We start from the raw sequence: 53,926 nt of genomic DNA, 5'->3' as shown, positions 1-53,926 counted from the left end.
TTTCAGCAGTGAGAGTGCAAGATATATGTCACAATAAGCATTGCATGTGATTGATATTTGACACTAAATGGCCAGCAATTTGTTTATTGCTTAAGGAGATATTTTTTATTCATATATACATTTCTCCAAGATTTTTTAAAGTTAAACAATGAGATAAATTTTCTTATTTTGCATGGGAAGAAGTATGTAGTTATAATGTGTAGAAAGTAAAGATAGAGATAAAAGTGAAAATATTTCCAAAGTTAAACAAACACCAGAAAAATGAAGTAAGAAAATATTTTCAATAAGCTAACCAAACACCTGAAAATGATGAAAGGGAAATGATTTTCATGGAAAATTACTTCCACGAAAAATATTTTCCCAAGGAAAACATTTTACTTCCAACCAAACAGACCCTTAAATTGGTTGCTTTTCTAAGTAACCACTCTATCTATAATCTCCAAATCTAAGCACAGATAAAGTCAAGAGACTAATTTATTATGCTAAATTAACCTTTGAGAACTCCCAATGGTCAAGAGAGAGAGTTGTTAGAGTCATTTCTGTTATCAAATTCAGAGTTCGAATTTTGTACCCAATAGTTGAGAGGTGGAAAAGATATGGGGAGGGGTGGGAGGGTAACCAAAAAAAAAAAAAAAAATGGGACAACTAAATACGGGACATTATTCAACCCCTTGCAAAAAAGAAGAAGAAAGAAAGAAAAGGTTGTTTACCTGTACATATTGCATAACCAAGTGGTTTTGGGTTCTTTATGGAAAGCTTGTATTCTGCATATGTTTTTGTGTCATTCTTGGACTCAGCTAATCGTGGATACAGCGAAAAGCTTTTGCCTTTCCGCAGACCAAATCCTTTGGGATAATACCATTGTGATTAAAAAGCTTCCTGAAATTGTAAAAGAAGTTCCATTACTAATTAATAGCTACTCAACTGTGATTAACAGGTTTTTTAAGTATTATCTGGAAGGAAATACAATTACTAAAATTATGGCATAAATTATGGCATACACGTACCATTTGCAATTTCCCACAACGAAAACATCGGAATGGAGAAATTCTTGTTTAAGCTTGGAAAATTTTACTATGTTGTATGTATAGATGCCAGAATCTCTCTTGAACAGTGCCCCATTCTTTCTTCATTTCATGATATCGTAGTGTGTAAAGACAATAAACAACACAGGTTGTGTCAGGATATGATAAATGCGGAAATGGGGCAGGGAGTGGTTAATGGCCATGATTTGGCCTCAAAATTTTGTGCGGCTGAGATTACAAGTTGTAACTTGATTTCCACGCCATGTGTGGGCCCCACAAAAATTTGCTTTAAAGTTACGCGATGTGCAAAAAAAGGTACACGATGTACAAAAAAAGTTACGCGCAGTTGATAATGACCAAAACCGCCTGGGACGGTTGCAACCGTCCGTGCTCCGAGTCCGATAAATGCTAATTCTGATATAGACCGAGTTTACGTACACTGCATTTCAAGAACAAATTTTTGGAAAGAAATTACGAAGATTACCTTAAAAAACTAATCAGTAATTGTCTCGAATTTGATCGTAAACGAAGAATTTGAATTTCACATGGATCTCCCAGCCACGACGTAGGGAAGGTATGCTATCAATTAAAGGCCAGCTATAAGGAATTCACGGGACTAGCTGTGATACGATTTTTCTTAAGATGGTAAACTACACTGGGGGTTCGAGTCTATTTAGTTGTGATGTTACATGGGAAATATGTAAATTGGGCCTATATATTGTTTAGGGTGTGGACCAAATTGGTCATTTAAGTTTCCGTAAAAACATGCTTAGCCCTTTTTTTTTTTAGATAGAAAAGATCATTTCATTCAAGCAAAGTTGCACTAATGGCAGAAAATACATCAAACAAACCTGACACAAATACATATAGATCTGAAATTAATAGATATAATAGATTTAAGAAAACAATATAAATAAAGATAACATTGATGCTCCTATATATGTTCCATCCGGATGAATCACTATAACCCAACACATCAGTGTATGTCTGTTGACAATTAGATCTGATCTGATTAAAATTGATTCAAGTTCAAAGAGAAATTTAGATCTGATAATGATGGAGAAATTATAGATCTGAAAAACTAGATTCTAGATGTACAAAATCTCAAATTTCACAAAGATAAAAACCTAAAAAACTCTCACAAGGAAAAACCCAAAAGATAATAAAACTCTCACTAGAATAAGCTAGGAGAGAAGAAACTCTCATTGGGAGATTTTAGGAGAGAATAATAGAATTTATTCAAATAAGAAAAACTAAAAACTATAAAGAGTACTGCCTCCCATGGGGAAAGACCAGATTTGGTTTCTCTCCCATGGGAGAGATGAAGAAGATTTTAATTGGAAGAGTTCTAGAGAGAAGGGACAGAAAAGAGCTTTAGAGAGATGAAGCAGATCTTGATTAAAAAACATGTTTAGCCCTTAAAATACCAATTTTGACTAATTTTTGGATAATTGATTTTGTTCCATCCAATTTGGTGGAAAATTAGTATCAAAGGCTTGCTGTCATCAATTTTTCTTTTTCCAATCATCAATTTTTCTTTTTCCAATTCAGATAGAAAATCATATAGTCAATTTCTCTTCGAAATCACAATGAATCAAGCATCTTTCAAGAACATTCAAAGTCATTCAGGTATAATCAAGGTTCAGATCCGAATTTTCACTTTACAAATATAATCGAAATCCAATTCTTGCTTTAGAAGTTATGCTTTCAAGGCTAATTCATCCTAATCATACAATCATAACTCAACGATTAGGAAGAAAGGGAATTCATCCATGATTATGTTCTTAACAAAGTTAAATAATTGATGTAACAGAAAGCGCAAACGAGTGTACCAGAAGCGTAATCTGCTGCAGGCATGTTTTGGTACGACTTCTCCTCCACCATTGTGATATTGCATGGCTTTTCCAATTACTTTCTTGGCAAATTATATTAAACGTGATGTTTTAGTTTAAAGAGTTGCCATCAGTCAATCATGATATATAGGCTGATCCCTTATGAATCCTATAGTTCAATTCGAGTTGAATTTGGATTTAAATATCACTATGCAATCCCATGATCTTATTATCAAAAATACATTTTTATCAAAAATACATTGTTTCCGATGAATAATAATAATTATAAACCGTTTCGAGTGAAGTACTTAACAAAAATAAATGTTTTTTGGGTTTTAGTTTTGCAAAAATGATAAAATCCTTTTTGTCAGGTTAGCTGATACAAGTAATTGTAGATCTCAAACTATTAGTAATAGTTTTGCAATACCTCTTGAGGGCTTTGGTTTTGCAAAGTTTCCCAAATATGAAGCGGCAAAAGGCTGATGCAAGGAAAAGTGATTATGTAAGTGAGCTCCCAGAAGATATTATTCAACATATTCTATCGTTCCTAAGCCCTGAGAAGCAGCACAGATGAGTCTCTACTCCAAGACATGGTATAGCGCATGGTCTACTTTTCCTGTCTTGAAACTTCACCTTGATGATTGCAGATTACAACATTTGCATGAAGTATGAGAGAACCCTGCATTTGTTTAGGAAATCGGAAAAGAATTCAAAGATTATGTGAAAGAATCCCTGCAAAGATACCGTAACCAGAATGCATATATTCAGCAGCTCCAACTTTCCATTTCGGTGCTTGTTTTTGAGTGATGTATCTTCTTTGATTAAGAATTTACTAGATATTATTGAAACAGCCGGTGTAGCAAAAGAGCTTCGGTTTTTTAATGCTTCACACTTATCTCACAGGGGAGACGATTTGCCTGAAGTCTTTACAATTCTTGAAGCTGAAGCGCTTACAGAGTTTTTTCTTGCAGGGTGTAAATTGAGGCAGTAAATTGCCTGTAAAAAGAAGATCCAATGTTGTCGCCTGAGAAAATCATCTCTAAAAAACGTGCATAAGGATGAAGCTACCCTACAAAGCATATTATCGAGTTGTCCCTTGATTGAGAACGCAAGTCTAATTAGCTGTTCTGGTTTGAATCAAATTAAGATGCTGAATAACATGCTTTGAAGTAGTACTAAAACCTTGAATCTCTTCACATTAGATATTTTGCTTGGAAGTCGTCGAATTTGAAGTTGTTTCCATGTCCGCATCTGAAAAAAGTTAAATGTTTTATGCACTAGCAATTGATAAGGATGGATTTTTCAATGATTTCGTGAATAAGTTCCCAAACCTGGAGACCTCGAGTGTTTTAGAATGCTCAGTTTACAGAAAAAAAATCAGCATGTATATCAAGTAACTCGATCAAGTCTACGAACTTAGGATATTCGTCTGCAGTAATAGCTAGGAGATGGGCATGAGGTTGAAACTAACGCTTCAAGCGTTGCTTAGTTTGCATACGAAGGTGATAACTTACCAAAATTTTAGCTCTTTCGCCACTACTAATTCATCAAGTAGATGCAAGTACAAGACAAGTATACGTTGGCAGTGAAGTAGATTCACATTTGTTGCTAGTACTGCTGATTGGTCGATCCAGCTCAACTAGATGTTAAAGAAAATACTGCTACATAAGTCCCAAGTGTCACTCTCTATCGATTTTTCCTGTACACTCGACACTGAAAATCTTCTAATACATCTCCCGGTTGAGGAGCCTGGAGTTGTGGTGGAGGATTTGACATTGCACACCTCTCCATCACGACCACTGTCATCATATTCAACTCTTATAGATAATCTGTCCCTGATTTGCCGACCAAATTCCATCATTCTTGCTTTGGATAACAATAATTGTGATAAGGAATTCGCGAAGGTGTTCTGTCAGAGGCTGATTGGTAGAAGAAACTCAGACAACTGTGATCCAGGGGACAGTCAGTTGTGGGAGAAAGATTTGAAGGAAGTAAAAGTTGAGGGTAGTAAGGAGAGGGAGGGGCAATTTGCAGCTGTTGACTCGAGAAAATTGGCTGATTCATGCTCTAGATTGCATCCTGGCATGCTGCCGATGGAAATTTTGTTCAGTTTGAAATGGTAAAGGATGTTAAAATAATGGAAATTTTTAGTTTTGAGATTGCTGCATAGGTTGTAGGAGAATCATCTAGAAAAATTTCCTCAAGAAAGAATAGTATGCATTCTTGATTTGTGAATCTGATTTTCTTTTGGATGAATACCATGCGAGTTAGTTTTTCTTTGGTCAATGAATCTGCAGAGTTGCGAATTTCTCGAGTGCAGTGTCTATTCTGCAGTCAGAGTTCTAAAATAATCGGCTTTTCTTCCGGATGAATGCGGTACTACTTTGCTATGCTAAGTCACTAAAATAAATTGCTGGTTTTTCTTGGGAGAAAGAAACCCAACCCACCCAACAAATAAGTTGAGTTTTCTTAACTCAGCCTATAAAAACCCATCACTTGACTAATTCAATCCAACCTTTAAAATTAGTGTGCAGAGCAATGTTTTAAAACCCGGACCGTCAATTGAACCGGTGAGGTGAAAGGGTCGAGGTTCAACCGGTCGGACCGGTTCAACCTCGGTTCAATGAATTTTTTTAAAAATAATTTATATAAATATATATATATGCACAAAATAAGACATGCAATGGACTAATTTAAAACTTTTTATGATGAAAAGTTCACTATTTTTGAATAATTTGGATTTTCAAAAATAAATTATTTAAATTATAAGTTAAAACAAATAAATTTCATCTCAATTTCAATTATATCTACCAAAAAAATCTTAAATCCAACCCAAAAATATCACAATATTTTGAAATTATACAAAATTCACGTCTATGAGAATTTGACATTGTGAACTTAAATTTTAATTTACGTCTTTGAGATTTAAAGATTGTAATTTAAAAAAGAAAGTTTGGAGTTCGAAAGAAATTAAGAGAATTGAAAATAGAAATGCAAACTTGATAAGAAACAAAAAATGAGATAAAAGTGAGTGGTTGTGGCATTAAATAATTTGCAAGAAAAATAATTCTTTTTTAATTTTGTCCAATTTAATGGGCAAAAACAAAATTAAAAGATAGAAGAAAACATCAATAAATTAAAACTAATGAGATTTGATTAAAAATGGAGTGACAAAAGAAAAGATGAGAGAGAAAGAAAGAGTTGAAGATTAAAAAGAAAGAGTCATGAGAGGATGAGATTTTGTAAGAAAAATGGAAAAATGAAATATAGATGTTTGTTTTATATAAATAAGTTATCAAAAAAAGCAAATAAGATATGATGGTGCAATGGTTACTACATTGGTCTTCTATTGCAAAGATTTTGAGTTCGAATCTTGATAGAAGCATTTTGCAAAAAGTAAAAAAAAAAAAAAAAAAAAAAAAAAAGGAAAACTCAAAAACCGGTTCAACACGGTTCACCGGTTTTCACGGTTTTTACCGGGTTTGACCGGTTCTCTGGCAAAGTCAACCAGAGCATAGAACCGGACCGGTGCCATGGCCGGTTCGCGGTTCAACCGGTCGAACCGGCCGATCCGGTCCGATTTTCAAAACATTGGTGCAGAGTGGGTGGGTTGTTAAATTTTGGGTTCCCAACCCACCCAATCAACAACTTGGGTTTTCTCAACCAAACCACCAAAAGTCATCACCCAACTAAATCAACCCAACCTTTAAAATTAGTAAGCGAGCTGGGTGGGTTGTTGGATTTTGGATTTTGAGTTTATTTGCTAGATCTAACTTATAGTGCGTATAGCTGCACATGAGACACAGTGTCCAAGACACAAGGTCCTTTTTTTCCTTTTTCTTAACAACACAAGTTTTTATTATTTCTTGTATTACAAGTTTTATTGTGTAATACAAGAGATAATCCCAAATTTCAAATGATCAAGTTTTATGTATGAAAATGCACCTCTTAGTTGTGCCCATGTGGTGGTAACATAGCAAGAATACCTTAAAAAGTTGAGAAACAAGCATTCCTTTGTTTGGATGGCATTGCAATTTCTCAGAGATTTTCCAATTTTTGCCAAAAACAATTTTTACATATGGGTTACTGTATATCACCGGTTTATGCGCGTCACCAATCCATCGCTTATGTGTATTTGATTGCATGGAATTCCAACTAAATATATTGGCAAAAGTTACCTAAAATATTGCCATTCTTTATTTTTTTTGGTTAATTGCAATTTATTTCCCTAATGTATACCTTTGATTCCCGCTTTACCTCCTAATTTTTAATTTTTGTCACTTAACCACCTGAAGAGACAAAACGATCCTCTAATATGCTAAGTTTTTATTTTTAAAGTTTGTACTTCCTTTAAGATGTGGTGATAGATATCATTTTATCTCTTTTACACCTGATGATCCATGCATCAAATCCAATTCATGGCCAGACAATGTAGCCCTTCGACATTGTTCCACAGGAGCAGAAAGAAGGGACTGTAACAACTGTAATTACTCCAAAGAAAAGTTGCTGGTACTAAAGATAATCAAGTTTGCCTGTACGTTCAACCATTCAGTCACAATAGAATAAAAAAAAAATATCAATTGTTACTTGAGTCCTAAGGGACTGCTTCTAAGAAAACAGTCCTAAAGGGACAACGTATAATTGAAAGTATAATTCATATGACTCTATATGAATCCCCAAAACCCCCAGGTTTTGATAAAATACTAGGCATGAGTCCGGTAGGCATGGTGGAAGCATATTTTAATGATCCATATCCTGCTCACAAAGGTAACCCAATCGGATTGGGTCCAATCCGAGTATAAGTCTTCTGTAGATCCATATCCAAAAATGCACAAAATCCCGGCCTAGTTCATTAACAGCCTTCACCGGCTCAATCTTAATAAAGTGCAAATTATCTTACTTCCTGTTTAGGAGAAATTCGTGCAGGAGGCGAAAAATTCGTGTAGGAGGAGGTCATGGTCATTCATTGGAGCTCCCAGAAGACATTATTCAACACATTCTATCGTTTCTAATCACAAACGAAGCAGCCCAGATGAGCCTGCTCTCCAAGTCATGGTATGGTGCATGGTATACTTGTCCTGTCTTGAAACTTGACCTTGATGATAAAGATTGCAGTAAAATACTAGCCCTAAGGAATGACCCTGAAAAGTATCATTTACCTATTGAGCATATTAGACTAGAATTGATGGATCATGCAAATAAATCATTGAGGAGATACCGTTTCCATAATGTATGCATTCAGCAGCTCCATCTTTCTATGTGGTGCTTTTCCTTCCCTGATCCATCTTGTTTCATAGAAAAGTTACTAGGTAAAATTGAAACAGCCAGTGTAGTAGTTAAAGAGCTTCGTTTTTGTTATACTTCATACGAAGAAGAAGGGAAGGAAGATGCTTTGCCTGAATTCTTTACAATTCTTGAAGCTGAAGCACTTGCAGAGTTTTCTGTTTAAGGGGTGTAAGTTGAAGCAGTCAATTCCCTGTGAAATGAAGATCCGTTGTTATCGTTTCAGGAGATTATCCCTAGAAAAGGTACATATGGATGAAGCTACCCTGCAAAGCATATTATCGAGTTGTCCCTTGATCGAAAACATGCATCTCATTGACTGTTCAGGATTGTATAAAATTAAGGCGGTGAAAAATATGCTTGATAGTCTCAAGGAGTTTGTTGTTTCTACATGTGATGACACCAGAGCTGTCGAAGTCGAAGCACCGAACCTTGAATCTTTTAGCCTCCGTTGTCCCTATCGGTTCAATTTGAAGTTGCTTTCGTGTCTGCATCTGAAAAAGCTAACCTTGACTGGCCTAACAATTCGTGAAGACAGTTTTTTCCAGGATCTCGTAAATAAATTTCCAAACCTCAAGGACTTGAGTATTATATGCTGCCACATTGATAGAAGAATCAATATATCAAGTAACACGATCAAGTTTAGGAACTTAGAATTCTTGCCCCAAGCATTAGAAGGAGGGCCGATTAACGCTCCAAGCATGGTTTCATTTAAGCAAGATGGTTACAAGATCCCATATTTCAACGCTTTGCCCACTACCACTACTTCATCAAGTAGATGCAAGTACAAGATACGCTTAGATGACAGTATTAGCTCTGGTACTGCTGATTGGGCTCTCCAGCTCAGGGAGATGTTAAAGAAATTACCACCAAATTAATTCTGTCGAGAAGCCTGGAGGATAGGTGGAGGATCTGACTTTGTCCACCTATTGTTCATTAGCACCATCTTCATCACAGTCAAACAATTCAACTCTTATAGATAATTTATTCCTGATTTGCCGACCTGAGTCCATCTTCCTTAATTTGGAATTTTTTTATGCTAAGCAATTTGTGAAGTTGTTTTGTCAGAGGCTGATTGATAGAAGAAACTCAGACGACTGCAATCGAGGGGACAATAAGGTTTGGGAGAATGATCTGAGAGACGTTAAATTTGAGGGTCTTATCAAGGGGCAATTTGTACCTCTTGACTCGAGGAAATTGGTCGGTCCATGTTCGAGATGTACTGACGGGATGGATAAACTTGTGTTCAGATTGAAATGGTAAAGCACATGCAAATGCTGAAAATTTTCAATTCTGAGATTGTCTGTTAAACTTCAGGATAGGACTGGCTAATAAACTTTGTCAAGTAGTTAGTTCAGACCGACATTCCCATAACTGAAATAGACCATATTCATGGCCGGCACTGAAACAAGAAGTGATCAACTGATTTAGTACTTTGACTGCATAAGACACACTCAGCTCTATTCACAATACCCCATGCTGCAATTTATCCAAACTCAGAAGTATCCAACCTTCTTCGACATAGGACCCAAAGGGACATGGGCAAATCTAGTTACAATACATCATAGGCCAGATATAATGACAAAAGGGTTAGATTTGCTAGGCTGTCAGATCACATCATCCACCTGATCACTGAAAAGAATAAAGCCAGTAGGAGTAGATTGCAGTGATTTAAGTACGTAAAGCTTTCCTCCTCCTGCCCTCGTGCCATCTCCAGTGACAATTGGTGATCAATTTAGATATGACTAAAGGTTCACAGTTCGGATTTTGCAAACAAAGCAAAAATTTAAAATTTAAGAATCAGAAAATGTCACGTAACATTGACTCAACTAACATATACTGATCCAGATGAACAGTAGTTGAATATAACATCTCTGTTACAAAGATATACAAGTAATTGATAATGAATTACGATTTGTTAAAAAATTCTTACACCGTTCAAGAATGGATGCCCCTGCCCCCTCTCCCCTTATCACACATGCTTTTATAACCACCTGATCGGCCATACATCAAAACTGATTTGTGGCCAGACAGTGTTGCCCTTTCATATATTTACACAAGCGAGGTCCCTACATCCATCCCAACAATACTCAGTTTGTTGTTTCACTTTCTAATGAAGTGCTGTAAAATTTTTTTTTCCCTTTGTCTTCAAAATGTATTCCAAGTAGACTCGCCAAATTAGAGGTCAAGCCTAAGGATGGCAACGAGGTGGGGTTGGGGCGGGGGACCCCTCCCCCATCTCTCGGCCCGCTGCCTACAAATTCCCCCTGCCTCAGACCCGTCCCCCGTCCCCTGCTCCCCCCGCCCTGCCCCCCGGGTGCCCTCTAGGGCTAATAAAAATTTGTTATATAATTTTATTATAGTTAAATTTTAGCAAATAATCAAGTACTAAAATATCAACACATCATCAAATTATTATTCATTGTAATTTCACAATTAAAACTTATAAAAACAATCAAACAAAAGTTATTTGAATACAATCCAACATGATGAAATAAATACAACTAAAGTAGTCAAGTTTTCATTTTTGGCACAAATACAATCACTAATTCATTATTATACTTGTGCTTTTTTTTTGAGAAAAAAATGTTATTTTATTAAATGTAATTAGGGATTTAGTATAAATATATTAGTAAATTTAGTACAACCAATTAACAATTTATATTAGTACACATATATAATTATTAGTATAATTGATAATATCAATTATATTACATATACTAATATACATTATATAATACATATAACTAATAATATAATTATCATAAGTTTGTAACTAATTAAATTATATATTGTATATAATCATATACATATATATATATTATATATTTATTTTTTTAAAGCGGGTGGCGCCCGCCCTGTTTCTAAGCGGGGGGAAAAAAATTCCCCCTGCCCCGCTCCATTAGCCTCCTGCGGGGCGGGTGGCTTGCCATCCTTAGTCAAGCCAATTAAATTAGGATATTGTACCAAAAGGAAGGGGATAACAATGGTAATTACCCCAGAAAAGTAAGTAATACTAAACATATATAATGAAGTTTACCTGCCGTACGTTCCACATCTTTGCCATTCTTTTGGTCCTTTTCAACTGCTTGAATTATGCATATATTTTAAGGCAGTTCTTGTCTCAGCTAATTCTAGATGTACAGAGGAAAAGCTTATGGCTTCTTGCTCTAAAGCTTCTGAGCTTGGACAAAAAAATTGAAGCCTTGGACTTAGTATTAGAAATTATAAACTCCCAATTGCCCAAAAATTAATTGGGATTAACAAATTATGAAGCAATAATATGAAGACAGATATTTTTTTTTAAGAAAAAGAAAGAATCAATACACACCAGTTGCAATTTTCCTGAAGAATAACATCAGAATAAAGAACTTCCTCACGCTTGGAGATAAGTTGTATCTAATTAATGTATCTTGCAAGCTCCCACCACCCACCCCCACCAAAATGCACACGCAAACACACATGAAACAAGACTCTAACCGCTCTTCTAGAATGTTATCATAGTCGAAGAATTCGAAGTTCACATTGTTGTTTCTTTTTTTTTTTTCTTTATCACCTAAGAATTAATTGTTTGAGCATTCATATGATGGTGTGTAGCAAGTAGATACACAATGATACCTATAGCTCATTGAGTTGTGATGATAGAAGCTTTAGATAATAAAATGAGGCAAGAAGAAAGGACTATCATGCTGTAGGAATCTTTTTTCCTCCCTGGAAATTTATATGATTACAAATATAACAAACCACAAAACGAATGATCCGATCATGGTGGAGTCAGGAATTCGGCAATATACAATAGCTCAATCATTTTTCGGGGCAGTTGAACTAATGTTATAGGTGACATGAAAAGGAACTCAAAAAAAAGAAAAAAAAAAAGCTCCCAAATGGATAAAGCCACCAATTAGGTGGAAGTACAATCACTGAAGATAATTATGCATAGTGAAAAATCATGAAAAACTTGAGCCTGCTCCAACAAAGAATATTGAATCTAAACACTATTGGAGAGAGTTTCCTTCTAAGTAGAGGTATTCAGTACTCCTGAACTGTCCGATTGTCAATGTTTTACCCCTTTCATATCTGTATGTTAAGCAGTCTTAGGAGAACTTTTTAACAGCTGAGATATGGATGATTTCGACTTGAATAATCAAAACATCTTCAACGAGGAATCCTTTGGAAGAGTCTTCAACATCATTTATGGAAAGAAATTCAGAAAACCCCCAACTAGGGGTTGAAGAAGAAAATACGTCAAGACCTGCAAGAAGAAGCAGAGTCGTCTAATCAAACAGAAATTTTGTAGTATATATTCAAACTGAATAAACGTAACATCTATCTTGAACACAACAAAGTATCATGAAGTTCACCTGTGAGCTCAAAATCTTCTCCGCTTTCCTGGTTTTTTAGCTGAAACTTGTAATCTGCGTAAATTCTTGTAGCAGGTTCTGATTCAACCAGTTCCAGATAGAGGGATAGGCTTTTGGCTTCCTGCCCAAAGTCTCCTTTGGGACAAAGTCTTAGCTTCCTGAAATTGCAGATGAACTCGTAGAATTAAACCATTTTAAATCCCAATTTTCATTAGTACAATAGTGAGTTCTTGTGATGACAAAAAACAATAACAGAGTTCAGACCAGTGGTGGTTTCCTCGGACAAAAACTTCAGAATAGAGAACATTTGCACGCTTAGAATAGTCATTGATCTTCCAAGTGTAGGGGTTGTAGTAGAATTTCTCAGGCGCCGGCAAGCACTCTCCCACACCAGTATATATATTTGCAAAAATTTCCACTCCGACCACACATTTGTCACGAAAAAGGAAGCCATTTGTGGGATTCTTGAAATAGCTGAGATCCAGCAATTGGGCAATGCCGCATTCTTTGTTAATTTCATGCAACCGTTTTGTGTCTACATAGTACATACAAGAAAATTTACAAAGAAATCATTACTAAAACCATTGTTTAGCTATGCAGAAGCTAGAAAATTTAAAACAATTGGAAATGGTTGAGAAAATCCACAACCTTGGAACATTAAGTACTCGTCTCGAATCTGATCATATACAAAAAATCTGACATTGGCATCAATCTCCCAGCCAGGTTGCAAAGCACTAGTATCCTCAATGCTCACATAAAGAGATATGCATCCTTCTCCATATCTTTCTTTGTCACCATCAGGGTAGAAATATAACCTCCTTCCAGTGAAAATAAGTAATTGTTTGAGCATAAGAAGTAAGGTACATATAATTGCTATCGCTTAATCATTTCCACACTATCAGCATAAAATTGTTTTACACTATGGGGTATGGCTGCATGACACATTCTTTATTCAAATTTCAAAATTTTCATTTACAATATGGCATGCATCTAAAGCCAGTTGTTTAAAACATTTTGCACTGACAATGTAAGAATTTTTAATCCTAATCACTATTTAGAGATGACTAATGTTATAAAACTTTGAAAAGAATAAGAAATATTCTTTGAAATGATTATCCTTCTGAAATTCTGTGGCTGGTTTCCATTTCAAGTCCAACTAATCTTGTGATGCATTTAATAGGATAATTTATAAAGGCATAATCTCTGAGAGAAAAGATGAATCAACTAAACCATTTGTAACCACTAGCTTCAAAAATATCTGTACTGTAAAAACTTGCTCCTTTAATCTTCAAAATTGCAAGAAGAAACGAGTATGAGTCAATCTTTAATATATAGTGAGCTGGAGGCGCCTTTCTGACCACTGCATTCATTAAATCTGCAAAGTTAGATGAAAGGTTACTTCTTCTTATTGATTTGAATCAACAACAAAGTAAAGAAGAAATGCTATAATTAATTTGAAATGGTGCACCAGATGTTAGTCCTTGTATCACTATATGTTATTCTCCTATTCATGCAATCCTTCTGATTCTGATGTCTTTTAGGTGCTGGAAAACTTCTAAGACAAATGCTCGCCCTATGGTATGAGTTTTGATAATAAATCTTCTTAATGGAAATATGAGAGTTTATCATGGTCAACTAGTAGTTGCATATGAAGCTTGGGACGTGATAAAGGTGAAAAGTGTTGGAACCTGATCTTTTATTACTTCTACAATAGAGAGGGAAAGCTAAAACAAAAAAGCAAAAAAAAAATAAAGGTTTCTAAACTGTATTGCAATTATGGATAACTTGTTTGAACTACAGTAGATTATTGATTGTTTACACTCAAACAAAGAATTCATGCTCTGGAAAGACTAGAAAAGGAAGAACCAATGTATGGCAAAACCAATTAGCTAGAAAAGATTGTAAATCAATTTTTGCAGTTCTTCTGCAAAGGACACAGTTTAACATAGCATTTAACTTGCAAAACAAGTGACCAGGCGCAAGGTATGGATGCTTTCATACATTTTATATTTTGCAAAAGTGACTACTGACTTTTCAAAGGAGAAAGGGAAAAGGGAAAGGGGCAGATTGAAAAGTTGAGCTATGGACCTCACTATTCCTGACCAATGTTCCTACCATTAATTGAACTGAGTTTTGGGGACTACAGAAAGGTTTGGATCGCTGTTGGTCAAGAAAAGGTAGCAAACAGACTAGCTAGTTTAATGGCCCATGATATTGTGGTGAGGTATGAACTTAGAACCTTAACAGGGGCATAATCCATAATCATGATAAGAAAAGCACCAAAATCAATGGGTGGTGCATTGATGGAGATCAATGTTACAACCCCAAAGTTATTTTGTACTGATTCAATGACCTTGGAAGCTAAATTAAACCAATACTAAACTTGAAAGCTTGATTGTTTTAAACCAATTTGCGACACTAGATCATCAAATTTCGATATTCTCCTTAGTTTCAGATCTACCATATTCCTCCTTTTTTGTTGATTTGATTTTATACACTAGAATAGGACTAGAAGTTTCAGGACTAGAAGTTTCAGGACTCGAGTAGTACTTCATCACACTGATGGCTACAATCGAGGAGTTTTCACTCAAAACAGTTAGTCTAAAAACCTGTCAAAGACCATATACATCGTTACTGAATAATTGAAGCTAGTTCCTCCATAAAATTTATGAAGATAAATAAATTCAATCAGTGAAAAATAAAAATTATTAATTAGGCAGACAACATGGTTTCTTTGGTGAATGTTCTTGATCAACGTAAAACTTTTAGTTTCAAAAAGCTTTTAGTTTCAACGTAAAACTCAGTCCACATAGAGCATAAAATAAATTATGCTTCGACAAAAAGCTTGGCAAAGCAAAATCACTGACAAAACTATACAACAGGAAAGATTAACGGGAATACCACAACTGCCAACAGCTGCAGGCACCATTAGGCTCAAGTCCTTTGACTCCTCTGCCATTGAAGTGGTGGGAACTTGCAGAGTTTTTTCTTGTCGTGGTCGATACTAAGTGATGCAAGAGAAGTAAGCAACGAACTAGGATATAGAAAAAAGAGAAAAGAGGAGAAGATATGGGAAGAGAAGAGAAGGTTACTCGTCTTGGACCCCAAGAGGGGTATTTATAGACGATGGAGGAGTGGTGCGCCTGATCTGATATGACGATTTTATCCTCAGTGGGTGGGCTTTATTGTCACTTAGGAGGATATCATTGGTAGTTTCATTTAATATATCCTCCGCAACCCTTTATTCTTTCTTCACACGCACACACATATACTACTTTTATTCGTGATGGTTTTTTTGAATTTTAAATGCAAATTGATAAGTTTGTAAGTAAATTCATGAGACTTATTTGACAAAATATAGAAATTAAGATTATAATTTTAATTAGAAATAATTAATAAGTACATTTATAATTGTCCAAATTGTTTATAGGTCAAGTTTAGAGAAATTATAAAAGAGTCAAGTTTAGAGATATATAAAGCCTATAAGTGTTTTTAGTATCAAACTCATGTTTAGAGAAATTAATGAATTTTTTTAAAAAAATTAGAAAACTATAAAAAAAAATAGATGAAGTACTCCATTTGAATTAGCTATTTTTGGGGGTATTTTTGAGGTTACGTAAAAATGGTAGGAAAAAATTTGGTAGCGCTGCCTTTTATTAAACATTAAATAACTTATTAAAAATTACATATGAAATAATAAGGTACGAAGAATGCTTCGCAACAAAAATAAACTAAAATGAGCGGTGACACTTATTAAAAATTACATATGAAATAATAAATAACTTATTACATATGAAATTAAACATTAAATAACTTATTAAAATTACATATGAAATAATAAAAGGTAGTAAGAATGCTTCGAAAAAAAAAAAGAAAAAAAGGTAGGAAAGTAATTCCAAAAAGATAGTAAGAGTTCGCTACTGCAATTCCAAAATTACATTCGAAAAAAAAGGTAGTAAGCTCGGCTTTCGACACATAAGGACAAAAAAGCTTCGCGCTCATTTGAGCAAGATTCCTTCGCCTCTCATTTCATGAGCGGTGAAGGGTTTTTTTTTTTAAACCCAAAATACATAAAACCAAAATAAATGAAAATTAAAAGTGTTTTTTTGGTGTAGCCTCACCTCTTAATTGCGGCGACCCCTTATTCAGCAATTCTCCCAGGATACGCCCAATTTTCTGAAAATTTTCAAATTTGATAATATTCTAAGAAATTCGCCCCCAATCAAGGCCTGGATTCTCTTGCCTAGTTGATTTACATTTTTATTTATAACAACCGGTATTTCTTGAATTGGGTGTACCTTTTTGGTATATTTTTGTGGGATGTTTAAAACAAAACAGAAAAAAACCTTTAGGTGTGTTTAAAAGAATGGATTAATTATATTTATCTCCCCTGAGTTTTGACCAAACTACCAAATGAACTCTGAAGTTTGGCCAGATAACAAACAGCCCCCTTCTCTGTGACTTTGGCCAAGTGTCTTGGATGGAATCGGTGAAAAGACGAATTGCCCACAATGATTAATTAAGTGTTATTTTGACAAAAAAAATTAATTAAGTGTTATATCTTTGAATTTTGCTTGTTCCACTCCTGTTTTAATAAATCATTACTTTGTCATGCCGAAGGAGAAAATGTATCTACATTCACTTCTTCTGTTTGATAATCCAATTCAACAATTAAATTTAATAGATTCAAACTTTAATATGTTCTGACTTATATGATAACAAATAATAGAAGGTTTTAATTAATTAGGTGATTCTGAATAATTTAGACAAAATTTATTCAAAATAATGAGTGATAAGTGAACAACTTATCACTTAATTAATGCAAAATACTTTCAAATGTTAGGATTTTAATACTTAATAATTTAACAACTTAACGGGCTCGCATTTCAAATTTCACTTCGATTTTATTAAAACAAGAGATGTGGATCCATGCCTCTATTTGATCAGCCCTTTCATTTTGAGGACAAATCATTCACAGTCGAGATACGAGTGACTTCAGCTTCAACAATTAGAGTATCTTTCACTAGGTAGCCTTTAGAAGAATCTTTAATGTCATCCAAAGAGTGAAAGGCTGGCCAACCCCGATCAAAATCGCAATAAGAGAACAAATGATTAGCTGCAAAAAAGGAAAAAAAAAAAAGTAGTCTAAATCAAAGAAAAATTCTAGACCCGATAAAATTCTTATGTTAATACAATAAAAAAAAAACCATAAATAGGTTTACCTGTACGTTCCAAATCTTTGCCATTCATCTGGTTCTTTATGCGTAATTTGTATTCTGCATATATTCTAAAATTAGTGTCTTCATGAGCTGACATTAGAGAGAGGGAAATGCTTTTCCCTTCTTGGATCTGGTATCCATTCGGAAAAAGAACCAGCTTCCTGGAATTTTATTGGAAAACAAAAGCAAACACAAAAAGAAGAAGATATTATTGAAACCATGAGCATTGAAAAGGATCGATGATGTTGAAGTAGTAAAAATGTGATAAATGAACAGATTTTTAACCATTATAGTAATAAACAGACATAAAATTATGCACATACCAATTTAGATTTCCCATAACGAAAACATCAGAATATATAAGTTTTTCACTCTGCGAGTATTTGACCACTTTCCAAGTGTAAGTACTGAATATGTTCACAGGCAGAGGCAAATACTCTCCTCTGCCTGAATATCTTTTGGCCAAAATCTCCACCCCAAATGCACATTTGTCATCAAGAAGGAACCCGTTTGTGGGATCGTGAAAAATTTTGAGATCCAGCAATTGGGCAGTGCCCCATTCTTTCTTCATTTCATCCAATCGTATTGCTTCTCCGCTAACATCTACACGAAAAACACATTATTTGAAAATGGTACATTACCCAAAGAAAAAGTGAATAATAATAATAACAGAATAGAGAAGAACATAATTCAGAAGCTTTAAGGAAAATACCTTGGAAAACTAAGTACTCGCCTCGAATCTGATCATACACAAATAACTCGATGTTTGCATTGATCTGCCAGCGCAGAGGAAGGGCACTACTGTTATGGATACTCGTGTAAAAGGAGATGAATCCTAATCCATTTCTATTCACGTCACCCCGTGGGTAAAGATGCAATTTCCTAGAATAGAATAGAATAATTTTCAGCATATATGAAAATGGAAGTCCATATACATATACATAGATATGATTAGATCTTCATGAAATTGGGAAAATAAATTAAGAAATTAAAAATTATAATGTTGTATGATAATATGCTTATGAAACGGGAAGAGTAGTCTTGAAAAGAGGATTAGTGAATCAACTCTACCAGTTGTAACCAGAAGCTTCAAAAATCTTTGAACTATAACTCTCTGCATTTGTTTTATCGAGCATTTCAAGAAGAAAAGAGAATGAGTCGATCATTAATGTGTAGTCAGCTGGAGGTGTCTTTCTGACCACCGCTTGCACAACATCTGAAAATTGTTCAAGTTAGCCTTGTTAGTTGTTAGTTTTCGTGTATAGGAAAAACTGGTGCAAAAAATTCAAGAATTTTCACTAGAATTTCTTCATACTTCACTCTATTTTTGTCTTATATTCATGCAATCTTGGTCCAGAAGGGTCAAAAATAAGGGAGGGGAGGAGGGAGAGGGTGTGCAGACAAGAGCAGAAGGAGGAGGGGGAAGAAGGTGGCAGGTGCGCGGGAGGAGGGGAGAAGTAAAGGGGCGGGCGGTAGGAGGGGGAGGCAGAGGGTGGAGCGTGTTGGAGGGGTAGAGGAGGAATTTTATCATTATTTTCAAAAAACAACATTAAAAACAGTTACAAACGCTCTTAATTAAAACATTAAATCAAATATTTTAATAATATACAGATCTATAGTCCAAGTTTTTATAAAATTATCCATCCAAACAGATTGATAAACATAAAAGATTTTTAGCCATACATTTCCATAAAAGGTTTCGGCTTTGATTTTCTAATTGATAACTTAAAAAAAGGTTAGAATGCCATAAAAGTCAATGGTAACATGTTTAAACTACAATTGACTAATACCAAATCCACATCATGGTAGGGCATGGCTACGATATGTCCTTCATCTAGTACTACTTGAACCATGAGGTTGCCCAAAAATGGGAGAGAAAAATTAACCAGGGGAAGAACATTTATACATAGAATAAGTTCAATATACCATTGAAGTAGTATAAAAAAAAAGGAAAAAAAAAAAGATCTTAAATCAACTATCAACACGGCCTTTTATTTCCTTCTTCAGTTAGTCTCTTAGATCATATGAGAAATCACGAGAAATCAATAAAAAGACTGGCTTTAAAGAGTGGAATTGCAATACAATTTCTCTTGGGTTATACAAATGTATCGTTGCCGACAAAAAAAAAAAAAAAGAATATAGTGGCTACTTGCCAAATTAGAATCCATCACTTGTAAGGTGAAAATATGGATATCAAGTCAATTTTTTGTATTTATCTTTTGGTATTCCTTTTCTGTTTTTTTTTTTTTTTTTTGGGTACAAGGGTTGTATTAGAAGAGATGGTAAGATAGGGGAGGGATCCCATCTTTATGAGCCTGGTGGCCTAGACATCCAATCCAAAGTCAAAGTTTTTTTTTTTTTTTTTTTTGGTTTCTTCCGCTGTTTAGTTTATTGGGTTTTTTTTTTGGAAAATGATCGGTTTCATCCTTCACATTTCACAAAAATATTCTTTTCGTCCCTCATTTTTAAAATGAAGCAATTTCGTCCTTGACATTTAAAAACTGAAATTATTACATCCCTGAACCCAAATTTCAATCTGAATCAAACCATCAATCAACCTGATTACAAATTTTGGGGGTGTAATTGGTAGATCACTTGGTTAACTCAACTTGATATTTATGTGAAATTTAATGAACCTTAAAAGAAAAAATAAAAAATTATAACATAAAAAAGAAAGATTTATCTTTTCTACATTATCATTGTATACACTGACGGTTTTATGTACCGCCATATCATTTTAATTTTAATTTAAACACCAAATTTTATATTTATGATACACATCTAAATTTGCAAGTGGATATACTAACGGTGCATAAAAAGATTTACCAAAAAAAAAAACTCTACTATTCCAAGACAAAGAATGGTCTTTTATGTTATAATTTTTATTTTTTGGTTTAATAAATGTCATGTAAATATGATGAAGTTGACCGAATGATCTATAAATTCTATTTTCGAAATTTATTACTGGGTTATTGAATGGTTTGATTCAGATTGAAAATTAGGTTCAGGGATGTAATAGCTTTAATTTTTAAATGTTAGGGATGAATTTGCTTCATTTTAAAAGTGAGGGATGAAAAGAATATTTTTGTAAAATGTGAGGGATGAAACATGTCATTTTTCCTCTTTTTTTTTCCAAAAAAATAGGTGGTTTCATGTGAGTTTTTCCCCCTAACTTGTTGACCAAGTGGATTACCTATCTGGCTTGTGCACTATTTGACTCTAGACAAGAGATAAGAAACCCAATAATGCAACTCCTTGTTTTTATTTCAATTGGTTCATCATTAAGATTACACTTAAAATAAGTTGAGACCACAAAAGAATAGCTCAAGCTGGATTTGTACTACAGACTCAAATTGCATAAAAAATTTGACGAGCTCAAATCAAGTTTGAGTAATTATTAAGATTCAATTAAATTATTGTACCTAGTTTGAACTCATAGGAATATGCAGCTTGTAGATGGCCGTATCTATCTGCGTCTACTTCATAAAAATGTGGGACGAATTGGAAGCAACAAAACCACTAAAGGCTAAGAGCAGTAATAAGCTTTAAAAATGGTAAGTTCTCAAACATGTCATCTAGTGGTCTGTCTATGTTCAATATCATGGATACAAAGACCAGCACATAATATAGTATCATCAAATGAACACTTAAAATCTACAACTTTGAATTCACACACTTTAAACTAGATCATTTGATGATTAAACTCTCTGTAAAGTATATTTCAACAAAATCTCAACGTTTGTGATATAAAGAGAAGGGCCAAAATCCCACATCAGTTGATACTCAAGAAAGGGTATAGATCATATGGTAGGGGTCCATTCATTTCAACAAGTAATCAGCTTCTTCAAGCTAGGGTATTTAGCATCAACAAATGTGTTGCAAATTCAATAACATCATAAAGTCTTTAAACGTGTGAAAGAGAATAGGAAAAAACAATGTGAAAGAGAAAATAGAAGATTGAACTTATAGTTTATGAAGAACATAGTAATTGATGCAAAAACTTAACAATGAAAACCACATACCGGAGTTGTCAACCGGTGAACCTATAGTTTTGCACGACTTCTCCTGCCCCATTGTAATGCTGAGTGGCTTTTGAGAGCTTTCCATTCTTGGCTTTTGAAAGTTTTCCATGTATAATGAGCTCAACTCTTCTTCTTCTTCTCTTTGTGAATGGATAGACCTCTTCTCTTCTAAAATGCACTCAAGGATGGCGTGTTGAGGTCCATGCCGCCAATTTCTAAGTAAGATCCCAAATTCAACTCATATAATATATATATATATATATATATATATATATATATATATATATATATATATATATATGCGTGATTTATTCCAAGTTGAAATGTATCTGCACCTACCGATGGAATGATACGGATCCTTAGGTTGGATGGATATATAAAATGAGTTCAATAGTCTTCAATTGAATCTTAAGAATAAATTATTGGACAACTCTAATCTTTTGTGTACCGAAATATTTTGCATTCAAATGTAGGACATTAAAGTTGACTCACTAGATTTTTTTTTGGGTACTTTTACATGATTAATTATTGTTTTGACATTTGATATCTTTAGTGAATTAGTTGTACATCGTAAATGTATCATTTTTTGTAATATTATCCGTTATCTATTTATGGTGGTTTTTGTGACGGAAGAAGCCGTATGTTTTTTTTTTTTTCCTTTCGCCAATTAAGTAAAGATCCCTTGTCTAATTTAACTATGCATATGCTTGTGAGTATTCATGCACTATAAGATTTGATGTCGATCGTTAGAAAAAGGTTGGAAGGCACTTATGCACAACATACATACAAACTCATATCGTGAATATAAATTGAATCAATTAGTAAGGTTAGATCATTTGCTCAACAAAAATTATGTGTTCAAATTTTGCCTCCAATGTAATGATGCGTTGATGATAATGATTGGAATCGAAATCACACAAACTTTTAATCACCTAAAAAAAAATACACACTCTTATCTCCAAGGCTAAGGAGGCCTAACACAAGTTTTGATTGAAGGGGCACACGGGATTAGATCTAAACGAGTACTTTGAAAATGATGGTTAGAAACATGAGTGTAGGTTCTATGTTATGTTTCCCCTACAGAAATATTGTCTTGGGACCAAGTTACATGTTCAGGAACTTGATTCGAAGTGGTAATAAAAATGACATGATAACAATAAAGATAAAATGATTTAGTAGGAGAATGCTTTATTGGCAAAAGAAAAAAAAATGACAAAAGAATTACTTAACATCAACATATCTGATATCTGTACTGTAATAGAGGTAGTTTGAGGCTTTGAGATGGGTTGAAGATACACCGAGATACTCTAATAAAATCGAGAATGTTTTTTTTTTTTTGAATTAAATTTACCAACGGAGCAGAATATGATTTCCGATAAGCTTATTCAGTGTCTTTACCAAAGAATCCGACGTCTATGTTTTAGAAAGGAAAAAGAAACATACATTGGAAAAAAGTCAAAGAAAACAGGACACTTGCAAAAAGAAATTCAGAAGCAAAGTTACAGCAATTAGCGTTGACTTTTGGAAATTTGAAAGTACACGAAGACCCATAAAAAGTTACAGCAATTAGCGTTGACTTGCTGCTGAATTCCCAGGCCCAGGTTTGAGTTTCTGCGCTGCTGGATTCCTCCGCGCACTTATCGTGCTTGGGTCGGGTTGGGGCGCCAAGGCCCGGGCCGCAGGGGATTAGTCGGGCCCCGTAAGGATTGACCCTGACACCCCTGTGTCGACAAAAAAAAAAAAAAAAATTAGCATTGACTTGCTTTGTTTGGATGTAGTTTTTTGCAGAAAAATTTTTATGTTTTCGATTAACATATTTTTTAATTATTTTTTACCTTACATGCATCAAACCGCTAAAGTATATTTTTTTACAAAAATTCTTAAAATAACAATCCAAATGGGCTTATATAATTAATTGAGACTTGTGTTAATGTCTTAAATAAATTAAGGGTTATTATCACTTTATCCACATAAATTATATCGCTACTATTAATTTACCCCCTAAAGTTATATTTTAGTCATTTAACCTCTATAGGTAATTCAACTTAGCATGTTAATAAATTTTGGATAAAAATACCTTATTTTTTAACATTACCACATTGTTATTATCACTTTATCCCATTAAAATATAGTGATACAATTGCTTTACTCTCTAACATTATTTTCTAGGCGTTTTAGAGCATTGTTAACCTAACCAGTATGTTCAAAATATTTTTAATATATTTACCCTTTTTATATATAGAATTAAAAATAAAAAAGGTGGAGCGGTTATTCTTCCTTTTTTTTCATTCTAAAAGTTCAAAAAATATAAAAATAAAAGGATTTTCTCAAATTTCTTTTTGCACACTTATTAATACTAGGAAAAGAAAAAGAGATAGAAGAGAAGGCGACAGAAAATTAGATTTTGTAAGAAAGAATATAATATTATCTAGATTAAGATTGAAATTGGGTGGTAAAAAGCAAGGTAAAGTAGTTTTAAAATGGTAACAATATTGAATTCTTTCTTATTTGTATTTTTTTAAAAAAGAATTGAGCTGTCTTTGCCCCCTTCTCTCCTTTTCTATATATTTTTTAATATTAATAAGATTGACAAGAAAAAATGATTAATGTTTTGACTTTTTCCTAGATACTAAAAAGGGAAAATTGCAGAAACCTCCCCTGAGATTTCTGACATTTGCACTGACCTCCCCTATCAATTTTGAAACAGCATTAACCTCCCCTAGAAAAAGTTGGAACCAATTTAAAAGGTAAAAGTGTGTGAATTTACTAGAGTACCCCCATTGTATTTGACTTTACCAGATGAAAGGTTTGAGTACTTTCATCAAAACCAACGTTTAATTTGTTAAACAAATTAAACTAATCAAACTATTTCTGCATAGTTAAATTAATTAACTAATTAACTAATTTCTATTTATCTAATTAACTAATTAACTAATTATCTAATTAACTAATCAAACTATTTCTGCATAGTTAAACTAATTAACTAATTAACTATTAACTATCAACTAATTATCTAATTAACTAATTAACTAATTTCTGTTTATCAAATTAACTAAAGCTGTTGTCTATCCGAAACTAACAAACTATTTGCATGTTAAACTAATAAACTAATAAACTGCTTAACTAATTAACTAACTAATTATCTAATTAACTAATTAACTAATTTCTATTTATGTAATTACGTAATTAACTAATTAACTAATCAAACTATTTCTGCATAGTTAAACTAATTAACTATTAACTAATTAATTAATTAACTAATTAACTAATTAACTAATTAATTAATTATCTAATTAACTAATTTATGTTTATCTAATTAATTAATTAACTAATTTACTAAAGCTGTTGTTTGTCCGAAACTAACAAACTATTTGCATGTTAAACTAATTAACTGCTTAACTAGTTAACTAACTAATTATCTAATTAATTAATTAATTAATTAACTAATTTCTGTTTATCTAATTAGTTAATGCGCTAATTGGTTAATTAGCTCCACAGGCCAATGAAATTGGTTAAATAGCGCATTAAATATAAAACCTGCCAGTTTCCCATAAAGAGCTGGTATGTTATGGGCAATATTTTTTTTTTAACTTTCACATATTTAATTTATGTTAAATACAAAACATACTAGTTTTACTTTGGACGCTATTTAACCAATTTTTTCCATAAAGAGCTGGTATGTTTTCCATAAAGAGCTGATATAAAACATACTACAAAACCTGCCAGTTTCCCATAAAGAGCTGGTATGTTATGCGTTATTTAACCAATTTTTTATATTTAAACAAATTTATGAAAATTAAAATAACGTATTTGAAAGTTGCATTTTTATTTGGAAGAAATCATTTCCTTCGATGCGTTTTTCACCCTTTGGGAAGAGACTCAAAAATGCCACTCTTTAGAAAGTTAGTTTAAAAACTCTCTCTTTTTGGGAATTTACTCCTTATTAATACGGCCACTATATTTATTTTCTAGTATTAATTTTTGTTATGGTTTATGATTTTCTTATATTTTATCAAAAAAGTTAATAACTATTGTAGTTACAATTATGGAGATGTTAATTTGTCGTATGTGTAATTCTTTTGTTTTATAAGAATTGTTATATTAGGGGTAATTTTGAAATTTAGTTGCATTTAATTCCGAAACACTCATCAAACCAAGCTAGATATTGAAATGAAAAATATGTTGCATTTATACCCCCTGAACTTGTTTGATCCTTAATGCCTATGCCCCTCCCTTGTTAATACTAATTGTCAAGCAAGATCAGGGCAAAATTGGAATAAATTTCTTATCTCACTTCTACAAATAATTTTTTAATGGGACATCAAGCCTCAGGGGAGGTTTCTGCAATGAATTGTTCCTGTTCAGGGGTGTTGAATGCCATTTCTAAATCTAGAGGGGAGGTCAGTGCAAGTGTCAGAAACCTCAGGGGAGGTTTCTGCAATTATCCCTACTAAAAAAGAGAAGGGTCACTTTAAATTTTTTATTATAATAAGAGGATGGAACTTTCTTCTAAAGTTTTTTTAACTTACTAAGTTAGTTTAGTAGTGGGGAAAAGTGACCAAAAAGTAACGCTAATGAAGAAATTTAATAGTAGCACCAAACGTTAAGGGGAAAAAGTGATAATAACCCATAAATTAATTTGTCTAGTTAACATCTTTCAACAAGAGTAGTTATTATGGCTCCAAAATCAAAGGGGAACAAATACTTATCTCTTTACATTGTTCTCGGCACCCATTCTTTGGAAAAATTGAAATATGGAAATTACAAAGATTTGATAATCGAAACAGAAACAAGTAAAAAAAGAAAAAAACAGAAACAAGAAAACATCTCTGGAAAATACTAACATGGAATAAAACAACAAAGTTGGATAATCATGGAAGACAATGTACACATTCCATGTTGAGAAGAACATTTCAGCATTGACTTGTGATTGAGTGCATAATGACAAACCATTAAGAAAAAACATACAACTATGCAGGAGACGTGGTTTGATCAGCCCTTTCATTTTGAGGAGAAATCTTTCGCAGTTGAGATACGGGTGATTTCAACTTTGACAATTAGAGTATCTTTCAATAGGTAGCCCTTGAAAGGATCTTTAATGTCAATCAGGGGGTGAAACGCAGACCAACCCCAATCCTTTTTTGTATGAGTGAACAAATGATTAGCTGCAAAAACAAAAATTAAATAAATAAAAATAAAAATAAATGTCCAAATGAAACACAAGTTTATAGTAAATTTAATATCTAGACTCAATAAAATTCATATATCAATTTAATAAAAACCATAAATAAGTTTACTTGTACGCTCCAAATCTTTGTCATTTTTCTGGTTCTTTATGCACAATTTGTATTCTGCGAATATTCTGAAATTAGTGTCTTCAATAGCTGACGCTAGAAAGAGGGAAATGTTTTTCCCTTCTTGATTCTGGCCTCCATTCGGATAAAGCATTATCTTCCTGAAATTTGATGAAAAGAAAAAGGAAGCACAAAAAACAAAAGAAGGAATTATTGAAACCATCAGAATTGAAAAAAAAAAGCTGATTTTGAAATTGTGAATATGTGACAAATGAACAGATTATTAACCAGTATAATAAAAAGAAATAAAATTAAGCATACACATACCATTTTAAATTTCCCATAACAAAAACATCAGAGTATATAACATTTCCAGTCTTTGAGTATTTGACCACTTTCCAAGTGTAAGTACTGAATATGTTCACAGGCAGAGACAAGCACTCTCCTCTGCCGGAGTATCTTTTGGCCAAAATCTCCACCCCAAATGCACATTTGTCATGAAGAAGGAAACCGTTTGTGGCATCATGAAAAATTTTGAGATCCAGCAATTGGGCAGTGCCCCATTCTTTCTTCATTTCATGGAATCTTATTGCTTCTTCGCTAGCATCTATACGTTAAAACATTGTTTGCAAAATGTTACACAACCAAAAAAAAAAATTAATAAGGGAAGTGAAAGAACATTATAATTTAGAAAATTTAAGAAAAATACCTTGAAATACCAAGTACTCGTCTCGAATCTGATCATACACAAAGAACTTGATGTTTGCATTGATCTGCCAGCCAAGAGGAAGGGTAGCATTGCCTTGGATACCAACGTAAAAAGATATGTATCCCTCTCCATTTCTCTTTTCATCGCCTCGTGGGTAAAGATGTAATTTCCTTGAATAGAATGGATTTAATTTTTAGCATACATGAAATGAATAGTCCATATACATATACATAGAGATGATTGCCTTCAAGAAATTCGGAAAATAAATTAAGAAATAAAAAATTAGTATGTCGTATGATTGCAGTTCAAATAATTATGTGATGTATAAATGAAATGGGAATAGTAACTTTGAGAAAAGGATTAGTTAATCGACTCTACCAGTCATAACCAGAAGCTTCAAAAATCCTTGAACTATAACTCTTTGCTTTTGTTTTCTCGAGCATTTCAAGAAGAAAAGCGAATGAGTCAATCTTCAATGTGTAGTCAGCTGGAGGTGTCTTTCTGACCACTGCTTGCACAACATCTAAAAAATTGTTCAACTTAACCTTGTTAATTTTTGTGGAAAGGAAAAAATGGTGCAGATTCAAGAAGCTTTACTGGAATTACTTCTTACTTCACTTTATTTTCGTCTTAAATTCAAGCAATCTTGGTAAAAATTAGGGGACACGGGTGGGCTTGGAGAGAAGAAGGGGAAGATGGAGAAGTAAAATAAGGGGATGGAGAGGGAGAGGGTGGCAGGTTAAGGAGGGGGGAAGAAGATCAGACGCAGTGAAGGGGAAAGAGGTGGCGGGTGAGGAGAAGGAGGGCAGGGAGGGAGGGAGAGGTTGCAGCGGAGGGTGGCAAAGGAGTGGAGAAAGAATTTCACTATCATGTTTTAAATTATCACCAAAAACACATTAAAAACACTCTTAAAACACTATATTAAATATTTTAATAAGGATTAATCTTTTTTATATTGACAATGTATACGCTGTCAGTTTTGGATAAATGAAAATTATATACAAAATTTGAATTTAAAACTCAATTTCTATACATACGTCATGAATCCAATGGTAATAATATATATACTATTAGTATATATAAAATTTACTCTTTTAATAATATGCATATCTACCGTTCAAGTTCTATAAAAATACCACTAGAAACAGGCTAATGAACATAAAAGGTTTTTGTTCCTGCATTTAGTACTGATCGAACCATGAGGTTGCCCACAAATCGAAGACAAAAACCAGGGGAAGCACATGCATACATAGAATAAGTTCTTATAACATTGAAGTAGTAGGCTGTCAACATCAACTCTCAACATGACTCTGTATTTCCTTCTTCGATTAGTCTCTTAGATCATACGAGAAATCACAGGAAGCCAAATATGAGACTCGTTTTAAAGAGTGGACTAGGAATACAATTCCTCTTGTGGCATGAATATAGTGGATTATTTCCATATTAAGTTTGGGCATATACTCGATCATAATTTATTATCAGAAAATCATACAGCTATCCTGTTACATATAGCAGAATATTGCTTTTTTTTTGGCGAAAATATGGATATCAAGTCAAAGTCTTTTTTTATTTTTCTTTTGTTATTCTATTCTTTTGGTACAAGGGTTATACAGGAGAGAGAGACAGGAAAAGGGGAGGGAGTTTCAAATCCCATCTCTATGAGCCTGGTGGCCTAGGCAACTAATTCAAAGTCAAAGTCTTTTTTTTTTGTCATCCCTTGTTTGATTGTTTTTGTTATTTTCTGTGTTGGTGGTTTCATGTAAATTTCCCCCTAATTTCTTGATCAAATGGAGAACCTGCCTGGTTGTGCACTATCGACTCTAGACAAGATAAGAAGCCCAACAATGCAACTTCATATATTCATTTCACCTGTAAGATGACACTTTTAATAATCTGAGACCTTAAAGAATAGTTCAAGCTCAATTTGTGCCAAGAACTCAAATTGGATTCAAAATTTGGCGAGCTCAGATCAAGGAAGGGTGATTATTAAGATTCAGTCAAGTTATCCAATCTAGTTTGAACTCATACGAGCATGCAACTTGATGAGGCTTTTGTATTTTTACTTTTAATTAGCATCTTCTAAAACTGACATGAATGATCATTTTTAAGAAAGAATAGAGATCAAAAGATAGGAGTCTACTTATTTCAACCAACAATTTAACCTTTTTCAGCTAGGGTGTCTTATACATATAAGGATTTTTAGCATCAAAAAATGTGCTGCAACTTCAGTAACTTCATAAAGTTGAACTAAACATTTGAAAGAGCAAAGAGAATATTGAACATAGTTTATGAAACAGACAAAAAATTATGCAAAAACTTTACAAAGAAAAGCACAAAAACCAACCACGTACCAGACTCGTGAACCGCTGATCCTATACTATTGCACGACTTCTCCTCCCCCATTGTAATGCTCAGTTGCTTTTGAAACTTTTCCATTCTTGGTGAAGATGTATAATCAGATAAACTCTTCTTCTTTTCTCTGTGAATGGATAGACCTCTCCTCTTCTTAAAATGCACCCAGGGATGGCGTGTTGAAGTCCATGCCGACAATTTCTAAGTAAGATCCCAAATTCAACTCATATATATATATATGACTAATTTATTCCAAGTTGAAATGAACCTGCACCTACCAATCGAATGATACGGATCCTTTGGTTGGTGGGACTTGTCTCTTTAAGAGGATAGAATCACAGTATTTACTGGTTATTTTCACATGATTGTTTTCTTTTCTTTTCTTTTCTTTTTTTTTATGTTTGATATCTTCAACGAATCGTATACACGCACCATATATGATATAACTTTGCAATATTGTTGGTTATGTATTTATGGTGGATTTTGTGATGGAAAAAGCCCCATTTTCTTGTTCACCAGCTAAGGTCCCTAGTCTAATTTATGGATATGCTTGTGAGTATCCACCTACTCTACGGTTTGACATTGATGGTTAAACAAACTGGTATCTCTGGGGCCAAGGAGGCTCTATGCGAGTTTTGATTGAAGGAACCTACACGAAATTGGATTTAAATAAGTATTTGGACAATGGTGGTTAGATATATTTTATATTGCCTCTCTACAAGATGTATGTGACTTTCTATAAAGTTTTAAATTAAAATATCGATGCCCAACTATATAATAATATGCCTTGGGCAATCTCTACTATCTAAAGTTTTAGAGTGATGAGCATTGAGACTGGCAGACTCTTTTCTTTTTATCTTTTAAGAGCAGGGGAAGAGGGTTTTTATGTTAATAGGTTCTAGTTATATAGATTTTGTTTCTCTACTTGGTTACTCGATTGGCTAGTCGGTTAACTCAATGTGGTCCGAGTAATTTTATAATTGGTTTATTAAAGAACACTCGGCATGATAAGAAAGAATGAGATAGGAAATGAGACAGGATTTGGAACTGAAGATTCATGCGAATTTAGGAAGTACGGAAATCGAGAATGGAAAGTGGAAATGGAACCCGTGATTTCTAAATTCTGAAATTTTAACCTTAGGTAGTAAATTAAACTAGGGCCTCCTTGACCACAATAAGAACAAGTAAATAAGGCAGATGATACTGCTAGAGCAAATTTCACTTCATGACACAACTTTGCCCTTCTTTATATTAAAGTCATTACTTCAACTAAATCCTCGAGGCCCGATGACAAACCTTTTTTTTTTCCTTTTCCCGTTCCCAACTACAAAATATTTGATTTTTGATCATCATGATCGCCACAACAGTAAAGCCGCTATCACTACTACAACCATTAACCTCCAATCCTGTTCCATCCAAAAAATTCAACAAAAGCTTAATCTTTTGTTTGGGTAAAGCCGCTTTCATTTATTTGGGTATGGAAAGTTGGGATTTCAGTGACCAATTTCCTTCTATTTTAGTAGTCGTAGTAGTTAAACTTATTGTCTTAGGACTGAGCAACAAATTCATGAATTTGATTCGAAGCAGTAATAACAATGGCACTGGTATAAAATCATTTAGTACGAGAATACTTTATTGTTCCAAAAAAAAAAAAAACTGACAAAAATATCATTTTGCATCAACCTACCTTATTGAAATAGAGGTAGTTTGAGGCTTTGATAATACCCTTATGACACTGATATTAATGAATAATCTATGTTTTTAAACTTGACTACTACAGCCTTTTGGCCATTAAGGTATTAACTTTACAATTTGTTCAACGCTGGAAAATCCGTATTATACCGAGGTAGAACCGTAGAAGTATAAGATTAGCAATTGCATAAGATTGTATTATTAACCAACAGGGTTGGTCCGAGTGGTAAGTGGCTCGGATTCGCTTAAGCAGGTCTCGTGTTCGAGTCCTAGTGTACGCAGACATCCCTGTTGGGAGACTCACTCACCATAGTCAGGTGCGCGACGCGGGTCGGGTCCGGATTAGTCGGGGCAAAGTTTCGGATACCAGGTGGGCAACCAAAAAAAATAAGATTGTATTAAACTAAATGTTACCATAGAATATGATTTTATTTATGAATTTTACAAACTAAACAAGAATAGCAATGGAAAAACGCATTAACAAAAGTCAAAGAAAGCAAGACGCTTGGGAAGCAAAGTTGCAGCAATTACCATTGACTTTCGCAAACATTTGTGAAAACACACAAAGACCCATAAGTATTCTTTTCATACAGTCAAGACCTATGTAAATTAAGTCTGAATTTATGTTAACGTCTTTCACACTGAATGCTTGTTATAATTCCGAAATCAAAGAAAACAAAAAAAAAAAAAGAACTTCTTATTGATATTGAGAATATTATTTCTGTTAATGAATAGTTCTTTTATCCATTTTAAAATTTCAATTAATGAATTGTACTTAAAGACAAATATTATGCAAAAATTGATTCTATACTTTAAATGATGTAATATTCTGAACAGAAATAAAAAGCAATGGAAAGGATATTTACATATTGTTAGTTCTCCAAACCATTAGAACTTATACATAATTTTTTTTTTCTTGGGGTGGGGGTGGGGGGCATAACTCATAACAAGGGAAAACCCAAATGATATATTAAGAATTAAAATTATATAGACTTTGGCTGTTAATAAAGGAACCTTTATGGGTCTTCGTGTGATTTTCAAGGAATATTCCTAAAAGTCAACCGTAATTGCTGTGGCATTGCTTCCCAATTTCTATTTCGAAATGTCATGTTTTCTTTGACTGTTTCTAATTTATGCTTCCTTTTCTTTCCCGATATGTGCATGTCATCCTTTTGCCCAAGGCCATGCTAATCTTCTCTGTATCGTTTCAATCTTATCGATGTCCTTGAAGGAACTATGCTTCCTTTTCTTTTCCGAAACATTGATATGCATTTTCCCTTCTGTTTCAGTTTAAGCCTTAAGGTACAAGTCATTACTGCAAGCTCACCTCGGATTTCCTCTATGCCGACAACTTTAATTCAATAAGATATCGTGCAAATGGTAATATAAAACTTTTCAAACCCATTATAAAGGACTTTTAATTGAGCTCTTTAATGTACGCACATACTTTGTAGTCATAAAGGATTAAATAAGGGCATTTTAAAGAAATTATTAGCAAGTGAATTATAATTTGGGACGGATGAAAAAGTAAAACAAAACTATTAATGTGGGCGAAGGGAATATTTCACTTTTTGTAGAGATTAATACTTGAAATCCTTTTAATCAGTATTAGACTAATTGCATCGTTAATGCCATTATGGCCACCAAATCTATAGAATCCAAGTTTGAAAACATAGATTAGTCATTTTTCTGCAGAAATATCTACAATCCAGCTCAAAGCCTCATACTACCTCTATTCACTAAAGATATCAAATATCAAAAAAAAAAAAAAAAAAAAATCAACCATGTGAAAATACCCATAAATCCAATAAGTCACTTTTAAAAGAGGCAACTCCTTCTATTAAATGCAAAGCATTTCATGCATAAAAAGCATTTTTTTTGCCAAATTGATATTTCTTATTCCCCGCTTTGTTCTTACCATTTAATTAAGACCGTGGACCGCATTTTATATATTAATAATATATCCAACCAATGAAAGGATCCGTCCCATTCAATTGGTAGGTGCAGATACATTTCGACTTGGAATAAACTTTGTGTGTGTGTGTGTGTGTTTGTGTCACCGTATTAGAAGAAATTGCATGAATATGAAGAAAGAAATAATAGTGAAGTTAGAAGTAATTCTAATGAATCCTTTTTCAATTTTTTTGAGTAATATTTTATCCCAGAAAAATTAATAAGGCTGAGTTATTCAATCTTTCAGATGTGCAAGCAGCGGTCAAAAAGACACCTCCAGCTGATTACACATTGAAGGTTCTCTTTTCTTCTTGAAATCTTGACAAAATAAAAGAAAAGAGTTATGACTCACAGATTTTTGAAGCTTCTGGTTACGAATGGTTGAGTACCAGCTTGATTAACTAATACTTTTCTCAAGATTACTTTTCCCATTTTCTTAATGCATCTGGAGGCAGTTATTTGAAGTTTCAACTGCAAAACAAATTTCGTGCAAAATGCTCAGAATCATAAAAATGATGAAAGTCATTAGAGAACATTTAAACATATGGTGTCATTCATTAAAATTCATAATATACCCTTAATTATAAGGGCAAATTTATCTCAATTGCAAATAAATATTTGAATCAGAAGACAATTATCTATTCAATAATCAACTAACTACAGCTTCCTCGGGCTAACTTCCAACTTCCACATATTCTTCTCTACTCCGATCATTTTTGTTTCGTGTACGATTATCTACACTATAATAGAATATGACCCATAAAATCCATAAATAAAACTTTTTAAAGAGATAATTGTGATAAATATATTTTTTGTTAATTGTACACACATTAGAGTATGCCTTAAACACTAGTATTAATAGCTATGGTGTATTTTTTTTAATATAAAAACCCCTATAAACTTTAGGAAAATGCTACCGTCCCTTTTGAATATGATACCCACGATTCTAACTCACTTATATCTTATCATATCATTTAGTAATTTAAATTCTTGAAATAATTTGAAACTTAATAACTTTTATTCTATATCTAATGGTAAATTTAATCTTATCAATAGCGCACCTAAAAGGAACGATAGAATTTCCTAAACTTCAATTTACACGGGCTATTAAAATAAAAGTTAAAGCAAGAAAGAAAAACCGCGAAGTGTCAATTGGGCATTGTTGGAAATCTACAAATACCAAAATAATACATCACTCGCTTACTCTCCACGCGTGACAGCCACCATATCCCAATTCCGGCAGCTGGCCGTCATCCATTTCCAACGCCCCGCCAGCTAAAGCTCCAGGTTTAAGGCCGCCGCCGTCCAGGTTTAAGGCCGCAGCCGCCGCCGCCGCAGCAGGTTTGTGTTTCATGGTTTTGAGTCTGTAACTTCTCTTGTAAAAGTTTAAGATTGATGCTACTTTTAGGGTTTATCTATAATCAGGGCTTCGAATTTGTTGGTGCAATGTAACAATCGAACTAACAATTGGGTCTTGATTTCGGAAATAAAGTAGAGACCAAAACTTAAAGATTCCCTCAAATTTGTTGTATTTTAATTTCGGAAGTCTTTTCTACCTTTTCACGACTAAGATATGTATAGACAGTCTATTAATGTTGCTGGAAATCTTTAAAAATGTTTTATTTTTTTTGGTCTAGATTACAGGATTGATTATACCTGTTATAGAGATTTGATTTATGCAGATTGCTGTTTCATTGAGGAGATTATCATCTTGTGTTGTTTCTTCTTACATGAATTCCAATGATTTCTTGTCCTCCGTACCTCAATAGTGTTTGGATGTTTTGTTAAGAATATGGTAGCTTCACAGAGGATTGTTTGCGGTTTAAGCATTTTTTCCTACATTCCCTTTCTTGTCACAGAGAAGAAAAGAGATGTCATACCTTCTGCCTCACCTTCATTCCGGCTGGGCTGTTGACCAGGCTATCCTTGCTGAAGAGGAACGACTTGTTCTCATCAGGTTCGGACATGATTGGGATGAGACCTGTATGCAGGTAAGGCATCCTCCTGAATTTCCTTCAATTAATTCTGTCTTTCTGTGCATTTTCCAGTTTACAGTGGTTTATCTGAAAGTTTTTTGAATATTAAGGGGCCTATGACTTGTCTTTAAGCAGAAAAAGAATTACTAACTTGTGAAAAGTCCTAGTTCTAGTTGATTAAACTTTGGGATGAGGGAATTGTTTCCATTTCTTTTACCGTTCTGCTTTGAATTTTAATGTTTTCTTTTGCACTGCAATTGTTGGTTGATTAAAAGTTTTAAATAGTTCAAAGAGAAGGAACATAATAGTTGTAAATGGTTGCCAAAAAGGATTCTGGTGAAAAATGAGGCCAATTAGACTAATGCCCTCTTATGGTATTTTCCAAATGTCATTAGAAGTCAAAGCTGAGGTTGGCTGAAACTGGCTATGTTAGTCTCAATAGAAGTTGCACTGGTTCCCTCAAATTATTAGTCTTAGTTTACTACTAGTTAGCTTAAATGAACAGTCACTTTAGATGTTTTCTTTTTCGGGCTAACAGAGTTATGAGCTATTGATCATGGCAGCAGGGAGGATGGTCTTTGGTCTTTGTATGTGTGGTATGCTGTATTTTACGTGTCATGTTGAGAGTCATGATGAGTTGACTGCGGTGGTAGACTATAGCAGTGCTATGGTGTCAACTCTGTTTTTTTTTCCTGCCCCTGGTTTTTTCATGTTTTGGTTAGTTTTCATATATATGATGTCATAGCAGTGCATACATATTTTGAGTTTTCATATATATGATGCCACAGCAGTGCATACATATTTCGTGTTGAATCCCATCAAATTTTAGTTGCCCATTGATGAGTAGTTCAGGTTAGATTATTTCTGAAGAGTCCTAATCTAGTTTGCTAGTACTTGATGCTTAGAGTGAGATTTGCTGACACTGCACCGCCTGGTTAGTGCAATAATACATGCTGTGGTTCAAAGTCGTGGTTGAGGATGTCACTTCCCATCTCTGATATCAATTGTGTATAGGATTATGCACAAGTTTTAAAGATTATGAAGTGTTTCAAAACTATTTGCTTTTTGTCTAACAGAAAATAGTATAATAATCACTATTGTCACAGGAAAATTAATAGAATGATGATGTCAAATATACCCATCATAAGTTGATTCAGATGCAGAAAAACTATTACACCAATTATAAGTGAGCATTGATTAAACTATTAAATATGCTTTTAAAATGTTATTCTCAATTGATAAATAATTGAGTCGTGATTTTCATTGTTCTTCGAGTTTCTTATTTAAATCAAATTCTTGCTGTGTCATTATTATGGTGCTAAATACAGTTTTTTAATTATTCCTTTTTTAGTATATTTAAGATAACTTATGAGCTCTAGTCTATTTGACTCGTAGCATGTAGTATCTTCTTCCTAACAAATCAGTCAACAGACTCAACAGTAGTATGGTATATTATGCTTAATTTTTTTAATGTAATCATTACTAGTTTCTTCTTGTATTTATTTTAATACTCTTCTCCTTTGGGTCATTCATATCTACAGTCTCTACTCCTTGCCCCCTGTCCTCTTTAAAGATCTCTGTCCCTGGCAGTTTGCAAAAGTCAGAGATCAGTCTGACTTGCTTGCTTGGTTTTTGAGCGGCGCTTACAATCAGCTGGTGGGCAATCAGGAATTTGGAGCTGCTTTCTCTATCTTTTCAATTATCCTTTTTCCTTTTTTTTTTCTGGAACTGCTTTCAAATTGTCTAAAACAGTAGGAAGGCAAATTTAACTTTAAGTACAGGGCAAGCAATTCAGCTGACTTTTGTGTGCCTCACTATGTTCCCCTGTCCCAGACCTTCTGTCATTGATGGGATCTCCAAGACTTACAGCAAAAACATTCAAATAATCTAGTTTTTTTTTTTTTTGAAATCACAGGTGGAGGTTGTGTCCTAATGGTGTAAGATGTGTCTTAGCTGCTTAGGCTTCCTGCATTTATTCAGTCTTAGGAAATGCTTTGGGTAGTCCATTTTTGTGGTTTGTGGACTTTTCAGTTGCTCTATTCATTATCTTGTTTGTTGCTTTGGGTTTTCTGCAATGATGTGAGATCTTATTAGAGTTGGCTCCTTTTTTAGTCCTTTATTCTTCTGATTATCCATTTGCCTACATGTTTGCAGATGGATGAAGTGTTAGCATCAGTTGCTGAGACAATAAAGAACTTTGCTGTGTTATACTTGGTTGATATAACTGAGGTGCCTGATTTTAATACAATGTATGAGTTGTATGATCCATCCACAATTATGTTCTTCTTTAGGAACAAGCACATCATGATTGATCTTGGTACTGGAAACAACAACAAGATCAACTGGGCAATGAAGGACAAACAGGAATTTATTGACATTGTCGAAACTGTGTATCGTGGTGCAAGAAAAGGTCGTGGTCTAGTCATTGCACCCAAAGATTACTCTACCAAGTATCGATATTGATTACTTGTTTGTCATGCATTTGGACAAATACTGATAGCACACCTAATATTACGCATGTATAACTAATATCTTGTTGCCGACTTCATATTTTTCTGATTGCACACAGTTACACCTGATTGTAGACTGTAAAACTAATATCAGGTGGCTGAAGATTTCTTTCTGAGACTGTATTTTAGTCCTTGGATTCAATAATCAGGTGTGTTCTTAGCATGTATCTTTTAGCAATGTTGTACGGACCAACCAACTTTCTGCAACATATCATCTAGCAAGAGCCACCTTACAAATCTGTCCTGGGAATGAATTAGGCAAGCAACGATTTGCCCACTAGAATAACCCATGAGATCAAAGATATGGTTCAAGAAAGATAGTTGAGTGTAAGAGAAAGGATGTTGAAAGAATCAATTGTTCAATAGTTTCTGTAGCAAGCGCATTTAGTTGCTTTAATGAGTATGGTTCAGTACAGCACAGGAGTTGGATTTCAGGGGTCATAAATTTCAATTAAATGTTGAAGAGGGTTAGAGGAACCAACTCTGTCTAGTTCAGTTGGCTACCATGCAGTACTTAACATGCCTCAAAGATTTCTTGACTTGGTGAAATCTAACGGGTAGTGGCCTGTAAGATAAAACTGGCTACTACCCAGTAAGATAAATTCCCTTTGAACTAGTGTAGGAATTGGTTAGCGTTTGGATTGATATATTTTAGAATTTTTAAAGAAAAATATATTGTAATGATTTGATGTATGTGAGATAAAAAAGTAATAGAAAAATGTGTTCACTGAAAATATAGAACTTTTTAGATAGAAAACTGCAATCCAAACACTAGTAAATTGGGGTTTAGAGGCGCTCCCATGCAAATTTATGAGGTTTTTTTTTTTTTTAATTTTTTGGAGGGGGGGTTTTGGTTTTAAGAATTTTTATTGACCAAATTGCCTAGCATCGTGTACAATGGCACCTCATCACCTGGGCTCCATCTATATGTAAATACACGAGGCCAACAAAGTGAAACTTTGATGTAATTTTATCAATTTGGCGGAAATTATGGAATTTACCAGTTTACCTTAGTAAATTTTTTTGGTGTTACTCTCTATTTATTGGCGGATATGCAGAACATTGGATATTTGGCTTGCGTGATTTTTGTTTAAATTTAAACTGAAAAACATTGGATAAATCCTTCTTTTGTATGCTATAATTTTTTATTTTCCCCTTTTTTTGATTCATTAAATTTCACGTGAACATCAAGTTGAATTAACCAAATGATCTACCAATTATACCCCCAAAATTTACAACCGGGTTGCTGGGTGGCTGAATTCAGATTGAAAGTTGACTTGAGGGATGTAATAGGTTCTATTTTTAAATATCAAGAACAAATTCGTTTTGTTTTAAAAATGAAGAACGAAAAGAATATTTTTGTAAAATGTGAGGGATGAAACTCGTCGTTTTCCCTATATAGTCACATACAAAATATTTACCCATATTTTTTTGGAAAATGTTATTTACACTCCCTTTTTATTATTTGCACTCCCACTATCATTTTTATTATATAGTTTTTATTTATTAGACTATATGATATAACAAATGATGGGAGTGCAAATAACAAAATATGGAATCCAAAAAACATTTTCCTACATTTGAAAGACCATATTAAAAAATCTTCTCAATGTGATTAAACTGAAGTCTTTAACTCAAATTAAGGTTTGTGTTATAGTGATAGAGACCACATTGATACTTTTAGAGTATTTCGAAGGATCAAATTGAAACTTTTCCAATAAAGAAGATACAAATATCCCCATGAACAACAGTCAATGTGATAAAACCAGCAATATACAAGAGAGACAATCTCACATTTACCAAAAAGAAGCAAGAAATCTGAAAGTATCCACACAATTGGTAGCAAGAAATCTGAAAGTATCCACATAATTGGTAGCAAGAAATATGAAAGTATCCACATAATTGGTAAATTGCCATTAAAGTACAACTGATTTACCAATGCTACATTGGAAATTCAGATTTTATACAACAGAGAAAAAAGCCAATCAGAAACTACAGCCACAAAAGGTACTTTGGTCACACTTGTAAAACAAGCATCACTTTAGAGCACAAAGCAGGCATAACTGAATTTTCAATCATAAAAGAAACATAATTAAGGTGCACCACAGCATCAGTGGTTACGAAAAACAATCAGAAACTTCAGAATTTAGTCAAATCATTAAACAGCACACCAGAGACATTGAAGAAACTATAACCATATGAAGCAATTTGTTTGTATAATTAAACATGACCAAATTGATCACAATGACAAAAGTGTGGTCACTACTCCATTGTGAACAAAAATCCATCCAAACTTTCATCAAAGAAACAAGCAATATGGCATAATTCACATATTACAATTAAGGGGCACCACTGCACCTTTAGTTATCAAAACAATTGACAAGTTCAGAATTCCATCAGGGCATTAACCAGCACTACTTCAAACAAGTCACTCAAAAAATTATGACCACAAGAAGCAATTTGACTATCTACTCAAAATTAACCATATCCATCACAATCATAAAAGTACCATAGAATTTATTGCAACCATCAGATGACCATAGTCTATTAGGCATGGAGAAGATGAGGCGAATTATTAGTTTGGCAATGAACAAAAAACACTTCCAAACTCTGACAAAGAAGCAAGCAACCTTAAATAGTCCACATAATTGTTTAAAATCTGAATTAAGTACAATTCAGGAGTACCACCACACAAAGTGGTAACAGAAATAATTCACAAAGTCAAAATCCAGTCCAATCACGAAACAACACAACTTCAAATAAAAAGTCACTTAAAAAACTATGGCCATAAGCAGCAATTTCTATGTCAACTTAAACATAGCCAAATTGATCACAATAAGGTGCATTAGATTCTACTACAATCATCAAATAGCGCCGAACCAGGAACCAAAAAACCAAGGAAGCTAAAGAACTGTACAATATTAAGCATATACAAAGAATATCATAATGGAAATGAAGAATACTTTATCGAGAAGCTGGAACCAAATCCTTCTCTCACAAATTTTCCATGTTTGTAAGTTAGAATCACAATCTTTCCAACCTCAAAATCATAAAAAAAATAGTTCCAGGATGTCAAATAGCAAATCGGGATTTGAAGCAAATAAACTAGACAAACACAATGGTCAACAGTTTTAATCATGTATACTGGCTAGCATTATTTATCAAAACCCAGAAACATAAGTCTTCATAAAAGAAGCAACACCAGACTACAAGATCGGCTAAAAGAAGCAAAAAAATTTTAAAACCGCTCAAGTCATTATGTATTACACGATAAATTAAGATCACTTCTAGTTCTGACCAAAAGAAAAAAGCAATCCGCAATAGTCCACGTAAGTGGCAAAAATTCCACTCAACTACAATTCAAGTATACCACCGCACTAGTAGTTTAAATTTTTTTTTTTACGAAGTCGGCATCCAATCAAATCATTACACAACACAAATCAAACAGAGTCAATCAAGAAACAATGACCATAAGAATCATATCTATGTTTGTTTAAATATAAACATAATTGATCATTGATAGGATGCATTTTAGTGAGATATTTTGTTAATATTGCATAATTATTTTGACTAAATATCGCACTATTTGGTAGATTTTACTCAGGTTTGTGTTTGGGATTAATTACAGGAAGTGGTGAAAAAAAAGTGCTGAAAATCGTCATTCCAGCGGACTTCCTGATAGTTAGGCATGCCCACGCCTAACTCCAGCCTTCAAGGACGGATTCTCGGGATGATTTGCACACGTGGAAGCTTCCAAAAATTGAGTGAAGTGGCTGGCTACAAATTTGGAGATCGGTGGGGTCACTCCAAAGCTGAAGAAAGTAATTTGTTATAAAATTTGCTTTTTCCTTTGGTTTTGACCGAATTGAAGAAAAGCATCAGACTCTCTCGTATGCTTTTGTGGGAAACAATAGAAAGTAATAATTTTTCTTGTTCTTCTTTCTCTGATTGGCCGAATTTGGGGAGACAAGAGTTGACGATTTTTCCTCAATTGCTTTACATGACGTGTTCTCCATTAATGGAGAACTAACTTCTTAATTCTAATCAAGAGGATAACTGAAGATTTGGTTTGGCAATTACTGTAAGATCTAAATTATTTTAACTGTTTCCTCCGTTTATTGGTATTTATATGTTTCTGTTTTTAATTGTTATAACTTTTGTGTATAATTGAATAGTGCACAATATTTAATTATTCACGTAGGCTATTTTGCTAATTGGGGATAGTCGAATCCGTAATTGTTCGATTACCTCCGTCCCGGTAGCAACTGGCATAATTGGATTTATGTCAGGAAAACATATGATCTAACTTAAACAAACCCTCGCAGCATGTTTGTTAGTTTGGATTAGACTTTTCTAAATCTTAATGCAATCTAGAAATTACATCATACAGTCGTATCTAGGGTTGTTTCCGGGTTTGAGAAATAATTAACGGTCGTACCTTAACTATCAAGAAATTAAGGAAATGCTGGTTGTTTATCGCGTGCATAACAACTATAACCAATCTATTAATAAATGTTGGAATTATATTTGAATCGATGATCAGTTGCATGAACAATCTCTGAAGTGTACTCTTGGCTAGAGTTTCCCTTGTTATTTCTGTCAATTAATTATTTTTTGCATTTGATTTATTTTTTGCTTCAGATTTCTCCGTTGATTTATTTATGCTCGAGTAAGCCATAAAGACTTTAGACTGGCTAACGGGGCTCTAAAGTCTCTTTTCTTAAGAGCCCCGTTTTCCGCTATTTACACCATTTTATGGTTTACAGTTTCTCCGGTAGGAAAGACAGTTCGGGTATTTTGATCAAATTCGAGTTCTTTTTTATTTGGTGTATGGTTGCTGAGGTTAAGGTCAACTTGGGTTGTTAGTTTGCTTTGCTTCTCACCATCAAACTGTCTTAAACTAGAAAAATAAGCCGTTAATTCTAGGCTCTTTTATCACTCAATTGACTATAAATCTTGGGGTTCTGGACTTAACTAATCATAATCTGCAAAAATTAATAGGTGCCGAGCCTGTGCAATAATAATAAAAACCTTGCTACCACCAAAAGCAGTCAATAATCAATTCTAAGTACTGGAGCAGGAGTTCTAGGTGTGCAATGGGTTATTTGATTCACCATTTCCCGAAAAGTTTGCTTAATCCAATATATCAGAATTAATTAACTGACAAAATTTACTAACTAGTAGATAGTGACAAACAGGGTTGTCTCCTCAGGGACTGGGGAGAAGTTTGTTTCCTTTCGAGTCAAGACAAATGGGGAGTTTTAGGATTAAATGCTAATAAATTGCTAACTAAATAAATCAAATGCAAAAAATAATTAATTGACAAAAATAATTGGAAAAACTCTAGCCAAGGGTACATTTCAGAGATGGTTCATGCAACTGATCATCGATTCAAATATAATTCAAACATTTATTAATAGATTGGTTATAGTTATCATACGATAAACAACCAACCTATCTTTAATTTCTCGATAGTTAAGGTACGATCGTTAACTATTTCTCTAACACGGAAATAACTTTAGGTACGACCGTAGGATATAATTTCTAGATTACATTAAGATTTAGAAAAGCTCAATCCTAACTAACAAACACACTATGAGGGTTTGTTTAAATTAGATTGTATGTTTTCCTGACATAAATTCAATTACGTCAGTTGCTACCGGGACGGAGGTAATCGAACAATTACGGATTCGACTACCCCCAATTAGCAAAATAACCTACATGAATAATTAAATATTACGCACTATTCAATCATACACCAAAACTATAACAATTAAAAGTAAAAAACATATAAATATCAATAAATGGAGGAAATAGTTAAAATAATTTAGATCTTACAGTAATTGCTGAACCAAATCTTCAGTTGTCCCCTTGACTAGAATTAAGAAGTTAGTTCTCCATTAATGGAGAACACGCCATGTAAAGCAATTGAGAAAAAATCGTCAACTCTTGTCTCCCCAAATTTGGCCAATCAGAGAAAGAAGAACAAGAAAAATTGTTGTTTTCTATTGTTTCCCACAAAAGCATACGAGAGAGTCTGATGCTTTTCTTAAATTCTGTCAAAACCAAAGGAAAAAAGCAAATTCAACCAGTCAACAATTGTGACTCTCTTCAAGTTCTTCCCAAAAAGTAAGAAAAGTCAAAACTAAAAAGAAGTACAATCCCCTCTACGTTGGTAGCCACCAAAAAGAGTGAAGGAAATCCTTTTTCTTTTTCGGCTAGGCCCACCAGAGAAAGAAACGCATTCTAGTCCTAGTTTTTCTCCTCAAAAATTAGTATCCGAATACCAAACTTTCTAAATAAAAGAGATCCTATTACTAATTACTTTTTTCAGCTTTGGAGTGGCCCCACTGATCTCCAAATTTGTAGCCAGCCACTTCACTCAGTTTTTGGAAGCTTCCACGTGAGCAAATCATCCCGAGAATCCGTCTTTGAAGGTTGGAGTTAGGCGTGAGCACTCCTAAATATCAGGAAGTCTGCTGGAATGACAATTTTCAGCACTTTTGCTTCACCACTTCCTGCAATTAATCCTAAATACAAACCTAAATAAAATCTACCAAATAGTGCAATATTTAGTCAAAATAATTATGCACTATTAGTAAAATATCTCACTAAAATGCACCCTATCAACCTCCCCCACACCTAGACAATACTTGTTCTCAAGCATAAGAATAATAAATCAGACAATCAAACAATGGCTATTGCTCAAATATTCTATTGCCAAAATACAAGTAAAACACATGTCAAGCATTAGTGATTAAGTTCCAAAAAATATCTCTCCAATTAGTTTTCAACATTAAGGACTCCTCCAATTTATGACTAACTAAGCTAAGAACATAAAATATTCAACCAGCATTCATAAGCAAATGGTTCAACTATTAAGCAAAATCTCAACATTAAAATTCATGGATCAACAGGCTAACAATTCATTCAAACACTTTCACATGTTTCACTATTAACACATATATTTTTCATTTTCTAGAATATCCCCACAATTAAAATTTTTTTTCAAGGGGAATGTTTAGTCCTTAGCCATTTAAGTTTTTTGACGCGAACTCTGACATCTACCAAATGAACGAGTCCAGTTACTCAACTTTTATCGCTAAAGGACCACATACTCATAGTTACCGTCGCTTTTTGACGCAAAAATCGACACTTGGGGTGAAGATATTCGGTTACTAGGCAACGATACTAGTGGAGTATAGCCGAATACTATTCATAAATAAGCAACAAATTAAAATTAAAAAGCACACAACCCCGCTTCATATCTTAAACATGGAGAACTAAGATTAATAGTTGAACCAATTTGTACAAAAAAATGCTAGACAAATAATTACAATACTTAGAGAAGTTAATCAAAAAGTGCAAAAGTCACAAAATTTCAAATATTCACCAAAAAGATACTCTTAAATTTAACCATGTCATACTTAACATTTTAAAGTGTAAAATCTTAGCAATAGAAAAATTTAAAACATCTAACCATTGTTTATCAGGAACAATCACAAATATGCACAAAGATAGGCAAAAATTGGACAAAATTCGACAACTATGCTACTTCCCTGACACCTTAATTTTACATTGCTCTCAATGTAAGCAAATAGAGATCAAGAATAGAGGTAATGGGGCAGCGACATTTCCCTGAACATGGAGGAGAGTAGAAAAGGGCTAAGGTTCGGGAGGGAAAGGTGGATGGAATCCCACGTGTGTGAAGTACTGAACCAAGTTCTGCGCCATTTCGGCCACCTGGCGCTCCAATCTAGAGTCCATGTGATGCAGTTGAAAGCAGAGGGTAGAAGATTGACTGTAAGTAGAGGACATCGGCGGATGTGCAGAAGAGGAAGGCTCAGGGGCGTCAGTAGAAGGACCACCAGCCTCAGAAATGGCAGGTTTGGAAGCTCTGCGCCTAGGAGGAATCTGGATCGGTCCCAAAGGAACGAATTGGAAGACACCATTCACCTGTTGCATTAAACCCATCTTTTCCAAAAAAATTAAATCAAGAGATTTCATATTACAAGTTTGGTGCAAATTATGATTAGTTAAGTCCATAACCCCAAGATTTATAGTCAATTGAGTGATAAAAGAGTCCAGAATTAACGGCTTATTTTTCTTGCTTAAGATAGTTCGGAGGTGAGAAGCAAACCAACAACCCAAGTTGACCTTAAGCTCATCAACCATATACCAAATAAAAAAAAACTCGGGTTTGGTCAAAATACCCTAACTGTCTTTCCTACCGGAGAAACTGTAAGCCATAAAACGATGTAAATAGCGAAAAACGGGGCTCTTAAGAAAATAGGCTTTAGACTGGTTAGAATCATAAGATTGTCAGTCAACCGACAATTCTCTCCAATAGCCAGTGTTATGGGAAAAGAAAGGCTCAGTGAACTCGCAGGCGCTTACCGTAAAATCAAAGGTTAATTAAACTTAGTGATGGACTGTGCAAACTCCCTATCCATCAATTTAAAACGCACCACCCCAAAACTAGTAACGGAGAATTCATCAAGGACATTAAACTTAAAAGTGGCATAGAACTCCCACGTTAACTCAGTGAAGGTAGGTAAAATAATAGCAGCATAACGAGTCCAACCTATGGCGGCTAATTTCCTAGTGACCTCATCCCTAATATATAGAAGATCAAGTGTAGGGTCATGGATGAACTTACAAGGAATATTTTTTCTTGTACAAACAGCGGCATAACGTTCCTTATTGGCAGCCCTGGTAAAGATCAAATGGCCGCCGAAGTGGGGCAGAAAGAAAATGTGAACTTCCCTATTCCGTCCAAGACGGGTCCGGGGGCCTCCCGGAACAGTTGCTTGGGAGGGCATACTCAAAGGAACAGTAGGCTATGGGATGGAGGTGGAAGGTCTATTGCTATTTTTAACTTTTGATTTGGTCATTTGTTATCAGTGAATTGGGCAAGGGCAAGGTACGAGTGTTCAAAGTAAGTCAACAGGCCCAACTAAATGAAGGGTCCCCAATCACAGCTCCAAATACCGATAATTAAAGAAATAGACAATAAACACACCAAAAACTAATTAAACAGGTAATCACAGCAAAAACTTTTCTACGGGTTTAGCACAAAATTAAGCAAATAGTCAACAGTAGCCAAAAACAAAATCACAGCACCCAAATTAAGCACAAATTATATGTCATCAGCTAAAAATAAATATATCTGGCCTCAGTTACAAATTTAAAATCCGTCCTCAGCTAAAAATTAAAAATTTGTCCTCAACTAATGTTAACAGAAAATTAAAGAAAGAAGGGACCTGAGATGGGAGGGGGCAGTGGGTACGATGGCAGAGCGGCAGTGGCGGTGCGTGGAGGCAACGCGTGATGGACACACGATTAGGCGGAGGCGCGTGCTCTCGCTGGTCGCGGACAGAGAGGAAGAGCGCTGGCTGGGCTCTCGTTGGTGGCACTGCTAGCTGGTCGCGCACGATCTGGCATGCTGGAACGGAGCACGCAGGGGCATTCTTGGACACGCACGGCTGGGTGTGCCTGGCTAGTGTGAATCGCGCAGGGCACGACTGTGCGCTGTCTGGCGCGCGATGGGAAAGAGAAGGTCGCGCATGGCTGCTGCGCGTAGTCTACGGGCTAGGGGAAGAGGGAAGGCGTGCGTGCAGCACACGTGCTGCAAAGGGGCGTGACGGTGGAGAAATGCGGCAGCGAGGGCGAGAGGTGACGCGTGGTCTGGCGGTGGATAGTGAAGGTGGCGGCAGGTAAAAGAAGTAGAAAGGCAAGAAAAGGAAGAAAAAAGAAAGAAGAAGAGAGAGAATGAATGAAGAAAAGAAAGAAGAAAGTAAGGCAACGGATCCTCTATCCCATTTTTTTTAAGTGAGGGTAATTTTGTCTTTTTATCCCTCTTTTTTTAGGGTAAGGAAACCTCCTTGTTAGGAGTGGGCACGCCTAACTGCCTAAAAGTTTTCTGACCATCGGCCCAAAATTTGGATCCTTAAGCGTGCCGGGCGTGGGCACACCTAACTACTGGAGAGTTTTCTGTCCGTCAATTCAAAACTTTTTCTTTAGGCGTGACCGTGTGGACACGTATAACTGTCAGTTTCCTGCCACAAAACAACAAACCGCTAAATGACACTAACACTGAACAAAAACTCCAGAAATATAATAAAATTAGAACAAATAACCTTGGGTTGCCTCCCAAGTAACGCCTTTCTTTAACGTCGTCGGTTAGACTTGGCCGGAACTCTCAAAATAGCGCATTCGCGAAGAAAACTAGACGTTAAAGAAAGGCGCTGCTTGGGAGGTAACCCAAATCTATTTGTTCTAGTTTTTTTATATTTCTGGAGTTTTTGTTCAGTGTTAGTATCATTTACTAATTTGTTGTTTTATGGCAGGAAACTGGCAGTCCACACTAGGTGGTCACGTCTAAATAATGAAGTTTTGAATTGACGGATAGAAGACTCCAGTAATTAGACGTGCCTAAGCTAGGTGGTCATGCTTAAGGATCCAAAATTTAGGCGAATGATCAGAAGACTCTTAGGCAGTTAAGCGTGCCCATGCTTAACAAGGGGGTTCCTTACTCTTAAAAAAAGGGGGGGGGATAAAAAGATGAAATTACGCTCACTTAAAAAAAGGGGGGGATAAAAAGATGAAATTACCCTCACTTAAGGGATAGAGGACCCGTTGCCCTACTTTCTTCTTTCTTGTCTTTCTTTTCTTCATTCCTTTCTCTTCTTCTTCTTCTTTCTTCTTCTTCCTTTTTTCTTTCTCTACCCGCCGCCGCCTTCACTATCCATCGCCTCTTGCCCTCGCGGCCACCTTCTTCCATTGTTGCGCCCCTTCGCAGCACGCGCGCCGCAAGCATTCCCTCTTCTCTTCACGCGCAGACGGCGCGCAGCAGCCATGTGTGCAGTCGCGCCGTAGCGCACTCCGCACCAGCCCATGTGCGCCCAACCACGCATGCCCTAGCACGCCTTTGCACACTCCATTCCAGCGCACCAGACCACGCGCGATGAAGTTGAATAGGCTTGTGTGTTGCTGATGGTTGTGAACGAAGTAAGCGAGAAGGAGTGGGTGAAATAAAGTTAACTAAAAGGTCCAGGCGAATTTTGCTTGTGAACGTATGGAGACGTGCATGGAATAGATGTTGCGCATGTAAGTTGTAGTATGCATTGCTAGTGGCGAGTATTAAAAAAACGTCTGAATGGGCTGTAGCGGTCCAAAGCCATTAGGCGAGCAGAATCACACTGAGCTGGCATGAGATGATCAGAAGGTAACAGGTGAAGTGAAAAATATCAAACAAGTCCACAGCAAATGACGGAGCCGGGGGTAATGGGGCATGGCCGCCTAAGTTTGGAAAATATTAATTTATAGTGTATAAATATATGTATAAATCAAAATTGGCCCCCTAAATTTTTATAATTTTAGTTTTTATTATGCAAATTTATATATATATATATATGAATTAGCTACCTTTGAGTTAATATACACACATATATATATATATATATGAATTAGCGATCTTTGAATTAATTATTTTTTAAAAATTATTTATAATGCACTTGCTTTTATAACTAAAGTTAAGGCAAGATATTTTTAGATGTCATTTATTGAAATGGATAGAAAATATTTTGAACATAGTATATTAAAAAAATTTTGTCCCTTTAGAAAAAAAACTCAGTCTCCATCACTGCCCATAGCATATGGATTAAGTTGGTTCGACGTGGAAAGGAAAGGGAGAAAACACTTTGTATTAAACAGGTAGCAGTTAAAATGGTAACATTCGTGGAATAGGTACGGCAGAAAGAACATATAATTGTAACCAAAAAGAGGCAACAGTAAAAAGGAATGCAATAGTTGCCAAACAAAAGAGGCATCAGTTAAAAGCCGAAAACAAGGCCTATCCAAAACCCAACTAATCTTGCAAATCCATATGCGATCCAAAGACATCCTTAAGCCCATCAACCTGGGCTACGGAAATATTGCGCAGCGCATTGCAGTCGTGGCAGAACAGCTCAAGGGTGAAACGCATCCTCTCTTTAAGAGACGCAAACTGTTATTTGCAGATGAATAAGTAGCAACTCAAAAGAAGGTTGCATCTTCATGTAGTAACAAAATGAAAGCTCACCTTGATGACAAAGCCTTCGACCAACCAATTGATGTGGACCATGAACTTCATAACGTACATCCCACAGTCATGACTTGGGTAGGTGAAAAGTTTTCATCAAGAAGATGAACGGGAAACGACAGCAACAAGCAAGAAAAAAGTATGAAATGAGGTAGGCAGTCATGGAGCAATGAACGGTGAAAGGATGTAAACCAAGATAAAATTGGAGGACCGCAACATGAGCAAGTAAAGAATTAGTTAACTTAGCACAGGCAATACCTGTTTGGTTGCTTGGGACACCAGTTAGGCGTCTCAACAACAAAAGTACTTATATCATGTTTATGAGCATGGCCAAACCCGTAAGCAAGCGCTTGCTGCAAGCGATCAATCTGTGAGAACGAGGCTTATTGTAAAGATTGTTTGTGCATGGTTTAGTAGACATTTGAATGTTTTGAAGTTTAAGAGGTTACCACAAGATGGCAAAGCATCTCCCGATCATTGGCCTCTGCTTCAACTGGGTAGGAGTCAAACAAGAAATTTTTTTTTGTAGCATATCGACAGCAAAAAGATACCAGTGTTTTTGCAAGTAGTTCATGGGGACACAAATCTGGGGATTATGAAAATGTGAGAGAAGTGTTGCAAGCAAGGACGCTAACAACACAATGAGCAGCAGGATCGTAGCACTTATATAGATGTGCATAAGCTGATAAGATGTTCACCTTCTCGTAGTGCTGCAAAGGTCCTCCGAAGCTCGCTTCAGTCAAGTAATGGGAATAAAGAGACTCCATGCTTATCTTGTTCGCCAAGATTATTTGCTGCGATTAAGAGTTGAGGCACAATTGGACTACAGTCGCAATAAGATATGATGAAAATACTTTGGGTGGCATATACATATAGTGGAGAGTGCACGATTTAGACATGCAAGGAGACGTACTGAACCTGCATATATAGAGGGCAAGAACCACACATTGTACGTCCTTCCGACGGAAGCAGCCCTGCACCTTATGGTGGGCATTGAACTAAAACAGTCTAATACCTATTAATTAGAACATAACAATGTAGTAGTGCTAACCCAAGCGAAAACTATGACATCATGCAAATAAGGTTAAAATGAAACAGTAGTATAGTAGAAGGGTGGACATACTTCCCCGTGGATCCAAGTATTTGGCCGGAGTGACCTTAAGTGATAGCGCGTACATTGCTGGCCCATCATGGCAATTAAGTCTTCACTGTTAAAAATGAAACAGCATAAACCAACTCCGTTGAGTTTTAAAAAGTACCGAAATGTAAAATATGGGGCATAACAAGTGACTGAGAAACTCCATACCCAGTTGGCTTGCTAGCGTCGAAAATGAACTCAACCAAGCGAGCCCTAATGTGCATGGGAAGGCGATCAGATTCGAAATCGATCACGGCGCTGCATGCAATGTCAGACATATGGAGGTTTATTGGGTCAGTGGCGCAGTCAACGGCGCCAGGCATTTTAACATTCAGTTTGGCTGGAAACGGCAGTGAAGTTTCGTCACCGACGTGCGCCTGGTTAATATAGGTAGGTGTGTGTTAGAGAAACAAAGGGGATATTGTACCCATGCAGGTGCGTGATTGTAGAAAATACTGAAATGTACGCGATTGATACCATGTTATTGGGTGTCGGAGGGTTGGTCATTGTTTTTGTTCGCTTGTCAAGTGGAAACCGAGTTCGTTTTCGTGCGTCCTTCCGGCGCAATTTACGGCCCCTAAGAACAACAGATCCCGTGGATGAGATATCGGAATCGTGGTGTGACAACCGACGAGCAACTCCAATGGAATTCTTCTGAAAAGATGGCAACCATTTTGACTGGCTATGTAGTCTGCTCCTTCTAGGTTTTCTGAGGGTTGTTTCTTTCTTTAGCGGAGATGTAACATCCATGGAATTATTGTTTCCAGAACCACAATGTTTTGAATTATAGGGCAGCTGGTTGGGCAGCTCATATGCATTTGTTTGACAGACATTTAGCATGTTTAGATTTCGAAATGGAAGGCTGCAAGATTCTTGACGTCCGACGGCTTTCCTCTTAATGTATTTCTGTCGAGTTATAGCAACAATGTCTTCCTCTTCCATCTCGTGTGCAATGGCGTTGGCATGCTGTTGTGGTTAGCAAGGTACAGTGGTTTTCCGTATTTCCTGAAGAATGTCGTCCCTCATCGATTGGACAAAAAGCACAATGGACCTAACGGATTCCTTCAATTCTAAGCAAGTCTGTCGCAGTTCCATGTGACTTTCATGTAGCTGGCTAAGCCGACTATCCATGGTACATAGCTTGTCATGGTGGGTTAGGTGTTCATCAACAGTAATACAATGGCGGAATATCACATTTACCTGGACAGGGATAGCAGCGAGGTTATAAATTGTATATAGCGGGAAAAAAAACATGTAATTTTTGCAACCATTTCAAGAAGGTGAAATTTAAGCACTCATTGGACTGAGGGGTTCTTTTACCGCGTCCCCATCAAAAACACCGAAACTTCTCAATCACGTCGTAATAGCATGCATCAAGTACTCCGGCCAAAACTTCATCCGTGGATGCTTCCCAGGGCTTATCAAGTCGTATGAGTCCCCCATGACTTTGAAGTGCTCTAAGTATAGTATCTGTAGTATGAGGAAACACGAAAGAAGTGTCGTCATATGGATTTGCACATTCAAATGAGCTAGATTCATTATATTATCTAGGATTAATAATGAATACACATTTAACGAACGCTACTAACATATGTAAGGGAAAACGGTTAAAAAAACTACAAACATTCCAACTCGTTGTAAACCCCCAGGTATGCGTACCACTAAGAAGGCCATGCACCCAGAAACCATATGGGTGTTCGTAAGCGCCCTAGATTTAATGCCAGAAACCAATGCGTCCAATATAAATTTTGCCCAGTTTATATGCCTAATGCTATCGACCTCTTGTAAAATGGCAACTGCCTTTGCTCCGGTTGCGGTCGTCGAACCTGGGCATAACAGTTTGCTCAATATGAACAAAACGAACTTCACCTTGAACTCAGTACCGGCTGTTGTCAATTCTGCGAGGCTGTTGCTTAGGTCTGACAATTGTAGCTGTCTGTTAGAGAATTTTATTCGGAGTTGTGTTGCGGTCTCGAAGACGCACCTACAAACCGGATGTATTGAGAAGAAGTCAATGCCCATGGCTTCGAAACCTATTATTTGTTCAACATGTTTCGCTGTGATATTAATGCAATGGCCATTGACATTCAGAGTGCGACTTTCATAATCGAAATTGTCCACAAGCCATGTAAAGAATTATGCGTCGAGTGCAAATGGCTCAAACTGTAATACGCAGCCGAAACCAATTTGTTGAACAACATCCCTTTGTTGCGATGTCAATTTGAAAACCACTGACTTTGCTAGATAAGGTGATAATCCCGTCTCATATGTAACATGTACTTGCCAAGTGAATTTAACAGTTATTAAGTAATTTATTGCATTTTCTTACATGCCAGTGCATGTAAATGTGATTGTTTGATACTAACCTTTCGTGCGTCACCTCCTTCTCCCGTGAAGGTTGACGAAATGGATATAATCGGGGGTCGATTTAGGTCAGGTAATATTGCTCCGTTGCGGTTACCCACAGCTCCCGCATTT

The 53,926-nt window shown here is 35.0% G+C and overlaps 4 protein-coding genes and 1 non-coding gene across 5 annotated transcripts; 1 reads left to right on the top strand and 4 right to left on the bottom strand.

The window, feature by feature from the left end:
* Positions 1-11,911: 11,911 nt before the first annotated feature.
* Positions 11,912-15,577, bottom strand: LOC113704456 (uncharacterized). Its single transcript, XM_072061893.1, has 6 exons — positions 15,403-15,577; positions 13,732-13,876; positions 13,150-13,319; positions 12,766-13,036; positions 12,502-12,659; positions 11,912-12,392 (listed from the first exon to the last, which is right to left on the bottom strand). The coding sequence occupies exons 1-6, from the start codon at positions 15,458-15,460 to the stop codon at positions 12,235-12,237; spliced, it is 960 nt and encodes a 319-aa protein (XP_071917994.1). The 5' UTR covers positions 15,461-15,577; the 3' UTR covers positions 11,912-12,234.
* Positions 15,578-17,453: 1,876 nt separating this feature from the next.
* LOC113704455 (uncharacterized) lies at positions 17,454-21,794 on the bottom strand. The gene is made up of 6 exons (XM_027226356.1): positions 21,743-21,794; positions 18,792-18,936; positions 18,433-18,602; positions 18,044-18,323; positions 17,724-17,881; positions 17,454-17,617 (listed from the first exon to the last, which is right to left on the bottom strand). Exons 1-6 carry the CDS (start codon positions 21,792-21,794, stop codon positions 17,454-17,456), a joined length of 969 nt encoding a protein of 322 aa, XP_027082157.1.
* Positions 21,795-26,570: 4,776 nt separating this feature from the next.
* LOC113703140 (uncharacterized) lies at positions 26,571-30,390 on the bottom strand. The gene is made up of 6 exons (XM_027224406.2): positions 30,097-30,390; positions 28,124-28,268; positions 27,746-27,915; positions 27,364-27,643; positions 27,040-27,197; positions 26,571-26,907 (listed from the first exon to the last, which is right to left on the bottom strand). Exons 1-6 carry the CDS (start codon positions 30,179-30,181, stop codon positions 26,744-26,746), a joined length of 1,002 nt encoding a protein of 333 aa, XP_027080207.1. The 5' UTR covers positions 30,182-30,390; the 3' UTR covers positions 26,571-26,743.
* A 2,531-nt stretch (positions 30,391-32,921) lies between these two features.
* Positions 32,922-33,022, bottom strand: LOC113705147 (U6 spliceosomal RNA). The gene has a single exon (XR_003451794.1). It is a non-coding gene; the product is annotated as a U6 spliceosomal RNA (small nuclear RNA).
* Positions 33,023-34,892: 1,870 nt separating this feature from the next.
* Positions 34,893-38,391, top strand: LOC113705081 (thioredoxin-like protein YLS8). Its single transcript, XM_027226965.2, has 3 exons — positions 34,893-35,083; positions 35,602-35,733; positions 37,873-38,391. Exons 2-3 carry the CDS (start codon positions 35,614-35,616, stop codon positions 38,179-38,181), a joined length of 429 nt encoding a protein of 142 aa, XP_027082766.1. The 5' UTR covers positions 34,893-35,083; positions 35,602-35,613; the 3' UTR covers positions 38,182-38,391.
* Positions 38,392-53,926: the final 15,535 nt, after the last annotated feature.

Source organism: Coffea arabica, chromosome 8e, assembly GCF_036785885.1.
Source record: "Coffea arabica cultivar ET-39 chromosome 8e, Coffea Arabica ET-39 HiFi, whole genome shotgun sequence".
NCBI lineage: Eukaryota > Viridiplantae > Streptophyta > Magnoliopsida > Gentianales > Rubiaceae > Coffea > Coffea arabica.
Note: the sequence above shows the minus strand (reverse complement) of the source record. Positions and strands in the feature narration are given on the sequence as shown.

Coding starts and splice junctions, on each gene's coding strand:
- LOC113704455 (XM_027226356.1), bottom strand. CDS start 21,794: ATGGGGCAGGAGAAGTCGTGCAAAACTATAGGTTCACCGGTTGACAAC. Junction 18,324..18,432: donor CGAGTACTTAGTTTTCCAAG/GTATTTTCCTTA, acceptor TTTTTCGTGTAG/ATGTTAGCGGAGAAGCAATA. Junction 17,882..18,043: donor GTTATGGGAAATCTAAATTG/GTATGTGCATAA, acceptor ATAAAATTCCAG/GAAGCTGGTTCTTTTTCCGA.
- LOC113703140 (XM_027224406.2), bottom strand. CDS start 30,181: ATGGAAAAGTTTCAAAAGCAACTGAGCATTACAATGGGGGAGGAGAAG. Junction 27,644..27,745: donor CGAGTACTTGGTATTTCAAG/GTATTTTTCTTA, acceptor TTTAACGTATAG/ATGCTAGCGAAGAAGCAATA. Junction 27,198..27,363: donor GTTATGGGAAATTTAAAATG/GTATGTGTATGC, acceptor ATCAAATTTCAG/GAAGATAATGCTTTATCCGA.
- LOC113705081 (XM_027226965.2), top strand. CDS start 35,614: ATGTCATACCTTCTGCCTCACCTTCATTCCGGCTGGGCTGTTGACCAG. Junction 35,734..37,872: donor GGGATGAGACCTGTATGCAG/GTAAGGCATCCT, acceptor ACATGTTTGCAG/ATGGATGAAGTGTTAGCATC.
- LOC113704456 (XM_072061893.1), bottom strand. CDS start 15,460: ATGGCAGAGGAGTCAAAGGACTTGAGCCTAATGGTGCCTGCAGCTGTT. Junction 13,877..15,402: donor TGCAGCTGTTGGCAGTTGTG/GTATTCCCGTTA, acceptor CTAACTTTGCAG/ATTTAATGAATGCAGTGGTC. Junction 13,037..13,149: donor CGAGTACTTAATGTTCCAAG/GTTGTGGATTTT, acceptor TGTACTATGTAG/ACACAAAACGGTTGCATGAA.